Source organism: Melanostigma gelatinosum (genome assembly GCF_949748355.1).
Source record: "Melanostigma gelatinosum genome assembly, chromosome: 18".
NCBI lineage: Eukaryota > Metazoa > Chordata > Actinopteri > Perciformes > Zoarcidae > Melanostigma > Melanostigma gelatinosum.
In genome coordinates this window covers 15,040,935-15,111,204 of record NC_136651.1, presented here as the reverse complement: position 1 = coordinate 15,111,204, position 70,270 = coordinate 15,040,935, and the positions used below count along the sequence as shown (strand labels likewise).

Here is a 70,270-nt window from a genome sequence, read left to right as displayed (position 1 = left end):
ACTCTGCAGTTGCTCCAGGTCCATCTCTCACGGCGCTCAGCGCTTGTATCCGCACGACAGTAAGTGATAGCAAGTTATGGACCCACGTGTTTTGTTGTTTGTTCTCGCTGAGGAAGACAACGATTTAATACACAAGAGGAAAACAACACCGAGGGAGCAAATCATCACAGTTCCGCCGCAGCCAAGTTTTCAGTTTTGACCTCTGAGCCCCGACGACGAGGAGGAGTGAATGAACATTTTCCAAAACACTATCAATCCATCCTGAAACAAAGAAGAATTGTTCCCCGAAGAAATCTAATGTCCGGGTCTGTTAATGTCTCATTATTCTGTCAACACAATCTCTTGGCCCCTGCAATCCTTTGGAGACGTACAGCGTGATTTCATTTCATTTTCATTTTTATTGCTGTCTGTCAGGAGTCCAACGGTGGGTTTCAAGATGCCAAAAATTCCAAAGGTTTTGAAAAAGAGACGACTCTATCTGTAACAAGCAGAGGTATCAATCATCATGTTTGGCAGAAGAACTGTTTCTTCCTCCCCTCTTTTCCTGGAATCAAGACGGAGCCTGTGATTGAGATGTCTTCGTATCTCAGTGGGACCTGCAACAGGTTAAGGAAGGAAGCAAACTCGTGTTAGTGGAGCCAACCCACCTTGTCCTAGGTCAGTGAAAAGACATGTGAAAACCAATTCAACTTCAATCAACCGTTATCGGGAGAATGGGAAAATTAGTGATGTAACGAACAAATATTATCACATGACAGGTGGGAATACGGGAGGGGGGGGGAAACGAAAACCAAAAATGTTGTGGTGGCAGTTAAAACTGCCTGGACTCCTAAAGATTGCATTCTGATACAACAAAGCTGCATCTTCAATTATGTTTTGAGGGAAACATATGTTCTCCCTGATGTTCTTGCCGTATCACAAATACGTTTCTAATCCTGTTACAATTTAAGTTACACAACAAGAGTTCATATTTTAAGCCAAACCATGATCTTTTCATCAACTTTACATCGCAGTTTTGTTGCGTTTTTTGTTTTGTTTCAATTTACGTTAACCTCGTGTTTAAAACTGCGTTTGTTCCAAATTTAAGGGTATGGTAACGTAATTTCCTCGGAGACAGGGTTGACATGACCCCTTACACGAACACATTTTACTCACATGTGTCCCTTGTGTACAATTATTCACAAGCAGATCCACTCATGACATGTATTGTGTTGAAATGTTTCGGCTCCTCCAGTAAAAGTCACTTCACTAAATGTATTGCTTTTTTGTTTTTCAGAGGCTGCCATAGATCCATAAAGTATTTGTAATTCCCTTATGTTTTGGCACTGAGCCTTTACAGTCAAAACTTCTTGCCAATTGCTCTGAAAATTGGTAAAAAATAAGATTTTTCTTGCTGAGAAAAAGAGGTTAAAGTTTCATTTGAAGCATGAGTAAAAGCTTAAAAATTGTACTGATGTCTTTGCCTATGCACGATCAAATTATATCTATTTACGAGTCCAAAAGCAATGCAAGTTCCAACTGCCAATCTGTGTCGAAAAGGGAAATGACAGCAAGTAGGCCTACCAAAGAATGAGGGACTGCAACACATCTACCCTTTATACACTCACAATATAAACTAGTCTGTTCAATCACATCTGAAGGCAAAAGCCTGCCAACAGTGAGAGGGGTGGGCCGTGATAACGGTTCCTAATAAATAAGGATGACAGCACACACTTTCTGGAGACTCTCTCCTTAAAGGCAGTGACTGTGAAAAGTAACAGGAGAAGTTGAAACGAGCCAACTTTAATACCTCTGCACAACTGCTTTAGGTGTGTTTGTCAGATAATAGGTTTCAGAAAGTTACAGATGCAGCCTCCGTAGTTCTGAAGTCTTAAAGGTGGGTGTATTGGAGGTTTCAGACACTGTTTGGTAATCCAATAAGCACTTCCGTTGAAGCATACTGATCCCATGAGGGATGGTGCTCTGTGCTGCAAAGATTCAAGTATTTCAGTATCCAATGCAGCTCAGAAAGCTATTGTAAAAAAAGGAGTCAAACCTTTCATTTTGAAATTAATTTCAAGTAAATTATCCAATCAGTGAATGCCAAGAAAAAAAGTCAGTTAGTGAGTAAAACACCTTGAAAAATCCAACACACGAGGTAAAACATTGTCACAAACTTAGAGAGAGCCAAAAGCCCAACAAGGGCACAGAGCTGAACTGAAATCTGTTAAAACGACTGGGTTTCTTTCCGCACATCAGTGTGTGTGTGTGTGTGTGTGTGTGTGTGTGTGTAGCTCTGACCTCCATGGCATCTCAGCAGCGCTGGAGGACAAAAACAGCTCATCAGCAAACACATCACAGTTTATTTACTCCCGCTAACCCACTCGGCGGCGTCTTCATACGGCAGACGAAGCCTGCTCCTTTGATATTCATTACCGTATTATTCGCCGGTAATATCTCTGCCACCATTATGACCGTAATTATGACTGTCATTCAAGCCGGGCTTTTAACATAATTTAGTCATAAGAAATTAGCATAAAGGCTAATTTGTTTGATTATGCATGAATTTGGTGGATTATGGGGCCAAATGATGACGGCTGCGTGGCAGGTTAAAAATTAGCTGTGGGGAAATTGTTTAAGGAGCTCGACGGAAGTGCAGCGATGCTGCCGCTGCTCGTAATGTGTCCGTCATGCCTGCACGCCGCCACCGTCCTGCTACAACCTCAAGAACCCGGGCTTTGATTTTCATGGTTTAATATCAGCTGAAGGATCCCACGACAAATACACCCACGTAGATTACCTCGAAATGACATGAGCCTCTCAAAAACAAGATAATTAATCTCCCTAAATTAGAAATTCATCACGAATACCTCTACACTGGTTGTAGGTGAGGTTTGAAACAGACTCTAAGGCCTTTAAAGCTTTATATTATAATTCTTACCCGTAGTGCTACTGATCAACCTAGATCGCCAAGTGTTGGCGATACCGTCCGTAGAGATGTCGGCCTTCTATCCAATAGGATGGAACTAGATGCACTCAAGTTGTGGTGCTCGAAGCGGCAAAAATATACATTTGGAAAAACAGCAGCAATGTCTCCGAATGTTCAGAAAGTCTCCAACAACTTATCAAATCCATTACGTGTGGTTTATTGCTGCTTACATACATGAACTCGATCTATAAATGGAAAGAAACCATGTGGATTGGATTGTATGAGATTAAGATGGATGGATAGATGTTCACACAGAGGTTTTCTAACAAACGTGATTAACATCTGGGCTGCAGGGCAACAAAGTAATGAAACATATTACAACATCACAGCAATATGAGGAATGAGCTGCTGAGGTTTAGATATAACAGGATTTTTTACCTCAAGGGAGAATTTCTGAAAGACTGTTGTGCTCAAGTGAGTTGGTCGTTAGAGTTGTCCATGTTGTTCGGTACTTCTTACATAATTCTGATATAATTCTTTGACAGAAAAACCTTGTTCTGTTTTTTTAAATAATAAAAAATAGCCAAGACAAAAAACTGTTCTCTAATTCTTTCCCAAATATTTCACCATAAACCCCCCAAAGACCGAATGAACACTAATGAAAACACAAGTGCTAACCATTTCCTAATCTGAAAAGTTATATTTATTGATTTGTTTTTGAGAACAGCACCGGTTTCCATCACAGCACATGGTTTGCTGTTGAAATACAGATTTAACATTCAGGTTTCTTTTTCAGTTTGTCACATAGAAATGACATCAAAGAATCACTTCCATGCTCAAACTTCAATGAGGACGTGTTTCAATTAAAGTTAAAATGCAACAATATGCAATGTCAGCTCGCCAACTCTTGTTCTTTTTATTTTCATATTTTGGGCTCTTCAGCTCCAATAAAGGGAAATCGAAATGCTACAACACAACGATATTTTAGATAATAATGTCTTTCCAACAGGAAGGGTCTTTGCTGTTTCAACATGCCAAAGGCTTCCCCAGTTTGGTGTGCAAAATCTGTACGAACTAAAAGTAACACAGAAAGCTGTCCCAAAAAAAAGGCAGGCACACGCTTCCTCTTTTTTCGAGAGTTTAGCTTTGTCAAAGCACCACCGCTTCTCCCCTGAGTCTGTGCTTCTCACTTGCTGCGGGAGGCTTTGTGTCCTGCAACACACTGATACTCAGAGTCAGTGAAGCGCACAAATCCAATTTGCTGTGCGGGAGCATTAGAGTATTAGACTCCTGTGTTAATTTCTTCCTGAAATGACTTCCAGTCTGTTCTGTGTTCACCCTGGGACCGATATATAGAGAGAGAGAGAGGGAGAGAGAGAAGACAGAGATGGAGACATAAGCCGAAAAAAACAACAGAGATAAAAATAGGATGAAGTGGGAGGGATGGACAAAGAAACTCAAATGGTTTGCTTAAGAAGGAGATGTAAAGTACTAATTCAATTATCAATGCAGAGACAAGAGTGTTTGGAGAGAAGGTGGTTTAAGAAGTGTATGTGTGTGTGTGTGTGTGTGTGTGTGTGTGTGTGTGTGGGCTTCATTTATTATTATTATGAAGACATCTTTTACTGCATTTTGATAATTGTAAATGAAATCATATTTTAATAATGAGGAGGAGGCATAGGGTGTTTTCAGCCCATGACCAGCATCAGCAGATCTCTGTATGCTGTAGGCATGAAAGGTGTTTTTTTTCGCTTGGTTGAGAATGAAAAATTGCTATATAAGCAAAATGCAAGAAGGTGCAATTGAAACAGACCTAATAAATAAAGTATGTGACTTGTACATCCACTGAAGCTTCGAGTGGAGAGAGAAACAATCAGATCTCTGTGATGAGGGGACTGTAACCTTCACATTCAAACTTGAAAGACGTTTTTATCATATTTTCCACATGGATTTGCATTAGTTTGAGGTTTGATTGGCCCTATCTAATGATGATATCTAGTGCCCTTGTCTTTTATGTATGTGCTTGTTTCCTTGTGTCATGCGCCCATGAAGTGACCTGCCATGTTTTTACTTGGCATCAATCTTCCCGCGTACTGAGAATCTATTGGAAGAAAAGCTGCTGGGTGTCTGACAGAGAGGGGAAAAAGGGAAAGTCCACAGCACTTCAGTCTGAACTGTGTTTCTCAAGTCGAGCAAAACGTGGCTGTAAGTCGGCCGAGTTTCATGGTGCTTTACGCTCACTCATCCGCCTGTCCTCCATTTAATGGACTGTATGTGAACTGAAGTGCTCAAGCATGTTAAGGACTTAGTTTGTCGCCATGCTCCACTCAACAGCAGATCTATGAGGGAAACATGGATGCGTCTCAGACCACACACACATCTTCTGTTGGCTCAGTAAACACTCTCTGTGAGCTAAAGTACACGGGCAGACTGATGCTTCCTCGCCTCAGCCTCGTGTGTGTGGGTGGTCTGCATGTTGGAACACAGGAAGAGGCAGGGAGAGGCAGGGAGAGGCAGATTGTACTTCAGCTTTAGACCTAATCTGACAATAAATGAGAATACACATTAAAAAAAGCTCCAGTGAAGAGTGCCTGGATGCGATTGCATTGCATCACACAGCCGGAGCCACGCCTCGTGAGGGCCCTCTGTAGTTAATGCACAGCTGCTGTGTCCTCCTTATGTTTATTGTGCGTACAACATATTGAGACAAATTGTTTGTGAGGCATTTCTTCTGCCTCATTCTGATGAGGCGGCAGGAACAACCCGTCAAGAGAACATTTTGAGTTTGCTAAGGTGTAAATGAGAAACTCACGAAAAGGCACGTTGTATTTCCGTTGCTCAGCTGGAATGAGACATGCGTTCCTCATATCCCATCACTGCCACGAGCTCATACGTTGTTCGTGCGGCGGCTGGGCAGCCGGGTTGGACCAGAAGGGGGACCAGCCGCTGGCTCTGTCTGCGATGGCGGCGCTTGGTGAGCCACAGGATGGGAAGCCAGAAAGAAAACTCGCTGTGGAGGCAGCTGAGTCAGCAGACCCGTGCCCTTCCTAGTGGTCCTTATTCCAGGATGTCCAGGAAAGTTGCAGATGGAATAGTCCAGCGCATTCATAGCTGCCACTGCCACCCTGAAGGCCAGCTCCTCCGTAGGCCAGCAGCATGCGAGGTTAGCGCTAGCCCAACGTGGACAGCACCGCATAAGCTTTCGCAACAGGGTTGCAGGTCAGGGTTGATGTAACCGACGCTGAAGAAAAAATGGGAGCAGAACTATGGTTGCACGGCTGTGTTGCATGTGCAGACGTAAGGGGAGGCCCATGCAGGGCAGAAGGGTGCAAATCTACCCAACTGAGATAGCTCTTAAAGGGCGACGCCGACATGATATAGTTGTTAACAGCTGGGAAACATCTGGGGAGAGGTGTGGGGGCAGATAAGGTGTAAGGAAGAGGGGAATATCTAAAAGTGTCAAGACAATATTTTTGAGGAAGTAGTGTCCAAACATTGACTTTATCAACTTCAGTGGCGCTGGAGGAGCTTTGTCAAGTCTGATATAATAAACCGGATGATGCCATTGTGATTGCTATGGTTTAGTTTGGACCCAGACGCAGGACAGTGACACTGAGGTTCCGATGGGGAGAAGAGATATGCAGGAGAGCTAATGAGCAGGAAGCTGTGCTGGAAGAGCAGGGAGCGCGGGGGAGAGGTGATGAGCAGATTGGTGGCCACAGTGTCGGTTGAACAGGGACACAGGAACGGCTGTTAAATGAAGGCTGGGACATGGTGTGTGATCCCATGGGCGCTATGGGGTGTGACACGTGTGCACTAACTGGAGCTGCGATGTTGGAGGGTTACAGAAGACGGCACTGGAAATAAAGGATCCGGATTACTCGCCCTCTGCTGCATCATTTGTTTATCATTCTTTCCTAAATCTGTCTCTTATGAGTCCCCTAACTTTATGGAAGTGCAATAACGAATTAATAGCACCCCTTTAATTACCCTGCTATCCGACGTTAATGTGTGTAAATATGTTTATGTTCCCTTTTTTACTCTTTCTCTTAATTGTGCTTGGCACATGACATGTTTCCATGCCCGTCCATCCTCTCAATCAAAATCATTCCGAATGAAAAACATAGCAAGTAAAATAGATTATGTTACATTTATATCATACATTTCTTTTGGGAATCAGCAGGATGCAGGAGCAGCTTTTAACCACGAGGTGGAGCTGTTGATCAGGCTGAATTGAGCCATGCCATAAACGCATTACAGCCTCTAATACCACTGTTATCCACCGGGTGTCACAGAACCATACAAATATTCTCATTGTAAATTCAATCAGGCTTTTATTCTTGTTTAGCCTGACTGAACTAACTGTTTTGCACATCTCATGTATAATGATCTGCGGGGATATTGTGAGTATCTAAGTACAGTGGGAGTCGTATGCTGATTGTGGAGACCCTTGAGGCAACTTTCCTTTATCGGTCTACAGCTGTATCATGTGAGTTGCCTCCATGTGGATCAGTGAAGTCTGACATGCCACTAAGGGGCGCTGCAACCGTGTTGTTAGATGTGCATTGCTCTGTTTTCACTGCGAGGAGACAGAAAACTGTGAAGTTGAGTCATTTATGTGCTTCAGGTAGATCAGATAACGTGTTCATCCTCGAAATAACGCAGATGCATGATGGAAATGTCCATTAGAAAAATATCAGATTTATTTAGTGACACTGAGTGCAGAGTATTTAACAATAAGTATTTAGTCATTTGAAAATACTCTGCAGTCTCTCATTCTATTTTGAAGTGAATTCATTAGATGTTTCTTATCATCTTGGAGTTTGATAGGAATCTTAGAAGCATGTTTTGAACTGGTTTATTCCATTTCGTCCTGAATTTATTATTTTACTTGTATCTAAAGATAAATCATTGAACAAAAAGTCCTCTATTGATGGAAAACAGCATACGAAGAGTATTTATGTGAGAAGCAACCACCACCAAAAGTGGTTCATGGAAAAATTGCTTTGAAAAAAAAGTAGTGATAAAGGACATTTTGGAGAACCACGTGTAAAAGTAACCGCAGAGGAAATCTAAACACTTATCAATCAGACACACAGATCCTCCTTAAGCACTAACAACAAAGTGCCCACCCACCGATCTGGCTAATTGAGACGCTGTGTTAATAACAACACTTCTACAACCAATCAGAAACCAGAGATGTGTCGCTGGGTAGAGCAAGGTGCAGAGCTCCCACCCTTATTGGCTCTGGCTGGATTTCTTGTGAGTGATTCGTGAGCAGATGATGTGCATGTTCCATATGGCAGACCTCTGGGACTCCTTTGTGCTGTGACTGATGTGGCTCACGTCAACTTTTAAAGGTTTCCTCCTTCACTTTTTAAGACCCTCCCCCCAACCCCCGCCGCCTCTGCTGCTGATCTGCAGGATGAATGGGGGAGTCAGCCCTACGTTGATCAGGCAAAGTGTGCCTTTCGTTTTGTATACAGCCTCCCTCCTCCCCCTCGCCCCCTGCAGCCCCTGCAGCCTGCACACTCACAGCTCCAGACTTTGTTTTTTGGTGAAAAGGACCGTCTCAAATGTCCCGTGCAGCCAACAGCAGCTGCTCCTGGACCTCTCCATTCTTCAGCACAAAGGAGGAGAGAGGGCCGGGGTCTCGGTGCACCTTTGTGCAAGGCCCCTCCTGTCGTTTTTCTGCTCTTTGTGCCCATTGATCAGGGTGTAGAAGTGTTGGCTTTTGTTTGAGTTTTGTTTTGGTGAAGGGGGGGGGGGGGGGGGGGCAGTACAAGCACATTTAGCCACCTGATCTAGTTCTGCAGCACACGCATTATGTGTATGCACACATAAACATATAAGTGACTCAGTCCAGGCTGGTCTACAGTCCACATTATTGGGAATCTCATTCCCATCTTGCATGCACAGCTACAAAGCCTCCAAAGTCAAATGTGCTGTTTTTTGTTGTTGTGTGTCGTGAGGTTGAAAGCTCTGCAAAAAGCTAGTAAGTGTACCTTGAGTACCAAACTGTGCCAAACTGCTAATTCAGAGAATTAACTTGTACATGCAAGATTCCTACTCTGATCGCAAACACCACACACACACACACACACACACACACACACACACACACACACACACACACACACACACACACACACACACACACACACACACACACACACACTCACACACTAACAGCATTGCTGCTGTGTCTGAACAAGGCACTTGAGGGCCCCAGCATTTAAAGGAGAAGCGGATCAGTGTTTTGGCAACAGCTGGCAGTGTGTGTGTGTGTGCGTGTGTGTGTGTGAGCCCACTTTGTGTTTACAAGCAGCAACCGTGGCCGTAAACAGATGAAAATTGTGTGCTCATATTTATTTACACTCTGGTTACCTTTGAAGATAAAATCGAATACAAACAAATGTACTTTCACTTCCAACTAACCAGCTTAGATTGCAATAATGCAGTACTTGGTATACAAAATACACAACTTTTATTTTGAACTCTTTAGAAATGCGAGTTCTCATTTTAATACCAAACTGATAATTCGTTTGGATCATTTCTTGAATGTTTTGAATCATAAAAATGAAAAGTATTAGAATGAAGCGACACTTCCAGTCAGAGGGGAGCAGCCTGAGGGGCTGCGGGTTAAAGTAATTAGTGATTCGATTCATCATGAGCTGGCACAGGCTGATGGATATCAGAAACAGAGATTAGCATCAGCAGCTGATGACTGAGGGAATGGGCGTATATGTGAGTGTGTGTGTATTTACACAGATCTGACTGAATGCAGAGTTACGTGTGTGTGTGTGTGTGTGTGTGTTGTTTGACCCCAATCCTGCTAAAATTTGCAGCAGCAGGCTTATGGTAATGTCGGTGGGCGATATTTGCATCGTTAAAAACTCTATTAGCACAGCTGTCAGACAAAGTCAGCCGACACTGAAACTCTTCAACTGTGGATCCATCTTTTCAAACTTGCCTTGTTTTGAGAAACTTTTTTTTCCAAAAGATATAAATTACAGATAAAAAAGTTTGGAAATGGAATTTGGCGATTGATTATTTTGTATTATTTGGCCACTAAAAATAAATAGATAAATAAAAAAGAATTTGAGCTATGGAGAAGGAGATGCTGATGCCAGTATCCGAGGTAACCTGCTCAACCAAAACATCAACAAACTAAGAGCACAGAAACACACACGTGCACTCTCACACACACACACACACACACACACACACGTTTAGCCTGCAGCCCGTTAGTACCATCTGCTGCAGCTCTCCAGCAAACAGAAAAGATTTTTGGGAGGAGGAGGAGGGAGGAGGAGGCTTTTATGTTGAAAGGACACTTGAGAAGCAGCATGTGGCTGCAGCAGCAGAGCCTTTTATAAGCGGGGTTGAGACAGAGGGCAGCCCAGGTTGCTCGGGGTTAGTGAGTTCAGACATGGTTGTGCACGGTTAGTCGGTGAGCTTTAAAGGCGTTGGTAGGAGTATTCTTAAAACTTGGGAGTGTGGCAGACTAACTGTTTTCCCTTGCTTCCAGTCTTTATGCTAAGCTAAGTGAACGATGACCTGACTCCAGATCTGTACTTCACATACAAAGAGGAGATTGGTATTGATCTTCTCATCTCACTCTCAGAAGCAAAGCGACAATGCATTTTTCCCAATAAATGTTGAACAAGCAGTTTGTGTCCCCGTGGTGTTATTGTAAGTGCAGCGACTCTGTTGAGATGAGAGACAGGTTTCTGCTGACTGTTGGGGGATGTTGGTGTTGGTCAGGATTTTGTCCTGAATGGTTCAATGGCAGCCGGCTTGTGCCAGACACACTACCTCTTGCTCCTCCTCCTCCTCCTCCTCCTCCTCCTCTTCCTCTCGCTCCCCTTCTCCTCATCATTAAATTGGACAGCAGATGGAGTGAGTGCCGGGGTTGGTTGCTGTGGAGATCTAAAGGGCTGATTGCTTTTCAGCTGGTCCTGCTTGGACCTTTTTTTTCTTTTTTTTTGAACACAAAGGTTCTGTGTGTATGCACATGTGAGGGTGCAGCACAGTGAATGATGAAGGCTGCATATGTTGCAACTGTGCAGATTTAGAATCAGTCACTCTTCTTTGGTTTATTAAATTTTTTTGCTGAAACGTTGCATTATATCAAGTTCAAGGCTAATGAGCTCTTTAATACAAAGAGAGAGAAAGAGGAAGTCACACTGTGTGTGTGTGTGTGTGTGTGTGTGTGTGTGTGTGTGTGTGTGTGTGTGTGTGTGTGTGTGTGTGTGTGTGTGTGTGTGTGTGTGTGTGTGTGTGTGTGTGTGTGTGTGTGGGCATGGGGGCTGCAGCAGCTGTTGACTCCACAATAGTTTGCAGTGACAGGCAACAGAGTGACTTTGGAGTTTGGATCCAAAGTCACCTAAAAGCCTCTTATAGGTCCTGAATCACAGTTGAGAGAAAGAAAATAAAAACCAACGTGTGTCAGGAGCAAAAGATCACCTTCATTAAGCCACAGCTTGACTTTCCTTTGCGACTTCACAATGCAAGTAGCATCAGCAAATGAACACACAACTTTTGAATGATTACAGATGAAGTTAGTCTGACAGGTTGTTTTCTCTGTAAACACACTAATTCACTGAGCCGCACTGTCAGAAAACATCTCACCAGGTAGCAGTGAGTGTGATATGAAAGTTCTGAAAGAACTGTCAATCACATCTGACTTGGTATAGGCTACCTGACCACTATACCACTATATACAACTTATACCACTATAAGAAAATACAAAATGGAGAAAACAAATTTGAGAAGAAATAGGACCCAGAACAAAGTGTTATCAGTTGATCCTGCAAAAATAAGAAAGTTCTTACAGCAGTAATATTTTGCTCCTCTGTTTTCCTGACTGTGAACAGCAGAATAATCATAATGTTACAGCGAAAAGGGAATTCACCCATGTGTGCATGCATTTTATTGATCAAATCTACCTCTTTGCTTCATAAGTCCCATTGAAATGAATGAGCAGCCTGCGTTAAGCGGACGTCTGCATAAAGACAGTCTTAACACTGGTGCCACGGCTCGCTGCCTCCTGAATGCTTTTGGGAAATACGCTTATTCACGTTCTTGCCAAAAATCAGAGCTCTCTTATATTTGTGCGGTGCATGTGCAGCTAAAGCCAGCAGGTTGTAATGCTACACTGTGTTTACGGGGGGAAAAAAGCAAAAAGATGCTGTGGGGAGAGGCGAGGATGGGGTCTGAGGGCCTGCTTTCATCTCACGACGTAGACTCGTCCCAAATGGTCGACTCCATCTCAGAATTGGCAGAGCAAGATTAGAGCTGATTCAGGAAAGTAGATGGCATGTTGAGCCATTTTTAACATTGATAAATTTGTTGTCGCTAACAACACCAGCATGGATGTGTTTCATCAAAGTATGTGTGCTACTCGGGTGAGCTTCAGAAGTACTTGTATTATCCTTGGACAGTGCCAGGTTAGCTATTTCCAGACATAATTTGAACCTCAGCTAAACTACCTGAATGCGGCCTCTGTCTGCATATAAAGAGACGTGAGAGAGGACGTGATCTTGTCATCAAAACAGCAAATAATCACAATTTTCTAAAAGTCGAACTATCCTTTTAAACTTGGTGTTCTAAATATAAAAGGAAGCCTGACTTTGCAACTGCGCTGCATAAACTTAAGCCAAAATCTATTCAGACAGTGATTTTGGTGGATTCTTTATGATGAAATAGAAGTTTCCAGAATATTTTTTTCACCTAATCTAAACAGCTAAAGGTAAGGTTCGTGTTCATGACTGAGTGATCTGTCAACCATCCGCTGGTCAGCCTTTTTACACCTGCCTCAATGAAAGAGAGGGGAGCGTCACGGCCACCTTCATCAGTCACCATCCAAACACATGACTTACATTGTAATCAGCACATTTACTGATTTGCTGTATTGATGTGTGATAGTGCACGGAGGTATATAAAGACCTGATGTGCTTACAGTTGCAGGCTGATTACAGCTGTGTTGGTCAAAGCTTTGAAAGTACATGAGACATGAAACAATATCCCTGTAAAGGGCTCGGAAAGTTTAAAAGTCAACCCAGGAGCAGCTTTGCAGAAGAGAAGATGGATTTCATTTGTGCGTCAGACAACTTAAAGCTCACATGAAAGAGTCAAAAGTACAGTTAGAAGGCAATACTGAATTCAAATATTTATTTCTGTTTTCATCATACAAAAAAATAACATATGCAGTGAACATGTCATTTAATTTCAAGTGAATAAGGCTGAAGTGAAACCCTCGGTTATTACTACATTTTCAGGGGTTTTTTTCTTCATAGTTCATTCACACACTTATATTCTATTCATTTGAACACATTGTATATTTTTTATTTTGTTATTATCGAATGTAAAACTTTCTTTGATTTTTAGACTTTTTTTTGACAGAATTTGTCATTGTTACATTTCTAAAGTGAAACCTTTAGAGAATAAACTTTGTTTTCAATGTTTTTTTGTTTTTGTTTTAGAATATTATTTGTCATCGTTAAATTTCTAAAGTGAAACCTTTAGAGAATTAAGACAATTCTGGAAAGTGGGAAACATTTTCGCTGATTGCAACTGTTGTCATGTTGCTCAGCAAAGAGGACATCATTAAAAAAGTCTTTTTTTTAAGAACGCCTCTTCCTCAGCACCGCTTCTTCTCCTGCTGCGCGTGCTTCAACGTGCGACGTCCGCTCTGTGGGACCACAGGACGCAGAACTCGCATCTCCTTCCTCTCCAAACCTCATCCACACAAAGAATGAGGGTCGATGTGTCGCTCTTGCGGCATACCTGACCTCATTCACATAAAGAATGAGAGTCATCTTGGCATGGACGGGACAAGAGGCGACGGTTCACGGGGGGGCCCTCTCGGGGCCGGCGCCGTGCTGCCTGGACGGGAATCCTCCTCAGGAGTATCCAGGGATGAGCAGAAACATGGTCATCCTCTTCATCAGGATGAGTATTTCCAGATAAGAAGCTTCACAGCATCTGAGCAAGAGAGGAGCCGAGGTCCACATCAACGCTCCGGGAGGCTGATCTCAGGAACCCAGTCGCTCAGACTGCGGCTCTCCTCGCAGAACAGGTGCAGCTTCTCCAGAGCAGGGTCCTCCCAAGACCCATCAGCTGGGTTCTGTTCAAACAGGAAGAGGAAAGAGGCTTTAGTTGTGTGTTTCTTACACAAAAGCATCACGTATAGACTTGTGAAATGATTTATAATCACACAATCTGGTTCTCTGAGCTCTACATACCGTGATGAGGACGCAGTGAGTATCTTCAAGCTGCTCCACCTTGTCACCAACAATCTCAGCCAGACGCTGCATGTCGCTCACTCTGACGATGCTGATGTCGTTGTCGAAGCAGAAGGACTGGATGAGGGTGAAGTGGATCTGCAGAGCGATGTCGCACTGGAAATCCTCATCCATGGCCAGGACGCAGAAAGACACACTGTCCGGGTCACTGTGGATAAAGAAAAGTCACCTGTTAGCTGCTGCTGTTATGAGGGATCATGTCGGCTGGTCATAGAGGATGCCAAAGTCATATTCAAGTCATGTTTAGTTTACTTACTCAGTCATGATTTTAGCGCTCTCGTAGACTCCAACAGTGAGTCGATCCTCGCTCTGAGCGCAGAGCAGAGCTTCCTTCAGAGATTTCCCGGGAGACTGCATGGTGATAGTTTATCTTTAAGGTTCGGCTGGTCAGAAAGTCCAGAGAAGAGTGTTTGTGCTTCCTCTAAGGCTCTGCCAGCATTTATACTGCAGACCCGGCACACGCTCACTCTCTGATTGGCCGTTTGGGGCACAATGACTACAGCAGGCCTGCAGCCCCTGCCCCACCCTCAGGGACGCGTGCCTATAGAAAAGTCTTAGAAAGTCAGGGGAAGTTTTGGGTGAAAGGATCAGATGTAGAAACTCTGACCTTTTGAAATGTTTCTTTCAGCGTACAGGAATAATGAAACCACACAGGGAGACCACACTTTCGTCAAAGTCCTCCAAGTTCTGAAGCAACCAATACCTTCCATTCAAACAGGAACCATAGGATGTCCATGTTCACAATCTACAGCACTTTACATCCCAGCTGAACATTTTGCAAACCATGCCATTGAGTAGGATGTTTCAATGTTGTGTGTTTTGACATTCCAGGCAGCCATTGACTTCCATTCATTTCCAACATTTCTACAGATTTGATGTTTACTATATATGATGGGTTCCTTGCCTCAAGCGACTTTTACTTTTCTGCTTTTTGTATTTTGTACTGTAAAGAAAATGCATGCATGATTGGCTGCCTGGACGAGAATGGAAATAAATCTTCAAATTTGACCTTGAATCTCAAAATATGCAGAAATAGCAACAAAACAGAAAATGTAAAATATCTTGAAGGTTTCACTTCAACTCTATTATTCATGATATTTCTTTGTCACTGCATTGTGTCTTTTCCTGTAAAACCTCCACAATAATTTAACTTTGTTGTCTGACTTACCTCATCGAAGTAAAGTTTGTCAAATTAGTGAGATTTTTCCATGTTTAGGTATGTAATGGAAACCAAGGGTGCCTGGAAAAACACATTCAAAATGAAAAGCTATACTGTATGCATACACAAGTACACATGGTTGACGAGAATTTGCAGAAACGCATTGGTGCTTCAAATAACTCTCATGAAGTTATAATGTTTCCAGATCATAAAAGCATAAAAAATAACATTTTGGAACTTATTTAGCATACAAGTAACAGTTTGGTACTGTTTTAAGTGTCATAATGCAACATACCAACCATCCTAATTGAATTGGATGTCAGAGAGACCTCACGGCCAGTATCGCTGCATGCACTTTTTTTTTTTGTAGATTGCGCATGGCACGCGCCGCTGCTTTGCATGCCTAAATCCAGACCTCACTTGAGGCGCGTGGCATCTGGAGATGCCTGCATGCTTTATCTCTCTGTCTGCATCACTCTCCATAGCAACCGAGAGATACCATCTGTCCCCGGGGGGAAGGCGAAGCGTGGACAAAGGAAGTCAGACAGCACCTGCTTGGCGTGAGGGCAGTTTTTTGATCCGCTGTAAATATCATTTTAAAGTTTTGAGGTTACGCAAAACAAGTTTAGCTAGATCACTTATTGAGTTGTGCCTGTTGAATTGCTCACAAACACGTATTTGATCAATAAACAAAACGATTTTCTGATATTCCTTTTAACCATTCGCCTATATTTTCCTGAACCACATGTCGTATTTGCACACACCAAAAAGTCTAAACATCTTATCCTGCAGCTCTAGACACGTTATTTAGCATACAAGTAACAGTTTGGTACTGTTTTAAGTGTAAAATAGTTTTTTTTAAAGAGTTCAAAGCTTTAGTGAGTCGCCGCAGGTCACCAGAAAAGAGCTTTGACCACCAACACCTGTCGCGCGCTGCCGGGGAGGCCTCCGTCTGGCAGATGTGCTTGAGCAACAATAGGTCGGTATCGATTTGCACGCGCCTACCCTGTGGACATGCAAGCTGATCCTTCCTTAAATATCTCTGTTTCAGTCTCTATCAGCTAGATAGATCCAAATCCAATTTCGGCCCAAATGTAAGCATCGCCACTGATGCGCTGATGGGGCTGCTGCTGCACGCAGCAGGAGACTGAAAGCGAAATAAACAAATAATGTTGTTGCTGCAGTAATGCAGATAATAGTTTTGTTGTTTATCAAAACACGCTTTCGGCATTCTCGTACGTGTTTACAGCTCAAACTGAAAGTGATTTGTATCTGCATTTACAGGTCTGGCATCTTTTGGAGATGGCACGTATTCATTGTGAAAGTTTAGACCATAAGCTCTCCTCTTTGGCATTCAAATTTAATCAAAACTCAGACAACAGCCCGGCGAACGTGAAGACTTGTAAACAAAAGATCGGTGCGCCCTGGGGTCGGGGTTGACCTGGGTTTAGGGGAGAGGGGAGGATCCCTCATAGTGACAGTTCTCCATCTGCCGCTCTGCCTCCCGCAGAACAATAGCGCTGAATCAATCACCGCCAACCTGTGTCTCCTGCACAGCCTCTCCACTCCTGCCCCCCTCCTCTCATTTAGGCAGCAGTGGCAGCAGGCCTGACTTGATGCAAGGTTTGTTTTAAATTATTATGCAGATAAAATAGGACCAAAAAAAGCACGAGCTGTTAGAGAGCTGCATCCGTGGAGCAGAGGAATTAGAGCCGTGCGTAAAAGTTTCGTTGTGCGTAAAAATGATCGTAAATGAACAGGTTGTCAAAAACAAGTTTATTTTAAAGGCACAGATAAGGACATTAATGTACAATTACAATATATACGAATGTAACCAAATCAGTGAGTACAACTTTCGCTGTTCTTAAAAGTGATTGGAAATGAACAGAGTTGTCAGAAATAGGTTTAAATACAATCACATATTTAGACATTTGCTGGATCCAAACACCAAATAGCAAACAACATTGCCTGAAACTGAAAGTGCAATAAGTTTCTTTCTATAGAATTCAGTCCGTGTGGCCCCTGAATTCTCCAGAGTAAATTAATAAAAACCAAGCAAGGATTTTCTGGACAGCTGATGGCCACGTGGTCAGCACAGGCCAGCAGCGCAGATTGCGCAGCACGCACATGCGTTCTGGCACGCGCTGGTCATTTGCATTTGTATGGGGGACCAAGATAATAGAGGGCTTCTGTGCGCACAATGAGGCCGTTTTATGGGCAGCCTCTAGTCCACAGATGGCATCATCCACCTGCCCTTTCTCTCTGCTGTAGGGGGGAGGGGTCGCTTCACACTTTCTCCATGTTGTTGCTGCAATACTATCACCAAAAACCTAAAATGCAATGAAATGTTCTGAGAGTTTGTTGAGTTGTCTTTTTGCAAAGTTGATACTTCATGTTTTGGAGTTTGAAGGGAGGCTCGTGCGGCTTGAACTGGTCTAGAAATCGCGTGTGCGTTTCTAAAAACATGAAGCTTGAATGCACTTTATAAATGCTTGTAAAAGTCGAAATTATGTTCAGCATGCATCTCTGCAACAAGAATCACCGGCTGAGTTTTCAATTATTTGCAAAAGTAAAAGTGCTCCAGAGTGATCAAACTTTAATTTTAATGAGGCTATTTTTAGTTTCAGGCTGCTGCACTCAGGGGGGGAGCGTGCGTGACTCGATGACCCCCATCAATCTGCCACGAGCCGGAGTGCGACAAAAGCATTATCATACCAATACACCATTCAGCTTTAGCCAATCAGGGCGCAGCGCTTTCACTGCGCCGCACGAGCTGGAGAGTATAAAAGAGGAAGGCTGCAGATGTGAAAGCACTCTGCTCTCTTTCGGATTAACTCTCTGAACAAACTTTCTGAAGCTCTCCCTTTGCTTTGAATATCTTCATCATGACTTTTGAGGAAGTTCTTATCCAGAAACCCGCCGAGCGTGCTCAGTGCACCGGCAAAGCCCTGGAGGAGGTCCTGGTGACCGCTCAAGACAACTGCGCCCTCACCGTTGGTGTCTACGAGTGCGCAAAAGTTATGAATCTGTAAGTATGAAACTCCCAGCTGAAGAGTTACCGTTTAGCCTCCTGCATTTTGTATCAATCATACCAGATCGTTTGGATGAAATCTCATGATCTTTTGTCCTTTGTTTTGTCTCACAGTGACCCGGACAGTGTGTCTTTCTGCGTCCTGGCCATGGATGAGGATTTCCAGTGCGACATCGCTCTGCAGATCCACTTCACCCTCATCCAGTCCTTCTGCTTCGACAACGACATCAGCATCGTCAGAGTGAGCGACATGCAGCGTCTGGCTGAGATTGTTGGTGACAAGGCGGAGCAGCTTGAAGATACTCACTGCGTCCTCATCACGGTATGTAGAGCTCAGAGAACCAGATTGTGTGATTATAAATCATTTCACAAGTCTATACGTGATGCTTTTGTGTAAGAAACACACAACTAAAGCCTCTTTCCTCTTCCTGTTTGAACAGAACCCAGCTGATGGGTCTTGGGAGGACCCTGCTCTGGAGAAGCTGCACCTGTTCTGCGAGGAGAGCCGCAGTCTGAGCGACTGGGTTCCTGAGATCAGCCTCCCGGAGCGTTGATGTGGACCTCGGCTCCTCTCTTGCTCAGATGCTGTGAAGCTTCTTATCTGGAAATACTCATCCTGATGAAGAGGATGACCATGTTTCTGCTCATCCCTGGATACTCCTGAGGAGGATTCCCGTCCAGGCAGCACGGCGCCGGCCCCGAGAGGGCCCCCCCGTGAACCGTCGCCTCTTGTCCCGTCCATGCCAAGATGACTCTCATTCTTTATGTGAATGAGGTCAGGTATGCCGCAAGAGCGACACATCGACCCTCATTCTTTGTGTGGATGAGGTTTGGAGAGGAAGGAGATGCGAGTTCTGCGTCCTGTGGTCCCACAGAGCGGACGTCGCACGTTGAAGCACGCGCAGCAGGAGAAGAAGCGGTGCTGAGGAAGAGGCGTTCTTAAAAAAAAGACTTTTTTAATGATGTCCTCTTTGCTGAGCAACATGACAACAGTTGCAATCAGCGAAAATGTTTCCCACTTTCCAGAATTGTCTTAATTCTCTAAAGGTTTCACTTTAGAAATTTAACGATGACAAATAATATTCTAAAAAAAAGATTTAAAAAAAGGTTTTTTTCTCTAAAGGTTTCACTTTAGAAATTTAACAATAAATAATAATCTAAAAAAAATAGATTGAAAACAAAGTTTATTCTCTAAAGGTTTCACTTTAGAAAATGGAGAAATAAAGTAAATGTTAAAAATGATGAGAACTTGTAAGATTGTCTTATAAACATTCACTTATTTACTGAAGGCAACTGAAACAAAGTCATTTATATCTTTGTAACACTGTAGAAATGCTTTGAAATCGTCAGTGACAATGCTCAATAAAAAACAAAAAGTCAAAATATTTTGGTGTGATGTGTTTTCACTTTCTGTGTGCATTGTGTGCGTTTGGGTGGATGAGGTGGTGGGGGGGGGGGGGTCAGAGAGGAGGGGTGGTTATGAAACTAACAAAAGTTTCAGACTCAGCAGATTTGCATGGAAGGCGCTGGCTGTCATCTGCTGGCTGCAGTAAAAAAAAAAAAAAAAACTGGGTCCCTCCTCCAGCAGACCTCATCTGCATGTGTATAGCGCAGCGCACAATAGCGGGAGCTCCGGGGCTGTCAGCTCCAGCGGTCCGCACAGAGCGCCTATTGTTTGGCCTGCAGATGTCTCCGCAGCCACGCCGCACCATCTGCCGCTTCCTGCTGGTGGGGTCGGGCAGGGCAGGGCTGGGAGGAGTCCGGGGTTAGTGAGTTTTCCAGTGCCAGAGGGGGACAGCCGGGTTGGGTCTGTCTGGTTTGGGCCGGTTTGTGGCGATGGAGAGGGGTCCCGAGCATCATCTGGTGTCCTGCCAGCTGCTGTCGTGACTGTTATTTACTCGCAGGCACTTCAGTGAAACTTCTGTAAACACAGAGACGCGAACTCGGCTCTGTTTGGGTGCAGCAGCAGCCACCTGCTCTGCGCCTCAACAATGAAAGCTGCGTGACGCGTCAGTTTTTTCCAACACTTTATTTAGTTTTTATGAAGTATTTTCAGGGGACAGGGTTTGTTCACTTTTACAAACGTACAATGTTCATATTTAGGAACCCCCTCTCTGTGCACTCTTAAAATCAGGTGCACAAACATATATTTGCATGAAAGAGTTATTGCACAGAAAATGAATAACCGTGCCAGTATTGTAAACTTCTTCTTGGGTTGTTTGGCTCTTCAAATCTGAAGGGTCCAAAAGGAAAAAAAAGAAAGTGACATTTTTTTATTTCACTGGTTTCTTTTTCTTCTTAATAATTCTGGATATTTTAATCTCTGCAGGCCTCTAGAATCATTCAAATCAAATCATTTTAGAAGGAAAAAATCACTCTTTAAAACCTTTACTTTTGTTAAACTTCATCAGGCACTTTGACATATATCTTAGGCCATCCTAAGTTCCACTGGAGGAAATTAAACAAATTTTTAAGTAAGCATTTGTAAAAAAAAACAAGTTACTTCCCCACAAACAATATAAAATATAAAATTTAAAAAACACTATGGCTACAAATGTCATGTTTGTATAAAAAGCCTTTATAAAAACTCTGCTGCCATGTCTCGACCAGTCTTTTATGAAAGCACACAAAATTTGGAGGTGTGTCTGAGGCCCCTGTAGGCCCGGAGCCCCTCCCTCTTGGGGTCCCTCACCATCCCTCAGACCACTGGGGGGCTGTCGCAGCCCCTCCTCTTCTGGGCTCGGTGCAGCAGGATGCGATAAACCCCGGTGACGGGGCTGCGGCTGTTTTTGGGCTGATTGTTCTGCAGGTGCTCCGTGGAAAAGCCGAGCTCCTCCATGAATACAAGCCTCTGACCTCCTCCTCCACCTCCTCCGCCAGGTCCCCACGCTCCGAGTCCAGGCTCGTTGGTCCGGGAGGCCAGAGAAACTGCACGGGTAAGAGCCAATCGCAGCCCAGCATCTGGTCGACGGCGTAGGGCTGAGCGGGGGCCTTCTTCAAGATGCCATTGATGAGCCTCTGGCAGGGGCCGGGCACCCAGGGAGGGACGGTGTACGCGCATTCGATGACGCAGCGCCGCAGCTTGCCCATGGTCTCAGCGCGGAACGGCATAGAGCCGGTCACCATGAAGAAAAGGAGGACCCCCATGGCCCACACGTCCACTGAGGGTCCCAGGTATAGCACTCGTCCCTAAAGAGCTCTGGGGCGGCGTAGGGCGGCGAGCCGCAGAAGGTGTCGAGGACCACGTTGCAGTTTGAAACCTGCGTGCTGAATCCAAAGTCCGCCACCTCTACGCAGCCGCTGCTGGTGAACAGAACGTTCTCCGCCTTCAGGTCCCGGTGAATGACGTTGATGTTGTGCTGCACAGCAAAACACAAAACACACACATTTTAGTCGCTTGCTGTATTTAGAGTAGTTGAGCTCATGAAATCCCAGCAGCAATGAAGATAGCAGGTAATACGTCTGATTTGAGCGTGACTTAATAGAATAAATAAATAACAGCAACATTTTTGAGTTTCCGTGTCACTGGCCATATATGTGATGGCAGCCAGGATCTGGGCGAACGTGATCTTGCCGGCGTTGTCAGACATCGTTCCCTCGTGTAGATCCTGTTGTGGAGGTCTCCTCCGCCTGCGTACTCCAGCACCAGGTAGAGGCGACTTGGAGTCTCCACCACCTCGTACAGACCTACACAGTTAGTTAGCTAAAGTCTGACAGCATGTGCAGCTACCTTTAGTCAGAGCGTGGAAAGCCAGTTTGAAACCTGGAGAAGGTCCCACAGCCAATCTCCCCGCGGACCTTGTAGAAGCCCACCCTGCGGCCTGTGATCAGGTCCTTGATGGTCTTCTCGTCCTTGTCGGTGGTGAGCTTCTGCAGGGGGGTGAGGCGCGGCGGGCCGTCGGCCTTCTCGTCATCCGGTTCGGATTCGTCCGTCAGGCTGTAGAGGCTGTGGTGCCGCTTGGTGATTGCCACCTGGTACTGGCCTCCAGGCATTTCTGCAGCAGGTTGAAAACACGATCATTTACCAGCTCATGGTTTGGACATGTAGCAGGGAGTTCAACAATGTAGTCAACACATTCTTCTTACATCACTTTAGATTTAGACAGATTAAATACAGATTCTTGGATGGCTTAAGCACAGGAAGTATTTTAAAAATAGATCGAGAACATAGGAAGAATATAGAAAGCGATCTTCTTGTTTTCTTACCAAGTTTCCAAAGTTCTGCACTGCATCAAAACACAGCCGTAGAATCCATTGCACGCAGACATATATAAAAAGTTCTTCTTTTGGCCCCGTAGGACCCAGGCAAATACATTTGCGTCCCTTGCATGTGGATGTCTGACTTTATGTGCCAAAATCATTGCAGAAGGTCCCGGTACGCTGAGCAGAACGGTGCCGTCGCGGTCTCCTTCTCAGTCCTCAACACACTACAGTACACTGATGGCCAAAGACACAGGAGGGGAGGGGCCGCGCATGTTTGAGCCACTAGCCAAGTGGACTGACAACACAAGCTTTGCTTTGCCTATCTTCACCCACTGCTCCTCGCCCATGAAGGATTAAGGTGGTGTAATGAACTCCAAATCCTGTTTAAATTTGGTCTGTGCCAATAGATTGGCATCTCCAATCCTAATGTCATTTCAGGGCAACCATTATGCTAAAATGATCCAGCGGCCGGTAAACATGCACATTGTATTTCTATCCACGGTTTGTACACATGTGACCAGCATGCTTTGGTTTAGCAGAGAGAGGCTCTTTTTCCTGCCAAAAGGTCTAAAACAGAAAGATATTCAGCTTACTATCATATATGACAAAGAAAAGCTGCAAAGCCTCGTATTTAGGAATGTGGAACTACGGACTATTTGGCACATTTGCAAAATAAACACATTTTAAAGATGAAAAGATTCTGCCAATCAATTCCTCTCTCAATTCTTAAATTACCAAATTTAAGGGATCTTTATCAAGATAGTTGGTTTATGCTATTTGTTAAAAACATAATGATTCAAAACAAATATTCGCCAAGCTGTCGCTCAGATCATTTATTTTTTTTTTACTCTCAAATTTGAATCCAAACCTCTAATATCCAACGTACCTTAAATTATGCACAATCAACTGCAGCAATGGATCTTGGTATTAAGCTTAAATTAGTTAAGCAGGAGTGCTGCTCAGGACGACTGCATTGCTACGATCTCTGCACTTTTACTTTCAACGAAAAGTGAATTAATAAAGTTATTAATAAATGCCAAGGATAGTGGAACACAAGTTTGACTCCAAGGAATCTGAAATAAATGGAAGAAACTATTTAAATGATTTATTTTTCTTTTGAGTGAAAGGAAATGAACTGATCTAATTCCCTGAATGGGATTAACCTTCCAGCTGACTGATTCATCGTGCACTTCTCCTGCTTCAGCGCCTCCCACCCATGCAGGCGTCTGATTGGATTAAAGCCTGAAACAGGAATATGGCCTGCGTTTACATGAAACTCTCTGCACACTGGTCCCCTCCCCTGCAAACACGGCGGTGCACAAGAAGCGGTAGAGTTAAATAAGTGATCTGTAAAATAAGCAACTTTGAACTTTGCTTTGATACTAAAATACTAATCTGGAAATTTCAAAAAACAAACTGTCGTCACTTCTGGTCCCTGGAACGTCGGGAGAGTCATGCACCTTGCAGAGCTGACAGGTCAGCAGCTTTGCCAGCCTTTTAATCAAACTAGATCTTTCTCTTCTTCAGACGGCCGTCATTAAAGCCGCCGGCACGCTGGTTGTCTTCCAACTCTTTGATCCTCTGACGCAGAGCCACAATCTCCTTGTTCTTCTCCTCCTGGAAGAACTGCAGCTTCTGAGGACACGACCACAAACACTGCACTAGAACAAGGCAATGCAAACAACAAGATGTAATAAAGCTACCCGCTAATTCTAAATCTTTTATCCAGGGGTTATTGAGGATGGCTGCAACCAGGCAAATGATCGTCTGTGTGCTCAGAGCGCGGTGTCCTTTCTGTTGAGTGATAGCTAATCAAAGGCCCTTTTTAGGGCTGTATTGATTGTTTTCGTCATCATTTATGATTTCTGAAATGAGTATTTCCTTGATCATCAGTGACATCACTTACACACTGATTCTGTCCAAGCACCGGCGCAAACGTGTTTACAGTTTGTAAACATGTTCCTGTTATGTGCCTTGTTAGTTTGCCTCTGTGATGTATAACCAGAGATGTAAAAGGCACTGTGTGGGACGCTCACCCTCTTGAAGACGCTCTGTGGAAGAAGGTTGGAGCCGTGTTGCTGCTGCTGCTGCTGGCTCCACTGAGCTGTGCTCTGAACTCTGGCTAACTTCGCACCAAACTGCCAAAAAACATACACAGCAAAACACCAATGAGCTTAAAAGGGGGAAGCTGGAACTGGTTCCTCAAGACAAAAGCAGAGACGAAGCTCAAACTTGAAATCATTTCTGGGGTTTCTGCTCATTACACAGAGCTTACGCAGAGATTCTTGTGACTTTTTCATTGTACGTGAATCAGAGAAAAATTCCCTCCGGTAACACTGTTGGAAGTAGCGTTTAATTTACCTCCATCTGTAACTTCAGGAGCTCGCTCTGCCTCTCCCTCTCCTGGTCCTTCAGCCTCTTCTTTAACTCCTCCAGATCCAGATCCTTTCTCTCCAGCAGATTCTTTCCTTCAGCATCTTTGGCTTGCACTGTCAACAGCAGGCCCCAGATGAATATACTGTTACGAAGCTTTATTTCATTTCTAGATATAACTGATCCAATGTCTATGTCTTACATTACGACTGTGGGGCTGCAGCGAGGTTATTTTGTACATATATGATCGAAGTATTCCCTGAAACATCTCACAACATCAGCAGCTGTTTTGTGTGTTCTTACGCTGATGGAAGCCCTCCCTGCAGGCGTCCTCCACCTCTCTTCTGCACTGCTGCCGTACAGCCTCTAGCTCCCTCTTGTGTCTCTCTCCCTCTGCCCTCGTGTCACTGACGAGGCTCTGAAGCTCAGCCTCTCCATCCTGATGGCCACACATCTCGAGTTGAAATTTGACTTCTAAGCAAACATTTAGAAATCGCTACCTAGTTTTAAGGTTTTGAAACCAACAACAACACAACTTGTAAATCACAACTTTCATTCGATATAGAATATTTGTCCAAAAGTGGAGCGGAGGGTGAGTAATCATGTCGTTAGTACTGAGCTCACAAAGCTAAACATTGCTATGTGACCACAGTAGTAATTGAACCCAATTCAATGTGTTTTTATCAACTCAGAGCTTCTTTTGTCTGGATGTTGGCAGCTAAACAGTATGAGGGCGATGTCTACAGAAATAATCAACGGAAATTGTAACTGTCCCCCGTGGAAGTTCAGATATTGTGAACAGCATGAATAGATTAATAAATGTCTCTGGACATTCCTAATATTCATCTCACAACATACAGAGAACATGAACTTATCCACACGTCTCTGCTGTTTTTAATTGACCTGTTGATAAGTTCTGCCAGTGTTCACTCCTGCTTCAGTTCTTACCTTTGCTCTTCTCTCACTCTGCTGTTTCATTTCCCCCATGTCGTTCTTCAGTCTCTCGTTCTCTACTACAACATGAACAGTTTCAAAACATACGATGAAAATCTTTACAAAGAATTTCATCTGTAATTTCACTTTGTGTAAATTGATATAGTGCGTTATTGACGATTATAGATCCCAATTATAACTACACCACAACATGGATATCACGCAGCAGCACTATTACATCTAGAACCAGTCAGTATATCTGTTGTAGACTCCATCTTCGTCTTTAACTTGTGTGGAACCTGTGCTACATGAGTGCTTAGGATTGGCTTAGGATTGGCTCTATGCAGTATGGATATTTATTCCTAAAAAAGACTGATTTGAGTATTTGAAGTATCCAGTGGTATTATATATACATATATATTAGGGGTGTATTAGGGGTGTAACGGTTCACAAAATTCACGGTTGGGTTCGGTACGATACAGTGGAGCCACGGTTCGGTACGTTTCGGTTCAGTAGAAAACTATAAATGCCAGAGAAATGTACTTGATTTTAAAATATATTGATTCATTAAAACTGTGCTACACTGTAGCGTGTCTCACAGCGCAAAAGTGCCCGAATGGAGTAGAACGTTATTCTTTGGTGGTGGGCGTGTCAGAGAGCACGCTGTCTGTTACGTCATGTGGGTTGCCAGTTTGAGAACAGCGGCTCCACCGAAAACATAATATTTCCCACAATTTAAGCTTCTGCATTTTCCAAATGCACGAGTATTATTATACGATTACTATTATTATATTATACGGGTATTATAACTTTTAATTTCTTTTAACTTGTCTTGTTCTGTGTTTTTCTGTCTAACTGTGTTTCTTGTGTTGCTGCCTGTCGTGGCCAGGTCTCCCTTGCAAAAGAGATTTTTAATCTCAATGGGACTACCTGGTTAAATGAAGGTTAAAAAAAAACGTATTGTTCGGTTCGTCATGCGTACCGAACCGTGAGCCTCGTACCGAACGGTTCAATACGAATATGCGTATTGTTACACCCCTAATATATATATATATATATATATATAAATATGTACTGTGTGTGTGCCTAGTGTGTTATTGCATTTACCTCTGAGGTTGCACTGCTCCTGCAGAGTCTGCTGCAGTCTGTTCACTGTGACGAGGAGACTGTCTCTCTCTGCAACAGGTGGATCAATAGAATCAGCAACGTGTCATGTATTTTTAAAGGTGCCATGTATATGTACAGATTCCAGTGGAAAACATCTCAATGAGGCACATAGAGTTCACACAACCAACTTCCTGAACTGGAAAAGCCAGATCAGGAGGCCTGTCGATGGGCAAAATCACCAGCAGAGGGAGACATACACCAAATCAAGCCCACCAAGGACCTTGAATAAATAAAAATAAATGTTGTAGTAAAAAGGTTCAATACAACTCCAGGTTCAAAATGAAGATACTCACCCTCAATCAGACTATTCTCCTTGGTCTGATAGAATTTCAAGAGTCTGTTGGCATCCTCCAGCATCATCTCCAACACGTTGACTCTGCCACTGACCTCTGTCATTTTCTGTTTCATAACAGTAAAGGCAAGTGGTAACACTCAACACTCCAGACTTGTCTTTATGGCCCCTCAAAGAGGTACGTGGGTCAGGTTATAGTCACTAGTTACTTCAATACATCCCAGAGAATATGGTTTAGCATTGACTCTTTAGTTCAGTGTTATCTATCTATCTACCTTAACACAATAGCACACAGTAATTGAAATCAAACACTAAAGAAATGCTCTACAATACAATGTGGACACAGTTAGGAAACAGCAAACAAGTAACTGCTGTTACAGTAATTAATTACTGTGGTTGGTCATTTACGAGGCTAACAGTTTAGCTAGTTACTCCTGAAGCCGGCCTATGGCTACCTATCTGTATTTAAGTGACTATGTTTCTACAACTCATTCTCAAACCAAATATTACGTCTTATAAAGTAGGAAAAAAAATGGGAAAAGCAGACAAGTAAATGAAATGGCAGATACATCCTTAGTTAGCTACCAGTGCGTTAGCATAGCTAACGTTAGCATAAGCTACCTTACCCGTTCCAGGTGAGTAAACTCCTCCATACACCTGTCGAGGTTAACACCGTTTAATTCCATCATTTCAGTCCAAGAAACAGCAAACGACTGGAAGAAGTACAAGTATCGTATTACTGCTTCATTTTCATTAAAGCTACACTGATATTAAGCCAGCTAAAAGTCTTCTTTAGCTGCTGGCTACTGAAGTATGTGGTTGCCTGTTAAAGTTAAAGGTATGCTCCCCCTGCACGTGCTGGTACACTGCTATGCTAATGAGCTCCTGCAAAAATAAATTATTCATATAAAGGTCCGAAGTATCTCAATACAGTTACCTGAAAGTACGAACCAAGTTTCATGTTTGTGTTAAACTGTATGCATTTGATCTGGATAGTTTTGATGTCAGATTGCAATGATGCCAACATAGCTACTATAAACTATACATAAAATATCTATGTCCTGTCTTCATCAACCACGTGAGCTGCGTCTCCCTGCTGCAATTGATTGGACTTACTTGGATTTACTTGCAATACTATACTATGACATTTTTCGAAACATACTATATTATGACTTTTTTATTTTTACGACATGCTATATTATGATAATTGTTGGGGTCCTTTTCGACATACTATACTACCTCTTTTTCAACTTTCTCCATGACATTTCTTCGCTTTTTTCAACATACGATATAAACTGACTTTTTGGGCTTTTCAACGTACTACAATGTTACATTTTTTGACAAACTCAACTGTGTCCTTTATATTAAACTATGACTTTGCTTGCATGTTTAGACATACCATACAATTCGTTTTAGGGATCTTTTAAAACAAACTATTCTGTGACTTTTGTCAACATAATATGACTTTTTTCAAAAATTTCAAAAATGACCGAAAAATATTCGATCATTTCTTTGAAAAACGTAATAATTGTAATTATATTACAGCTTTTTCGACATACTAAACTTTTTTCTGAATTACTGTTATTATTTATGCTTTTCTATAAAATATTTTTTTATGACTAACTTTACTAGGACTATTAAAGACTTAATATACTATGACCTTTTATGACTTACTATGACTTACATTTGTGACTTTTTTAAGACATACCAGTATTCCTTTAGAACACTCAAAACTGAAAAAAGCAGTAATCTGTGCGGTCTAAAACCAGCTGATATTAATAAGACAAACGGCAAAAGTATGAACGTTTATTTGTAATACTTGAACGGTTAAAATGCAACAACTGTACAAATTCAACACTGATGACCATGTATCCCCAACTTTTCATTTGTAATAAATGCGCTGTCAACCAGAAATTAGCAATCAAAAAATATTTTGGTTGTCAGCCCTGAACACATTTCACAGTTTATAAAATAAATAAAAATCATGGTTTGTAATTGTAATTGTAAAAGTATTATGCATCTCATTGTTTTTACTTTTTTTATGTTTATCCTTTTAAACAAGTACAGGTCAGGCTATTTTACTTCTTCAGGTTGGCAACAACATAATATATGAACCCCAATAAGTGGTATTTAAAAAAAGCTGGGTTTCTAATCGATGAAAGAACACTTTAATTTTAACAATATTGGTCAAAAAGAAATGAAAACATTATGAAAACCATAAAAAAACATTGGATTCCCAGAGTATATCAATTAGTCATGACCTGATGTTATTAAAAAGATATGTTTAAAATGATAGGAATTAACCATGTCACTATAAATATATACAGTATGAATGAAATGACTCGTAACAAAACCACAGCAGCTCTGCAAGTCTATGAAGCTGTTTAGTCTCTTTGGGCTCATATAGCACCAAAATGCAGAAATACAAAATTAGCAAGTAGCAGGTAAAACCAGTGGAGCATTTAGCTGCCAGAGCCAGTTACTTTTCTACGGGCTTGATTAAATGAAACCAGAAGAGTTAAAGGAGACTGAATATTGAACTTGCATTCATCAACTGGACAAAAACATGAATCCAAATTTCTCTTTGCCCTTTCCATAAGTGCAGTAAAACACATGTGCTCTTCCTCCCTCATACCAAACATCTAACTAACCCTTTCGAGAGCCCTGTCAGTGGGAGCAGCGGCAGGTCAGAGGTGGTGGCAGGACAGGCAGAGGCCTCCCACCTATTTTAGGAAAACTGACATTCAACACTCAACCGTGGGACCCTCAATAAGCAATCTCAAAGGCTGTTCCCAAGCACAGTTCACCGCTGCTCTATGGTGTGACGCTTCCCAAAAGTTCAGGGGTCAGGTAGCCGTCCGGTGTTGGCATGATTTTTGGGATGATCAGTTGGGGGGCAGGTATGGAGTTTGGTGTCAGTAAGAGGCTGTTCTGCCGGCCAACACCCTCTACAATGGTGTAGACAGGAGCAGGGGAAAGAGCAGACGTGGGGGTGGTATCTGATTTCTGGTAGGTTTCGCTCATATCTCCTGAGGACAACATGGGGCTCATTTTACCTGCGTTGAGCTCTGAGGTGTAACCTCCGTGATCTGGATTCACCACCATGAGCTGAAACTCTTTCTTCTCTTTCCCCACCATGATGTCTTTGCCAGTGCTTTTTACCGTCTGTTCCTCGGGTGACAGCAACACCTTGCCAGATGACCTCACCTCACTCACCTGGGTGTACAGGGCCTCTCTGCCCGGTGCTACAAAACGAGGCTCCCCAGTGGCGGGGCTCTGGGCCTCGGAGCTTGGCTCACAGGTGGTTGGGCCCAACGGTTCCTCACTGTGGGTTTGATTTGGGATGAGACGAATGAAAGGTGACGGTTCCGGGTCACTGGGTAGATCTGGGTCGCAGCAGCTGGCCCGGCCCGAGTCGTCGTCTCTGAAGCCGATGGAGAAAGGAGAGCAGTTGGAGTACAGGGAGCGCTCCATGAGACAGTCCGTGTCCAGGTCTGTCAGTCTGTCGTTATGCTCTTCAATGTCGATATCGATGAACTCCACCCAGGGGTCGTTGTTGTACAGCTCCGGCCTCAGATCAGGGGGGCCACTCAGGATGGACGTCAACTCCTTCAGCTTCCCTTTCTGTGAGATTAACAAAATAGGCATAATTACAGTTCAATATGCGTTCGGTCTTATTTTTGTAGGTTTTCTGTCAGTCATGTAACATTATTCTCAACAATGTAATTGCTCAGGTCAAGAAACACAAGCAGTCTGAAGGTTTTAAACATGCCCAAAGGTTGGCCAAACATCTGGAAACAAAAAGCTTCTTCATGGTTCAACTTTGATCTACCAAACTAACCATGCGCACACAGCTTGGATCAACTCACTTTACAAATAAAACGGTTTGGATAGTCTGAATAAACTGTTACTGTGTAAAACCTGACTGATCATCTAACTGCTCAAGTTTCTTGCCTTTTCAGATGTCATTGTAGTGATGCAGCATGTACCCAGACACTACTTTGTACAGTATAGTTCTAACTAGTTTTCCTTAAAGGGTAAACCCAAAAAACAGAAAATATTTTCTCACTCTGTGGTACAACATTGTGATACAACATTGTGAACAACAGAACACACATGAGTATCCACAGAAACACCTCTATGCCTGACCAACCCTTACAAAGCTCAAAGCAAAACAAAAAGGAGAGAAACAAACAACGTAACAGACGAGCAAGGACATAAATATCCCAAAAGCTTTTTGAGTTTCTAAAACTTCCGCCTCTACCCCACCACAATGGACTCAAACTGAATTTAGTTAATGGTGCTCAAATCAACACGAAATGACCTGAACATTTGGGACTTATCTCAACATAGTACACGGACCTCACTATTGAGTATGGATGGGTACAAGCACCAGATTAACAGATATACATATACAGCTAGACATGGCAAGTTCTCGTCAACTTTTACAGTCGAACAATAGAAACAACTTGGCTTGGGACGTGCACGGCCCAGGACAGGAGGGCTCTCCAACGGGTGATTGGGAATTGGTGATATTGGTGAAGTGAGGTGCCTGCGAAGAGCCCAAGGAATACTTGAAGACAATAGCCAGACAAAACCTGTTCGCCCTGCTGCCGCCTGGCAAGCAACACAGACATATTCGCTGTCTTATCACCAGACTACAGAGCAGCATCTTTTCTGAGGCTGACATTTCTCAACTCATCCTCTGTCTGTTTTTATTTAGCTTTTTAGCTCTTCTAGCATGCCAGGACTACAACTTACATTGTATTGCGCAACCCTGTGTTTGAACATGTACCTTATATCTATGCATTGAAAAAAATATGGTGTCCCACGATCAAGACGGTTTTATTTCGTACTGGCCTGAAAATGAGACATTATTCTCATTCTCAAAATTAAAATATCTGCAGGAAAGTATTCTGTGAGCCTGAAAATGGTTTCCCTTTTACATTTTGAATACAGAGTGCGCTAGTAAGTTATGGCAAGTCATGGTCGAGCACAATAACATCTAGATGAATACCTTGAGTAGTTCAGGGTCAATTCCTCTTATTTTAGGTCCAGGAACAGGAGGCAAAAGAATAACCATAAACCTTACAAACAGGAAACAAAACACACTTGACTTAAGATCTCAGTATAAACATTGCAGAGCTGATATGCAGAATGTCTCACTTGTCCACACATTGAAAGATAACACAGACACTGAGGCAGTTTATCAAGGTCTAGCAGCCCACACAGTGTGCTGGTCACCAAGCAGCATACTGCATTCTCATTTATCCAAGCTTTTATACACCTCCCAGTCCTACACAGGAATACGAATGGTTGTAAAATACTTACTTTTCCTGCTGCGATATGATAACTAACATCAGGATGGTCACTAAACACAAGCCACCAAAGACGAGCAAGGCCACCACTGGGAATCCCGACACTGGGAAAAGAAATGCAAACAAATTCACACATACTTTAAGGGTAACTATTTTTCAACCTGGAGCCTATTGTTCCATGTTTTTGTGTCTAAGTGACGAATGGGGACAATCAGAGTTTGAAATTGGTCCGGTAGTGAGGGATAACATAACCAGCAGAAACAAAACGAGCTGCGAGGGCAAAGTTCTGCTCAAGGAAAAGTCTCGCTGTGATATCTGAACCGGGCAGCAACAGGTCCCACTCTTTCCAGCCTTCTTCCTCTGTGGGCAGAGGGTGACAGCACCAACAGGAACACCACCCGTCCGCCTAAGCTCTGTGGCCTTGCAGCAGCTGGTTCACCTTAATCTGCTTGTTGTTGTAGGAGCGCTTCATCCGAATTCTCTGGCTTGAATAAATAGGGGCAGCCATGGAATTCAATGACCTCATCCACGTTGTCGAAATCATCTAAGTGTTGAGCTATGAAATTGATAACACTAAGCTATGCTTTATGTACTCCGAAACAAAACTTGTCGCCCCGCTGCACTCGTAGTGACTCAGCCGTTGTCTTCCGGCAACATGTCACCGTGTGAGATTTCAGAACGAGACTTCTCCTTGAGCGAGACACTTTCCATCAAGTTGTTAGTCACTTCAAATAACAATCAGAGCCTGTCAGTGGCAAAAACAAGCCCTTTTAGTGGCCGTAAAGGAGGGTTTGTTCGAAAATGTTGGATGTGCACGGAGGGATCACTTTGGTCGTGCGGACCTTCGCAACCCTCGCAGACGTGGCAAGCTGCAGTCAGTTAGACACAGAAACATGGGGAAATAGAGCCCAGGTTTAAAACGTAACACAAGTTACCCTTTAATATATCATATCATCAAAAATAGATAAACAGACAAATGAAAAACTGGCCGTGAAAGGCTGTGTTTAGGTTTTATGCCGACAAATGTATAAAGCGCAGAAGCCATTTTCAGAAATACATAACATTGCTGGTTTTATCTGTTAACGTAATGGCTCTGTCCTTCATACACAAAATGTTTGCACGTCTGAAAGGGGATTTAGAATAACCTGGCTTACACCTGGATCCCTCTGATAAATGCTTTAATTATTGTTGTATTAATATCCTTAAATGTTTAATATTGTGTGTTTGTGTGTTTCATAACTAATATCTATCGTGCACTGCCCGTCTTAATGGCGTGCACTGGGGCCCGTTGTAACTATTTGATGGCTCGCCATGGAATTCAATAAACACTACACACATGTATGTTCCCCACAGAATGAATTGTAAACATATTGGTGGTGGCCATACTTTGATTTATGACCAAACACCTGCAATACTAATGTTAGAGTCAACTTCTACTTTACTGTTTGAGCGGGAACAGAAGAGCAGGGCAGAAGAGTCTTTAAGAAATATGAGACATGTCTTCAAAAAGAAAGTAAATGATAAGAAATGTGTTCTTCTGCTTGTAAGTGCAATAGCTTACTGTGTCTCATCAATGCAAAATTCACAAATATTTCGGCATTATTTAGGCATAGAATGGGGCTGGATTCACTCATGGCTACTGGTACATTCTGATCACAGCATTAAGAGTGGGGGAGCTGTTAGGTGAAAGCAGAGAGGTCTTTTAATGGTGACAAGGACATTTAGCTGAAGCTTCTGCAGGAATAATTCAAAAGCCTTTTTTGATCGCGTTTGTAAGAGCTTTTGTCATCCAAGCCTGTCAACATTTGCGGTGCGTGTTTACCTTTAAATGGAACGTGCACAATTACAGAGTCGCTGAACGCTCCAAACTCTTTTCCACCCAACATTTTGCACCGGACGTGAACCTCGTGATTGACGTCAGTCTGAAGCCCATAAATAGACCGATGTGTGCTTTTCACAAGGTCGACCTGTGGCGATAAAAATCAGGTTTAAATATGAAAAGCAGTGCTTGCAGCATCGCAATTGTCTCGTCTCAGAAACATTCATGTTTCATTTGACAATAATAAAAAGTTGACTATAATAATCAATCAATATATATTGAAAATAAACTGTGCTGAAGTTAACTGATGCACATGCCTGTATGATTTAATATGACACTAAAATGCCACTGAGGTTGTATTTAATGAAGCACACTGAAATGAAACACCCACCTGTTCCCACAGGTCAGAGTTGACGTCGCGGTACTGGACCTCGTAATGCAGCGTCATCCATCCCATCGCCACGTCTGCAGACTGGGGCGGTTTCCAGCTCAGCATGATATCATAGTAACTGCCGGTGAAGCTCACATTCAGCAGGGTCCAGTTCAAGCCGACTGGAGGGTCCGGTTGCACTGCAGGCCAGAATGTAATTTTATCATATATTATATATTTAGTTGGAGTCTGAGAGTCTCTTCTGGTTTCAGGCTTTCCAACAGATTTTGGAACCTGGCTGCAAGGATTTGTTCCTTTTCAGACACAATAGTCTGTTCGAGGTCAAACACTCATGTTTGGGAAGAAGACCTGGCTCACAGTTTCAGTTCATTCACTGTCCTGTTGAAACAGGTCTTTCCCAAACTGCTGCCACAAACTAGGAAGCACACTCCCGTCTAATATGTCATTGTAGCATTGAGTATTTATAACAGCCAACAGCAACTGCTGCCCCTAATACTCTGACAGTTTGCAAATATTTAAGACTCGTGGGATACAAGAGTAGATCCATTTATCGTGAGGATATAGAGAAAAGTTTAGACTCTTCCGAGAGACTGATGCTTGTGAAACAGTATCTGGAAGTTGGGGAAGAGCATTGCAACTTTACCAGGGTGCCAACAAATCCTATCTTCAAACTTCTGAGCGGAAAGTAGCGGAGGAATATGGGAAAACCTTACATGGGCTTTTAATCCATTTTTTAAATAAACTTTCTTTCGATCTGGATCATGACAGGTGCAGAGTGAGGCAAGCAAACTCACCGATCTCATATACGTCGAAAAGGTTCTCATCATAGAGGATGGCTTGATCCCTCGAGCGGAGCTGGACACTGTAATATGTCCAGATGGTTGTGTGGTTCTCATCGAAAAAGCACTCGTTTGGCCTGTCGGTGCTGTAGTAAGGACACTCACTCCACTCTTTGGAGGAATTACGGGGGGGTCTGCAAGGGGGTGAGACCAGGTACGTTTAAGAAAACAGCAGGAACAAGTAAGAAAATCCACTCAAAGCAATTACTAAATAGTTTTTGGGCACTTTCATGAGCATGCATAAACATTTAGTCGGTTATAATCAGCTGTGGTGCGGTTGAACCTCTGGAGAGGTTTGTTTGGGCAGTTGTGAACAGACCAAAACTACAATGTAAGACTCCTTCGTACACGCACTTCAGCATATCTGCTTTTTAATTCCATCCGCTTAAATTTGGGCAAACCGGTCCAAGCTGAATAGAATACAAACCAAAAGTATATGGCTTGTGACAGCGCGCTTATAAATGAGTTTATGATGACAGCTGATCCCTCTACTCCTGATTAAAAACAGATTCAGAAAGTCCTGATTCAAATGTATCAATTCAATTTATGAAGATCAAACACATATCAGACCTTATTTTTCCAATATTGCCTAAACGTGAATATTGCATAAACGTGAAAGTGTCTCTTAGAATTGATCCGGGGAACTTAAAACAACTACAAATAAGCAACGTTGTTGTTTTCTTTTGCATCAAAAAATGTATTCTATTACTATTGTGAGCATTTGTTTTTACTCCAATTTATGTCTTCATTGAAAGCAGTGGACTTGAGGCTGAATACCAGACAGGGTGGGGAAGTAAGGAAGACCAACACATTATCGGGTTTGAGTTTTTTTTGTGGGAAGTCGGTTAATGGTATCTATTCAATCATAGAGAATCCCAACTATGCCCTTAGATATAACATACCCCACAAAGTGTAAGCCTGAACTGGACTTTTGCCTTGTCAACACAGAGTGAGCAGGTGCGCCACATGCCAGATAAGGCTTGCATGCCAGTTGTAAAAGCAGTGATCCTGCTGGACCTTGAAAATGTGGGTGAAGAGGGGATTTGTGAAGTGGTTTACGAGTCAACTGTATCTTACATTTACTTACATCGACATGTATTTTCTAACAACTGACACTTATTTCCTTGCTTGAATTATTCTACTTTTTCTTTAATTGTAATTATTACCTATCTTTCACTCTGATGCACATCATTCAAAAGGCCTGTAAAGTCATGACTTATGTTTTAATGACTCTGCCAAGTTGTATCCTTCTCCTCTCTTTCTTCTTTTGTATCCGTTACCTTGATGTGCTTGAACAGCACAGAAAAGGCACATCTTTTTGCTCGTAAAGTTTTCTCCCCTACTTTTTGTGCATGTAGAATAAGCGGAGATCTCCCGGCTCGGAGAGGTTCCGGGAAGTGCCGACATTCCATCTGCAGCGGAACGTCTCCATGTTGGTGGAGACGCAACCGGTGATGTGTGGGTGTTTCTGGGGGAGGACTGTCAGGAACAGAGAGAGAGAGAGAGAGAGAGGAAGTGAGAGGGACAGAGAAACATCATCTTATCGTCATCACATCGAATTCTTTTTGATGCTGCATGAATCTGTTTCGCTTTCTTTTTGGTGTTGCAACTGATTGTTATGATGGTGATGTGACGATGCATCGCTTCAGTGGCGGGATAATAACTGTAACCTAAATCCAGTGGGCCCCCCCCAGCCCACAGGGCAAATGTCAACATTTTCCTGGAAGTCATTTTACGGCTCTTCTTGCGAAAGCAGCAGCCGGAGAGTTCACTGCCACGACTCTCGTGGAATGAGCCGTTTGATCTCTCTGTACTCAGAAACCCGCTTGCACATGAAGTACTGTGGGATCCTGTTTTACAGGCTGAACGACACTCTTGCAGCAGACTATTTGTCTGTCGTGGATTCACACTGGCAAAGTGACAATATTAAGTGTAGTGTAGGGGAATAGAACACGACTGTCCCACGGAGAGATTGAGGGACAAAATTATGTATGAAGTAGTTGCATCGTAGTCACCATAAAACTGTTTCTGCAGAATCGATGATTTTGTTATTTTGACTGACGACTGTGAGTCTGACAGTGTTTTTTTTTGGTGGGAAGAAAGTAATCCTCGTATTTCGCTCGTGGTATCGAGCAATGCAGATAGGTTTCATTTATGTGCCCAGGTTTAAGGATGACCTTTCTGATACAGCAGAGGTATGTGCATTTATTTTGTGCTGGTCACAACATTTAAAAAAAAGACTTTTAAAAACAGCAACACAACACTATTCTGGTTACGCTATAGAACGGCAGTTTCCATGAGCGCTATTTCTTTGGGCAGAAAGTAGTTGCTGTCTGCGAGGTCTGGATTAACCAGAGTAACCGGGACAAATATCTTAAAACTAGTGGCCAACCAAAAACATCAGCTGGGCTGATATTATCAGCAGGTATTAGTTCATCGCAGATCTTTGCGTGTCGCTGTGTCAGTAACATGAAATTGCAGTAAAGAAATTACTTTAAATTACATAAATATTGTTGCCATTCCATAGTTTATCCACTAGAAAGCACTGACAAGTTGATTTTTTTAACTATAAATGTGCCGCTCAGAGGTTGTTCCCAAATATGTAACATTTACATTTTTTTTAAATTTTAATTACATTACATAACACACACAAAATATTGGCCAATAGGTTTTTTTTTAAGCCTCAAGTATGACTTTCTATAAGACAACATTTTTACAAAATAATCACCACGTAAGGTTCACTGAAGTGCATCTCACATAAGTGGACAGAGTTGCTTAGAAAACTGTTTGTCCGACGAACTGGCCCTTTGAACAAAGAGGAGAGCTTTTTGACGCTGCATTAAGTAAACACTGCTGATTGTATTACCGGGAGGCTTTGAGATCAATAACTCCTGGGATAGCAGCAGACGCAGTCAGCTGACCGCATCGACATGTCAAGAGAGGAACAACACCAACAGGCCCCTGCTGGCTGAGCACCAAGGCGTGTAAAGAACAAGATGGCGCCTTCGCAGCCGAGAGGCAGCACTGGGAGCAGATGATGAATACCTCTGGCCCGATTAGGTTGCTTCAGGGAAAGGGAGTCACGGGTTAAAAATAACCTGTTTACCAGATATCCCCGACTCCTCCTCGGAACTCTGCTTAGCTCAGGATTAAGAGAAAAGACAATTTGACACTCAGCCATGCGGAGCATTGATGCGGCTCATTACATCAAGATACATGTGGATGGTTTCTGAGTTGTGTGCGATGGAGAAATGTGTCGCATTCATTTATTTAAATTTTGTTGGGGGCGTTTGAGAGTACTTGGGTATATTCCTGTTTTTGTATGATTATTATAAGAAGTACATGAATTATTATTACTTAACATTGCTGAACATGAAGATTGAAATAAATAAAACCTCAAAGGCTGAGAGCAGCTGATTTGTTCAAGTACTGTTACTACCGAGCTAAAAGGAATTGTGAGATGATCTCAATGATCTCACGATTTCCTTTTGCCAAATTGTACAACGGTAGCCGTTATTGTACAACACATGGTTGCTCAACACAATGCAATGTGTTATGCTACACATGAACAACAAAACAAAAGGGCTGGTCGGAAGACGCTGTGGGCAGTTTACCGCATGGGCATACTGTGGTTGTGGTGGATGGTGGGCATACCGAGCGCAGGGGTTCTCATCCTTGGTCCTATTTGAGGATGGTGTTAGGCAACAGAAGCACTTGGATGAAGAGAAATGTTGTGGTTTTTAGTGGAATGAACACGCTATGTTCAAGTCAGTGCTGACATTTTCTGTCCAAGACCTCGCACTTTCCCTGACCTTAAAGTCTGGGTCAAACCAAAAACGTTTTGTCACACCACAGAAGAATGTGTTGATAAAACAATGGAAAGTATGTTAGATTAGGTTTCAGACTCTTGAAACAATAAGCAGTAATCCCTGCTCTGAAGCGCTTGGAGCATGTCTGATGTTCTGAAACCACGCCCAACCACGTGGCTGAGGTTTGATTACATATGTACAGTACAGTAACTATATAGTTTACAGTCTTCATATGGTTTCAGCTGTTCACTTCTAACATGTATAATGTGTTTGAAGTGCTGTGACAAACAAATCAAACATGTTTAATCATGCTTTAGTTTAGACCAGCACATCATTTAGAGCAGATATTGTAACAAAACAAATGTCGGTGAACATTTCGTACGTTTTCCATCAACATTTTGCAAATTGCCACATAAATAACGTTGAATATATTGTGTTTATAAAGAGTGGAATCCAAGTGTATCACATTCAGATACAAACATCATTTCAAGGAGACAGGGTTGCTTGTTTGATGACTGTAGTGCTTTGCAGATATTACATTACATATAAACCAATTATTTAACTTGTGGAATATGCACATCTATAGATCTGAAGACCATGACGTAGACCATGACCAGCTACAATATTAAAATGGTATATGTTGTATGATATATACAGAGATGAAATGATTAGTCCGTCATCAGCAACAATTTTGATACTAGATTTATTTTGTTGGTGCTTTAACTTGTCACATATGACAGTACATCTAATATATTTGGGCTTTGAACTGCTGTTTGGACACAACATACACGTTGAAGATGGTATATTGGGCAGTGGAAAATTGTGATGGATGTTTTTCACTACTTTTTTTTACATTTTTTACCTTACACGTGTTCAAATTGTAGTTTTGCTACTTTGAATTCACTATTGGATCGAAATACTTCTTCCACCACTGAGTAAGAGTGGCGGAAGTATCTCAAGAGAGCGAAAAAGGGAAAAATATTATTGCCCCATGATGCCTGATTCTGACCCAGTACAGCTGATCATAAGCTACTTGATCAACTTGCAAACCTTCATTGTTGTGCTTGTCAAAGAAAGTGCTGCTGTGTTTGCTCAACAGCTGCCAAACAGATTTCACTCCTAGTAAGTAAACATGTGTGCAGTGGAAGCCCAGCACTTTCAGGTCACAGCCATAAAAGCCACAAAACACACGCACACACACACACACACACACACACACACACACACACACACACACACACACACACACACACACACACACACACACACAGCGTGACTTCTCTCTAAGTGCTGCAGAGTGCCCACAGTCTATTTCAGGGTGAAAGAAAACATCCTCGCTTAATCTGTTTTTATAAACCCAGATGTGTTTCCTCTTAGCTGTAATCTCCAAGGTAACAGTAGTGTTAATGTCCTTTGAAAGGACTCACTCATACCTCTGATCCCACATAGTATCAGGTAGAACACAACAGGTTGCCTTTTGTGTTTTTATGATTATAGCATCTAACAACATCTGGACAGCGTGCTGGTGGGAAGCCTTCATTAATGCCTTTACTGGGAGCACACAAGGCAAAGGGATATTCGGAGAGTCACATGTTCAAACATCAATCAGTGCACTCTCTGGAGGAAATACCTCTTCCTCTGCATTTAGAAAAAGCCATTTCCTTCCTTGGCTAAGAGCCACTGTGCTCTCAACAGTGATTACTGAACAATTTCCTAACTCAACAAGCCTTCTGGGCAAAACATAAACATATTAGACAGAGAGGAAGCTTGTGTACGCCCGACAGTGAATGCAAATACACAGCCCTTCCACTGCCACTGAGGGGATGTTTTGTACAAAAACAAACACACTGAACAGCTTCCCATAGTTCTGCAGTAGAGTACTCTCTGCTCTCTGGAGTTCCTGGAAAGCCACTTCACTAGAAATCTGTTGGCAGCTCTCTGTGGCTCTGTGCGGAGGGCTTCGCTGTTGTGCAACACAGTTCACATTCATTTGAATGTTAAAGCGGCACAGAGCACACAGCAGCAATGCAGCAATACGTGTTTTATATGGCTCGTATTGTCCTGTGGCCCATTTAAAACAGATGTGTCTGAGAGATTAGTTCCATCTGCTGTTGTGCAATTTCTGATTCCAAAACCAAGATGAACAAGAAAGCAAAATCAAGTCTACACACACAGAAGTTGCACACATTACACAAGATGCTATAATACATCATTTCAAATCAGTCTGAAACATTCAAATGGCAAAAAATCTTCTTTTTTTAAATTCTAATCTGTAGATATTCATAAGCATACCTTGCTCAGAGGCTGATTCCATTGCTGAGAAAGTGAAGATGTGAAGGAAGAAGAAGAGCACGGTGAGAGCGGCCGCCATGGTGTTGAGCTGTGGAGGGAACGTGGCGAATGTTAGTTGTTCAGTGCATTCCACCCGGCTGCACCGCAGAGCCCATGAAGGCCCAGCCCACTAACACCATTAAACACTCCTTAACTTTTGTTTTCAGAGGCTGAGTACACCCGCGATACAACTATACATCTGTACAACTGTATAGAGTCACAGAACTGGAAAGTGCTTCAGACATCAAGTGGCATTCAGTTTGCAAAAGCCCGCTCTTGTGCATACACGGCAGCTTCTTTGTCAGGTTATTCTGTGTCATGACATTCAGCTGGAGGAGGGCTGTTCCCACGTTGCACTTATTTTGCGAAATACCTGGAACGCTTTAGGACAGACGACTGAGAGACCGAGTGCCTCGTGAACATGTTAAACCTGTTACACTGAATACTATTTACTGCTCTACAGTACGTCAAAGTCCTTCAGCTTTGGGATTTATTTGACTACTTGTGAAGTTACCACTTTAGTTGCTTTAAAATGATCTTATTTCAGATTATAATCAGAGTAATTGTACTTAATGACACTTTATCTGCTCTGTTTCTACACTTCTACTGATTTCTACTTTTCAACTGCATTCACTGCTTTCACGTTATGTTTGTACTTCAACGACTACTTTCAATTCCTTTCAGCAGCTTCACTTCGAGTACTTTCATTTCAGTCAGTGCCACTGACTCTTTTCAGCGCTTCAATTTTAATTACCACTTCCACTACTTTCAGAAACCCTTTTTCAGTGTTTACACTTCAACCGACATTCGTGCTTTGTTTGTGCTTACTATTCACTTCTTTCAGCACAATCACTTCAACCTTGTTTACTTGCTACTGAAACAACTGCTGGCACGTCCTAAATACTTCACTAATTCTTTTCAAACGCTCACTTCAAATATATAGTAGGACCAGCATGTCTAAATCGGAATCTGAGGATGTTTTATTCATATTATCTTTGTGGTATTCACACTGTTTATGCTTCCTGGGAAAAAAAACAATTTTGTTCTAGACGTGACATCCATTTCCAGCCAACACTTCTGGGTTCCCACCGGTAAATGTGCAATCCACCCCCACTACATCCTGGGCCTTGTTTAGATCTGGTTCACCCAACCTTGCATTCACATCATTTTCATCTTGTAAAGCAGAGTTGGGCTCTTTGTGAGCTTGTTATTAGGATACCCAAGGCCTTTCTCCGCCTGATTTATCGTTTAAAATATCTAGGGGTGTCCCTGACTAAGAATTTAGAGAGTTGAATCTGATTGGTCAAGTCTTGCCTATTGTCAAATTGTCTTGTTTTTTTTGAAAATACATTTATCATGCAAACTTCCAAACATTGGCTGGTTTCAATTTCTCAAATGTGTGGATTACTGTGCTGTTGATGTCATTACACTGAGCGGATGCCTCTTGAATTTAACATTTGTCTGTTTGAAGGAGACTGTTCACAAGCACACGTGCTGTGTTTGATTGTGATGTGTCACCTGAGGTGCACTTGACTTTACATACATAAAATCATACAACCCATTAATGATTCACTGACGTTTTCCCTGTCATGCTCTAATCTCCTCACTTACTGACGCTGACTTGTGTAAGCTTTGGCGGAGTCGACTGTGTTAGTTCAGTGTGCTTGCTCTTACTTTCACAGCTCTACGTTGAAGTGCAGATGGAGGACGTGCAGTGTCTTCATAGTTTATTATATCATACTTTATAATGCAGTCATTTTGTCATTTTTAGGGTTGTAACGGTTTGAGATTTTCACGGTACGATAAACATTAAAGTTGAATGGTACACAGTACTATATTGTTGTTATCATCATCATTTATATTATTATTAATTATTTATTAAATTATTATTAATGTCCCTTAGCAGCACTATAGCATGTTAAGTTAACTAGATGAATAATAACAGCTGTGAGCTTTTTAACTAATATCCTTTGATTATTATAATTAAGATACACTGGTGGTGCGTGACAGTGCGAACTTTAACTCACTTACTGTGAGTTTCTTGATTTACAGTAATTCTTTTTTGAAAACTTGATTCATAGTGAAACTATCATGTTTTTCAAAACACCGAAAAAGAAGGGTTTATACGGATTTAAGGGTTAATACGGATTTATGAACAAACTAGGGTTTTTTTCAATTGCTAACTCACTAAAATGAGATAAAGTACATCTCGTGAACCTGACATGAGGAGACAAAACCCTCTGCTCAAGTGTCCAAAACTCTAACCACATTTAGTCACAGCATTATTACCTTGTAATCTTTGCTCACCAGTGTTGAGAACAGACATCTGGGATTCCTCATGCTGATTAGACACACCAACAGACTCAACTGCCCTCAAAGCGCCAGACACACTCTGTTCAGATGAACAGGTGTGGACTTTACAAACAGGCTCAAGGGCCATGACATCAAGTTTGGGGAAACTTGGAGTAAAATGTGCAAATGTACTTTAGTGACATTTAGACTCATTTTCATACACAGCCTTTAAAAAAGACAACGAATCCCATACAACCCATCTTGAGCTTGTTCTGTGCTCAAGCAGTTGGCCACACAAAGGTCATGACGATTGTCTGTGTTCACTGTTACATTGACTGATGATGTTTTGGAGAAGAAACACGTGGAAGAAATAAACCCAAAAGACTTCTATGCTAAATGTTGTTGTAACTTTTTCAGTTCCCATGTCATTTGTTGCCGAATTCTATGCATGAATCTCTGGCAGTATGAGTGAGTATGCACACTCCAAAAACATTGTTGCAGATCTGTGCATGTTCGTCAGGGGTTTAGATCGACTTATTCATAACAATGTCCTTTAAATGACACACTTCTCAGCAGTTAAGATCAATTAAAGCCACAGTGCACATTTTAAGTATTGTGTTACACCCAAATGGCATTGTTTTTTTTGGCAGCAGAACCAGCTGTAAACACGGCCCTGACATATTATCACCTTGTAAAGTTGTTATGCAAATGAGTTAGCAATGCATCGTCATTTATGAGTCAAAATGTTTGGGTGTTAAAGTTAAAGTTATGTATTTTGTCTGAGCAACACGAGACAAAGAAAAAGAGGAAATCCTCAACAGTTGCAGAGTCAGACATCGTAAACATTCAGGGCTCAGCCCAAACCGAGGGGGGGGGGGGGGGGGGGGCCCTGCGCGTGGTGACATTTCCCATCAATGGCAGCTATATCCACTATTTTTCAATATTATATATATATATTTTTCAACCTAGATAATAGAATGCCTAAAAATCTGCACATCAATTGGGAAAACCATGAGAGTGACCATGAGACCATGAGAGATCAGAGTCCACATCCTGTTTTGCATCTATTTGTTCTCAAACTGTCTCCATTATTCTGATGCCAGACTGACCCTCACATTTGAGACGTTGGTACGAGGGAAACTTTGGCATTTTGATTGGACGATTACACAAACAAATATCAAAATAGTTGCGATTTAATGTTGGGACGATGAAACAATTGATTAATCAACTAATTGTCTCAGTCCGAAGTCTTTTTCTTTTGAATAAATGAACAACAAACAGTGTTCCCTTTAATTGCACCACAATAAAGTAACTTAACTCTCTTGAGTCTTGACTTAAATACAAGTCGCTCTCTCTCTCCACCCTTTACCGACTTGACTTGTCACATTTAAACATCGATAAGCTGCTTTAACTTGTTACTACTTTCACTGTTTCTTCACTGCAGTTTCGGTTGAATGAGTTTAATGAGCTTCACGGTGGACGGGTTTCCCCCCAGTGCGCTCCCTGCGATTGCGCAAGATTCGTGACACGAGAACATGCATCAAGAAGTAAAAGCCGACAGTATACGGCTGTCCCCATGTTAATGTATAATTACATGTCCCACACTATCAGAAGCAGTCTGTTCACGTTACCCCACAGACAAACATGCTGCACCGACACGAGAACTAACTCACCGCGGTGGGCAGCAGTCTGCACCCTGTCCTCACAGGTTTCCTTTATGAAACAGCACCATCGAGCTCCAACAAGCCTTGCAAACAGACCGCAGACACCCCGTAACATCAACCGAGAGTATGTTTAACTGAGATCTATGCGGTGTGGCGACTCAGTCGTGGAAAACCCTGCCCCTCTGTCGGTGCTGCAGCGCGCACAGCTGTAACGTCCACCCTGTGGTTCCGGCGGCAGAGAGAAGGGCGCCATCTGCCGGTGGAGACGGGGTGCGGCAGGGAAACCCACCAGCAGCAGATCTCCAGGAAAACCGATTGAAAGATGGGCCCAATCCCCCCTAAACCCTCAAACCCGGAACCCTCAAGGATTCACTGACGTCACCTGGTATGTGGTTGAGTGTGAGAGACTGTGAGGGCTTGGAATGGTGTAAATAGGAATGGGACAGCACTTTGCTGCAACATATCACGTTACCATGAAAACAACAAAAATAAGGTGTATAATTGTGTGTATTTATTTTATATTTTGTACTCCCTGATTTGAACGTCTCCAGGCTCTTTCCTCACAAGATGTAACTTCATATTACATTCAATTACGAGTAATTCATTTACTCGTTTTGTCAAAACAGCTTCAATGACAAAATCAAACATTTGATGAATAAATAAATAAATATCCTCTGATTTCATGTTTATTTTTTGTTCCATCTTTAGCCCTTAATGTTTCTGAGTGAATTGAACATGAGAGCACACGTGAACACACGTGAGCCGTCCTCTTTGTTTACCTTTTTTTACGTCTCCATGTCCACTGGTTACCCCCTGTTTGACGTCACATTGCAATGATTTGTGGGTAATTCCCATAGGCAATTCAATGTTGCAGCTGGTAAAAGTGCAGCTCATTTCAATTATTTGACATACTACTGCATATCCTAATCCATAATCATACATCATCAATTAGTAGTGGATTGATATGTTGTGTTAATAATTGGAATCTGCAACTAATCGTATCAAATAAATAAAGTTAAGGAAAAATTGAAATATTGGCTTCCAAAATGGAAAGGAGTAGAAATATACAGTAAATGGAAATACTCAAGTAGAGTACAAATACCTCAAATAAACACTATACTTAAGTACAGTAGGGTGAACAGTTACATTCCTCCACTGCATATCAATCTGGAAGTGAGATCCACAAATGGAAATGCTCAAGTAAAGTAGCACCTCCTCTACTGTAACTTGAATAAGGATGTTAGGTGCACTTATAGTATTAAGTGAAGGTTCTTCGTGTGCCAAAATAAAACTTGAGCTATTCGTTTTCCTACCGGTAAAGGAACCTACTCCACAACAGTTTTAGAGCGGTATTTCTCAGCCTGTGGAGTCACATTTCAAGTTAAGTTTAGTCCGTGTTATGAATGAAGATCGAGTGAACAGACTGAGATCGAGGCGTTTAGCTCAATTCAAGCAATAACATTTATTTGTGACAGAAGTATTATGTCCAGCAGTTAAACGTGCACGGACCCTAACCAAAGGTAAAAGGTGCAAAAGTGAAACCTAAGGGCGCTTATACAGAGTGAGCAGGCGTGTCATCTGGTTCTCCTTGTGGAGCCATTGGTCAAAATCAAAGCAGAGGCGGATTTGTTTCTAGCATTCAAATGGCCTGATGGAGCACTGGGCAACGTCACCCACAATGGCTCACGTCCGGAACCTGCCTTCTCTGGAACGTCAGTGTGTGTGAAATGTTGATGTACAGCATATTGTTAACACTTAAGGTGCTGAAAAAGGGTGCAGTTCTAAACTATTTCGAAGTCTCTGTGTGAATAGATAAAAAGAGCTCTTCTCCTACTCTAAGATGGCAGTTTCCGCCCTAATCTGGTGGTTTAAGCAAGCGTTACTTTCAGGGCCACTGTATCTGTTTCTATCGTACGAACGGGTGACGGAATGCCCCATTCGGCATTTTTGACCTACTTACAGTGACCTCACAACTCCGCAATATAAGCTTTACAAGTATAGCGCATATTATTTAACAGTGAATGAATATATTTTATTTACATCCGCACACGTGAGTCTCACTTCTGGCATGTCAGCACCTTGTTTTTGACAGACTGTGGACCACCCACACCCTCTCCACATGTTTAGCATAGCACACACACACACTAACATGTTAGCAAGCAAATGCCACATCCAGCAGACATGGTGCAACATTTTCATTCCATCTGAGTCATGTTCACTGTGCTGATTAGAGCAGTGAACGTGAACCAAAACACTAAAGTTGCTGGCCAGAAAACCAAAACAATAAGCTTGGAGTCGCTGCAGCTCAGAATACTTTGTGTGGGAGCTGCTGCAGATGGAGTTACAGCCGGGATTGTAGAAATACTGGGGTCAGAAGTCCAAACTCTCCCTTGGGAACCTCACATATATTTGACTAGCCAGCAATAAAACCCTATTTAAAAGAACATAACATTTCACATTTTATTTACTTAACTGTTGTATTATATTTGATGTTTTATTTTACATCCCTACAATATGGCCCGATGTAAGGTATGTTCATGGATTATTTATGGACTGAAAGAGTCAATAGTATTTCCATCCATTGTTGTGTTTCCCATCCATCCAAAGATGCCCTTTATGGTTCCCTCTATAGATCCGCCTTAAATATCTTGTGAACAAGCTTAGTAATAGTGTTTGACGTTAATTCAAACCAGATTTCTTTTTAGTTTAAGGTATGATTGAAATGTTGTTTCATATTTACTCTCATTATTATCTACCCTCGTTGCCAGTGTTTTGGTACAATTTAAATTAATTACTAATCAAAGGAATGGAATTAATGAGTTATGGCCAAACACAAGTTCTAAGATAATAAACCGGAGCAGGAATGGAGAAAAAAGAAAAAATATTGTCACAATCATAATCATGGGAGGTGGAGGCATGCTGTGTCTTGTGGGATTGGAATTTGGAAAACAAGCCTCTTGCCAATATTCCCAACCACAGCCTCCACCGGAGGGGAAGATTTAGGTTCATGAATTCTTCAAGACCAGAAAGAAGACAAACTGTCTTCTTCACCTGTAATGTAAACAGATAAATATTGTGGGTCATATGTGTCTTGGTGCTAAACGCTAAAGAAGAAAAAGAGACACCATGGCAACCTGAACTTATTATACAGGGAGGCCTGCGGCGACTCACTGCTCACTGACTTTAACCTAATCTGACCTGGAAGGCAGGTGGTGGTTGTCTAATTGGATAAGATCCAGATGTGAAGGTTCTTTTTGTGACGTTGGTCCTGCTCTCTGGAACAAACTGCATGATTTCTCACTGCGTCCTCTTCGTGGGGTTAATCACCGTCTTATTATTGTCTTTCTCTTACTTTCTTTTGTCGCTGTCGTTTTTTTTTTTTTTACTTTATTCCTCTGGGCATGTCACTTGTTGCTGTATGTGTTTGAATGTAAAGCACATTGAGTTTACTTGTGATAAAAAAAGGTGAAGTGACACACAATAAATAACGACTCATCTTGTTTTTAATTGTTCCCCAGCTGAAAACAAAAGATTTGAGAAGACTTAAATACATTAAAGGAAACATGTTTGCTTTATCTATAGAATTTAGTTATATTAACAAAAATAAAACAATAAAAAAAAGACATGTAAAAATATATAACTGTTGTGTAAAATGTGGATTGAAGGTGCTAAATCCAGAGCATTTATTTTGCCTTTTAACGGCTCTCAACATGGGGATGGCTGAGCCGGTTGCTTGCAGTTAACGGTGCCAACATCGCTAACAGTGCAAACAACGGCAACAGTGCTGACAGAGCAAACAGGTGGGTCACGCTCACATGCACTAACATGCACTAAAAGGCACTCACGGCTGGCCGGCTGTGTTAACAAAGCACGGAGATGCTGGGATTACAACACACACACACACACACACACACACACACACACACACACACACACACACACACACACACACACACACACACACACACACACACACAGAGGGAGAGTGACTTCATTCTCTACTCAGGAAGATATTCCTCCACTACTGTATATCTTTACATAGCAAATAGTTTTTTGCTGCTATTTCAATGCGCTGAATAGAGAACATTTAGATTAATAGTCACATGAAGTAATAAGTAGGAAGTTGTAATTACAAATGAAGATGTGGATATTATTGCCACATGCATTTTGTGTTTACAGAGCGACAGAGTCAAATGCATTCTAATATGGCCGAATGGGGATTTTTATTTTGACCTTTGCCCAAATCATGGAGACTTAGCGTCTGACGTTCTTATCCAGGATAAACAATTGTGATGCAACTAGTCCTGTCACACTCCGATGAGGCAATTTTGACAAAAAAAAGCAGATTTCATCAAGCTTGTACCGTTCAGCTCTCAGAGCAGACAACCTTATAAAAACTGTTACTGGAAATGAACTCAGAGTGTTGTAGGAGAACACGACATCTTGTACTGACGCTGTGGAAAGGAACACTGGGTCTCTGTCCATGACTCATTGAGTCAACAGAGGCAGTAAAAACCTGGTTGTTCAGATTCGGTGGATGAGAATTTCTTTACAAAGGGAATTCCTGAACTGTGGGATCTGTAGTCTCCTCCCCCTGCTGATTATATCACCCGTAGTGTTCCAGTGCTGGACCAGACGAGAGGGCCGGACTCTGAGGAGCACATCATGAAGGTACTGTAAACTCCACCCTACATATCTACCGTTCAGATTTCAACAAAGCATTATATGAACATTTGCATAGTATTATTTAGATGCTGTAAAAGAAAAGAAAAAAACTCAACATTTGCAGGCAACAAAGTATTTTGACAGGTGATTTCGCTAAATATCTTAAATTGAGGCAAATAATTAATCTAAAGTATAGAATTTGACTTACTACAGTTGAGTCGCAGGCGGTAGAGGGCTGTTTCACTGAGACAAGAGGAAAGAGCATTGCAATAGTCTAGGCCAGGGGTGCCCAATACGTCGATCGCGATCGACCGGTCGATCGCGGAGGTAGTGCGAGTAGATCGCATGCCATTCAAAAAAAGTTAGACGTCCTCATGGCATTTGCCACTTGATTTTCGAACACACGGGTCACCACGTATGCGCGGTCAACCGCGCGAGCTACTGCAAAACTCCGGCGAGCTAATTAGTCAGCCTTCCAATTTATTTCCACTAAAGAAGCTACATCTGCAGCGCCATGATTTGGGAAACGTCCAAAACCTTGCGTCAGAACTGGAGACGCAACGGAAGGCGTGTGCGTAACTTGACAGTGCGCGCTACACAGAGCAGATTGACAAGTGTCTGTCAGGGTTTGACAAACGCTTTCCAGACTTTGCTTTACTCGAGCCAGTTGCTACACTTATGTGCTGCACATTTCGGGAAGATATTGAGGTTGATTCACTCGCATCAAAAATTGCAACATTGTTTCACCTGAACTCGTCTGGAGTGGAGGATGAGATTCTGACACTGCAGCTGAAGTCCAGGGCTCATGGACAGTTTTCTCACAGAGGAAAAGTACCCAAACATGAGGAAATGTGATCCCTTTTTGACTGCATTATTCGGCTCTACTCATTTATGTGAGTCAGCCTTTTCATACATGAAGAACATTAAGTCCAAACACCGTTCCACCATGACTGATGATCATTTGAAGTCTGCTTGAGGCGGATACCAGCAGCTACTGTCCGGACTATGCAACTCTGGCCAATCCCATTCAGTGCAAGTCATCAGGGACCGACCAAAAATATACAGAATATATGTATATGTATATATATAAATAGATATTCAGCATTTTTAATGTAGGTAGATCATTTTGACTTGGTCATTTTAAAAGTAGCTCGCAAGCCGAAAAAGTGTGGGCACCCCTGGTCTAGGCATACAAATATGAGGGTATGGACGAGTTCTTCTATATATCTGGTTAACAGCATGGATTTAAATGATTGGGATGTTGGGGAAGTGGTCAAAGCAGGTTTGAAGAAGCCTGTTTATGGTCAAAGTTCAAAGATTGTCTGGATGTTCAGTCAACCTAAGTTCTGAAAGTGATCATTAAAAAATGTAAGCAGGAAACTGACACACTTTGGTAATAATAAAAGGAACTGTTGTTAATGACTTCTTTAAACTCATGAGGTTACAGTGCAATGGTTAATAAAGTACACACAGAGTGAAAATGGGTTTTCCTGCATTCCGCAACTGAAGAGTTTACAGAACGTTCTTGTTTTGTAATGAATCACAGATAACGGTTCAAAGTTATCAGGACTCATCAGGACTAACTGTAACTCATTCCCATCTTCATGAATGAACTACGACCTCTATTCATGGGGAATAATGCCAAAATGGAGAGTTTAATAGAAATGTCTTCCGTGTCATGATGATAGCTGCTGCCGATAACTTTTGTCAAGAATATTTTTAAAAGTATGATTTAGATTGAACAATTTTCTGGCTTTTGTGTACAGTTGGATTTGTCTGCAGCTTTGTCTTCTTTGGCGTTGTTGGTCATCTCTCTATCTCCAGCATGGTAGGTGCACACACATGAACCACACAAGCTGTCTTTACATCTTCATCACTTGGATAATCATGTACATGTGTCTCCAAATAACATATCATCCTGGGAGCTAATAATTCATCTTTTAAAAAAAAAATATTGATACGTTTCAGTTCATTCTCAACAGGAAAAATATCATCTTATAACATCAATGTCTATTCCTCTCAGCTGTCAGCAGGCTGTGAATTGCAGATGGGGCCCTTATGGAGAATGGTCTGAGTGTGATGGCTGCTCCAGTACAAAGGTACTTCAGATCGCACACATACTCTTACTGTAAATGTGAGGATATCGTATAAACTTCAATTCATTACCTGAAAGTGTAATCATTAAGGTAACCCTTAATAACAACAGAAAATGAATTCTGACTACGCTAATCCTTTCATTTGTTTCCGTCTTTTATTCATTTCCTTTTTATGGTCGCTTTCTTTTTTCAGGTGCAGACTCGCCACTTTGGGGTGTACGCCCAGTTTGGGGGTGTGCCATGTTCAGGGGAAGCCACACAAACACAAGCATGTGTCCCACAAAAAGGATGTCCCCTGGCAACAAGCTGTGGAGACAGATTCCGCTGTACCTCAGGTATGTTGCAACGTATATTATTGTATTTAATAAAATGTGCCTAAGCTATTTTTTTCACAACATTGCTATGAATACAGATGTTTAACGAACTAACAACATACCAAGTGCCGTGATACCAATTTTTTTATTTATCTATATTTAGGTCAGTGTATCAGCCAGTCTCTGGTGTGTAACGGAGACCAGGACTGTGAGGACGGCCTGGATGAGAGAAGCTGTGCTCAAGATAGCAGCCAGTACTCATGTGACCTCGACAAAACACCTCCCAGCTCTGACTTCACAGGCAAAGGGTGAGTGGCTACTCCAACTCAGTTTCTACTGTAAATAACAGCTTGACATGTCATGTTGGGGCTGAAAAATATATAACCTATAGATACCAGTCCATCAAATGGATTTGTCGTGTGTTGCTTTACAGGTACAACGTGTTGACAGGCAAACTGAGGGCAGGTGTGATCAACACTCTCAGCTTTGGAGGGCAGTGCAGGAAGGTGTTCAGTGGTAACCATAAAGTCTACTACAGACTGCCACAGAACATCATCAGGTACAGCTTTGAGGTGAGTCGAACAAGAAATGAATGTTTGGTGTTCATGTTCACAGATGACGGGCCAAGGCCTGACTCCTCGGCTGCAAATGTGATATTTTTTAGATCAACACTTTTATTACTGAGATAAACACTTCTCACTTTACAGATTATATTTGTACTTTGTTGCGTTGCAGGTGAAAGTAGAAAATGAGGAGAGCGATGAGTCCTACGAGAGCTCCTGGTCCTACATGCAGCACATCCAGTCCAACGCCTTGTGGGGACACGACCGCCGCACATTCCACAAAGAGCTCACTGACAATAAGGTGATGATATGACCTGATGTGCTTCACAAATCACTTATCTCAGATGTTGTAGTGCAAGGGTTGGGCAAAGTGACTAATATTGATGTTGTTGTCTTTGGGCTCTGTCACTAGTTGGGTTAAAGGTTTCTAACCACCATATTTCATAGAATGACATCACAGTCTTTTTACATATGTCGTCCAGGCTTACAGACTTATTATCATGAAGAATAAGGTGGAGCTGGCCCAGTTCCAAAACTCTGCCCCTCAGTATTTGACTCTGGCTGAAGGCTTTTGGAAGGCCTTGTCCTCTCTGCCGTACACGTACGACTACTCTGCCTACCGCCGGCTGTTTGAGACATACGGCACACACTACCTCTCCGAGGGCTCACTCGGAGGCGAATACCAAGCCTTGTTGGAGTTGGACCGCCAGGCTCTCGAGTCGAGCGGTAAGAACTTTGCTAATGATAATAATAATGATGTTGCTGTTTAGTTTTAGTTCCTTTACATACCCTGAAGCAAATAAAATCGTCAGCTGATGGAATGTGATGTGTTTTAATTTTAGGGAATGTTGTGAATGTGTTCCTTGCTTTGGCTATATAGAGGGAAAGTCCCGCCCCTTCCAGCTGACCACCATGGGAACTTATTTCTGTAAAAATGTGTACGATGGTCAAAGACGAAAGACAATCGTCTCTTTACCCTCTTTGAATTGTGCCATGAATTACACATATGATGTTTGTCCATTTAAAAGATATTTTTGCAAGTCAACTAAGTCACATTTTGTCGTAAAACTGTTAAAGCACAAGACTGAAGACACGTGAATAGAAAGTCTATACACTCAAAAGTCTTGTAAATGGCATCTCTCGCTGAAGCTACGATGCCTGTGCGTTTCGTCATGTTGGACACCGGAAGGGGAGGGACTTTGCCTTGCTATATTGATCAGTAACACATATGAACCTTTCAATTTAGTTGAGTTTAACATCTTTAAAATATCTCCTAAAATATCACGTTTATATTCTCAATGAACTGAAATGTGGTGCCTGTCGTCTGATCGTTTTACATCTCTTGCTCCTGCCTTATTTGTGTAAAGAAACAACAAATATAGATTACCAGAGGTGTTGGAGGAAGGTGAAACGCCGTCTCTTCAGGAAGAAAGTCAAGATCGTCTGTGAAAAACTGACAAAAGCTTTATCATCCAGCTCCGGTGAGTGAAAGCGTTCTGATTTAGAGCATTGAACCACACAGTGGAAGGTTGGATTCCAATAAATCCTATTCATTTGAAGTTGACAATCACATAGACTAGCCTGAGCTCTGCTGTCATTTGCCTGCAGGACACAACGTAAACAGGATGCCCATCAAGGTCAACGTGTTTGGAGGAAATCCGGCCTTTACAGGCGCTCTGAGTCTTCTGGATCTGGAAAATCCAGAAGCTAACGGAGAGATCTACAACAACTGGGCCTCCTCTGTCCAAGACTTCCCTGAAGTCACAGACCAGAAGGTATGACAGTCAGCTGGATGCAGCTGGTTGTATCTTAGTGTCTGGTTAGTTGATGTAAAAGCTTTGTTTTGATTTGTTGTATCCCTGATTATGTTTGATTTCTATACACATTGAGTTTTCAAATCTGTTGTTGTTATTACCTCCATTGTCATTGCTATGCCCCGCCCCCTTTAGTTACTGTTGCTGGCACATTCTACTTGATGTAGCTTGCTCCCTAATTAATATGAGGACATAAGTATATTAATTAACATTTTATTTGATCATCATAAATGTCGTAATAATTAATAAAGAACAGGAACAAAATAGAAAAAAAAGAATCATGTATCTTTTAACAGTCACAGGACATGCAAACATACTTGGCTAACGTATACCGACAGCCTTAAATCAAAGGCTAGCATATCTAAATGAGCTAACGTCATTATTTTAGTGTCAGTCTTCATATTAAAATATGTAATAAAACAAAAACACAAACAATAAAACACAAATCTAACCTTATTTTTCCAGTTATGCTTTCCTATAGTAATCAAACCATCTAGTAGCCTTTTGCAGGGTCGTGATTTTTAAACACAGTTGGAGTTAACTCACTCATGTTAATTATCATCCCCGAATGATTTTTTTCAGATATTTTAAGGGAAGAATGTTGTGTATTTCTCCTTTTTCTATACATTCACATAAACAAAGTGTACACTTGCTTTCCAGCCGCGTCCTCTGTATGAGCTGGTGAAGGAGGTGCAGTGTGCAGGTTTGAAGAAGCTCCACCTGAAAAGAGCCACAGAGGAGTACCTGACGGAGGAGCATCCCTGTCACTGCCGGCCCTGCCAGAACAACGGCCAGCCTCTTCTGACGGGCTCAGAGTGTCGCTGCATCTGCCGTCCGGGAACCTCAGGACCCGCCTGCGAGGGGGGAGCCGTGATCGGAGAGCAACCGGGTAAACGGACACCAGACTCTGAGAGGATAATGGATTCGTTCAAAGGATTGCTCTGTTATTAAACAATTAAATGTCAAAGATGTCCAACTAAATTGATATTTAACCATTCCGTCCAGTCAGTCACAGAAGAACAAAGTGAATCTCTCTCTGTCTCTCAGGTGTGATCCATGGCAGCTGGAGCTGCTGGTCCTCCTGGGGATCCTGCTCTGGGGGTCAAAGGTCAAGGACCAGAAGCTGCAACAACCCCGCCCCCAGGAGAGGTGGCCAACACTGCTCCGGACTGCAGCTGGAGCAGAAGCCTTGTGAGGATGCAGAGATCCAGTTCTTACAGTAAGGACATGCACACACAAACATGTCATGTAGTATTAGGACAGAAATCTAAACCAAATCTCAAACAAAACAAGTCTTTATTTTGTGGGAACCAAAACATGATTAAAACCAGGAAATAAGACTTTTATTCTGATATCCTTGATTTGATCCTCAATATAGATTTGACAGTGATCAATTGATGACCATTTCCTCATTATACAGTTAAACTTATTAAGCAGTGGCTTCCAGCAGTATTTTAGTTTTCTCACTGTAAACTGTTTGTGTGCAGGATGATGGAGCCTCAGTGCTTCAATCTCTCCGTAACTCCACCGAAGACATGTGGAGCGCCTCCAAACCTCAGGAATGGATATATTCAGGTGAGTGTGCTTGATTGATGCTCTGTTTCCATTTATGTAAACCTCTGAGACCTCCGGACACTTTGGGTTCTAAAAAATGTTGCAGAACTGTAGTAAACTTGTGGCTCTCTTCTTGCAAATCTTCAAGGAGGGGATTAGTTGCATGTATTTGAGCTACTGTTGTTTTATTCATTTCTCAGAATCCCAGAGACTTTTACCTGGTTGGAAACACAGTGGAGTACTCCTGCATACAAGACCATTACCTCAGTGGAGACGCTGTGGCTCAATGCACTGAAAACCAGAAGTGGAAGACAGGAGAGATGGTTTGTAAAAGTACGTTTTCACTCCATCAACTCTGCCAGGGGTGTCATGCACTTGGTTCTATTGTTTGTTCATTAGCAGGACATCTCAGGAGTGATTTACAGCAACACCTTGAATAGAGTTCACTGCCATGCCAGTCATGGCCTAAATCCAGATGTGGATGCAGAATGCAGATTCAACATTCGCTCTCAGGAACCCTCAAGTTATCGTTGTCAAGGAATCACATTGTCGTGTTTCCCTCACTTCCTCTTGCTCAAAAATCCCCCTCATCCCGTCACAGGTTCCACGTGTGGGATTCCTCCACTCAACAGCCAAGTTATAGCCATGCCCCTGCAAGAAGCCTATCAGATTGGAGACAGAGTGTCCCTCTCCTGCCCTGTGGGGTCAGTGCTGGATGCTGAGGTGTCAGACATCATGTGCAGTCCCAGTCTGCAGTGGTCTCCTTCACCGGCCAGCGCTCATTGTAAAGCCGGTACAATACACACATTTATTCCCAGTTCAAATGTTGTTGTTGTCAGGCTTCGTATGTTCAATAGGTTCACTTTTCAGTCATATCGTTATGCTGTGAAATATTTAACCAGAGAATTCTGACTAACTCTGCAGCTCTATGGCTGTTTTAGCCTCTTTCAGCTCAGTGTTTTGGCGTTGAGGAACATTTACAGTAATGTTCAGTCTCAGTGCTCTCATCAGCTTTGATCAAAATAATTCACGCTTATACCAAAAGCAATGAGCTGAAAGTGGCGATTATGCTCTGTAACGCTGAGGCAAGCTGCAGAGTCGGGTTATCATTTTTTTGTGGGTTGATCGCTGTGAGGGACACCTTTCACATACAATACTGTAGTGTAGATCATGTGATCTATTGTTGTCGATTGTAACGTTTTGGCTATAGTGGCTTTAAGCTTGTGTTTCTGTGGAGTATATAATATCATGTTATATGATACAACATATATATTTTCTTCTCAGCTCCCTCAGCTCCCTCTCCATCTGGCCTGAAGTGTAAGCCGTGGGAGAACGCAGGACAAACTGAGTGTGTGTGTAAAATGCCATCTCAGTGCCCGTGAGTATGATTTTTGATAAATCATCTGCATCACACACACACACACACACACAGCGAAATGCCTTGTGAAAATACGAAACATTAACACTGCATTTTTCCATATATTGTCTTCATTTAGGACTTCTCTGCAGTTGTGTGCCAGACTCGGCTCAAGCCGAGCGCGTTTGCTTAGCGTTTGTCAGCTCGGAGCTCTGCAGTGTATTGGACGGCGCTTCGAGTTGGCCAATGACAGCGACTGTGACTGGCCAGAGGAGACGTCCACGTCCTGCGCGGAGTGCAAACCGGGGACGATCTGTCAGGGTGAGTCTCCTGGACCTTCTTTTAAGGATCTTTCTATATGTTACAATAGAGGTTTTTATTCTTGTTTTGACCATTATTGTAAAATGTTGCCAGATTATTGTGGACCTAGACCAGTGACTTTAGATTGTGGCATCACAAATTCAATTTGGCATTCAAAATAAAAACTGAACTCAAAATGAACAAATTAGCATTGAAGAAAGTTCCACTGAAAAAATAAAGTTGGAGAACAAATCTAAACTAAAAAAAAGATTATAAAAAACAATGGATTCATTTGTAATGCCGGTGTTTTTTTTTCAATGAAACTTTTTTCTGTTGCAACTCTTTAGAATTAAATTGTTCCAATACCAATGTTTCCTCAGTCCAGGTTTTGTTTTCAATGCAAAATTGTATTTTCAAAGCAAATTTTCAGTTTCTGCATGTTTGCATGCGTTCATCTAAAAAAACCCCATTTTTTCTCAGTACATACAATAAATATTTTTCAATTCTAGAATCGAAGTGTGTTTGTCAGAACGCCTCAGAGTGCCCTACAGACTCCGCCCCCCTGTGTGTGAGATCTGGTGTTGGCAGCGTTGCCCTGGTGATGACCGAATGTGAGGTGGGGGCCAGGCGGTGTGCTGGGGAGACGGTCAATGTTTTCAGTATTGAGGCTTGTCCCGAATAAAGATGGCTGTTCTTTGATTTTACTGAGCGGCCTATTTTTTTCTCTTTCTTGTGAATAAAACCAAATGTCTTGTTCTCACACTTGAATGGTGTAAATATGTTCCTCTGCCATCTTGTGGTGTCTTTATATATTTGTCGTGGAGGACTGATGATAGACGAGCAATGCATAAGGGTCGCACATAGCCAAATACCACTGTAGGTCGCTGCCGGACCATCAGAAGACAGTTTTGAGTTCACGTCACTTGTGTACATGTCAATGAATGGCACTTCAGGGACCTACAGTGTCCTAATGATGCAGTAAACAAACAAATCAATGTCTTGATATCGATTGCTTTTGTTATAGAAAGTTAATAAAACCCCTTTTTGAATACTTTTTTGTTCTCTTAGTTTTGTTTTGGGCATAAGCACCACTCCTACTATTTTGACATTTGGTTTTCTTTTTTGAGGTAGTTTTCTAAGCATGAAGAATAAGCATAAAAAACATGCATTTGAAACAGCTTTATTTTCCTAAAACAAAAGAAATCTGAGAATATTCCGACAAAGGCGGCAAACAAAGTGGATGCAGCCCTTAAAAGTACCATCATTGGGCTTCCTTTCCACAGTATCCACAAGATTAAAGACTTCTGTACTTTCATCACTTTGTCTATGACATGTTTATGTATGTCATGTTCATTGCATCAATGGAATCTTGTGGGTCTATATTATGCACTGTAGGGGGAACCCCCTGATTACCAACAGGTATTTCACACACTGTTCAAATGTCACCAAAGTTGACATACCTATCCTGTTTGTCTACCAGTATAGTCACACCAACTTGGTGGAAAACCAACAAAAGGGGTTGCTTTCACACATGTTTGAATATTTAATGAGATTCTTGCTATAGGTCACCAATACATAATCCAAATGACACACATTTGGTATGCTCATTCCACATGTACCCCACATTTTCCGTACTAAATCTGACATTAGGTGGCGGTATGACACGTTACGGAATCACATCCAGTAATCCTCCAGTATTTTCATGCTAAATTTGGTGAAAATCTGATGATACATTGTTGTCCACGGTTTCCTGTGAAAGCGTACTACATGAACTGCATCAAAACCAATCGAACAAGAGCATCCTAAACCTCCTGTTCAAGCACAAATTTGAGTTGCTCTTGGTTTTCCCATCTTCTCAGTTATGTGCACTTAAGTTCTGAGTTGCTTCGGGTGCTTGGACCCCATTATACCTGCCTGCCAGTCTAGTTTTACTTGATAAATGTACATTTATTAAAGAGTAACAAAGTTAGATGAATTCCGAGATAGGGCGCAACGGCACAGAAAAGCTTTTTTTCAAGGATCATCTGGACTCACAGACGCCTTCATTGAGAATCTCAAAGTTATAGCTGGCACATTTGAGGGCTGCCATAGAACAAAGGTCCATGCTGCGAGTCCTCTGGGTCGTGGTCATCTTCACACAGAACATGTGCTCTTGATTTCTGGGGCAATCCCGAGCAACTTTGCACTCGCACTTCTTGAATGCTGCGGACAGACATGAGTTAACGTTAGGAAAATAATTTGACGTAATATACGCGATGTCTTTAAATAGTCAAACCTCATTTGTGTTCATTAAGTTGGCTATTGAAGTTTTAATACTTCGATTTGATTGATGAAGAATTCATGCTGACTCGATTGCAAGTTGAAGATATAACCAACACGCGATGTAGACATGAAGGGGTCATTCTAAGCTAATGAACACAACGATTCTTGGTTTCTGGTGATTATACACTAATAAAAACATAGTTATGGCTATTATATTTAATTTCTTCCAATAAATCCCCCTAAATCCTACACAATGGACCGTTAATACATTCATAGGATGGGGTCAGTGACTTTCTAGAGTCTCATCTGGTTGCCTCACACTTGCACCGTAAATTGTTATCATAACCCATCAGTGTGACGGCACAAGCTGTAAAAGAAAGAGAATGTTATACTCTGCACTAAATCGTTTAAGTGTATCTGCTAAAAAAAAAAAGCGAATCCACATCAAACAGCAAAGTGTTCGTAAAAATGTTTTCGTATCAGACAAACTCACCGGAGCAGGTTTCCCATTCATAACACGTGTCAAGATCACAGGGCACCCGAACAGAGCTCTCAGAGGACATGTTGGCTCGGAACTTTGCCCACTCCAGTTTGGCCAAATCGGTCGCGTCACATGCGCCCTCATTGACAAAGAAGAGCGGATCGCCGTGGCAAAGACCAGCGCCGAAGGAGCAGAGGGACATTGGCACGGTGACACCGACGTCAAGGTTCAGGATGCAGAGAGTCTCCGGTTGTGAGCTGCACACAAACACTCACGTGTCAGTCAGATGCTGATAAAAAAAGAATAATGTATAACACTTGGCTTTTACATGTTAAAGTGCACATATTGAATATATGTTTTACAATAAACACTCACAACAGTTGATTTAGTCTCCAAAGAATATAGATTAACACAATACAATAATTCATAAAAGCTTACAGGCAGCTCTCCCGTTGAATGCAGACACATTTAGAGTCCATCAGTTTCTCTCCTGGACCACACTGAGCCTCCGGAACAAATGGTTCCTCTGCATACAGGAAGTACACAAGAGACAACTTTGTCATATCCTCCATACAGAGTATTTTTCATACAAAACAGACCCATTTGTCTCATCCAGTGTATGGGAGAAAGTTTTGAAGTATTAGCATCCTAATTTCTCAGGACTGTGAGAGCTCAAACGGAGTATTCTAGTGTACCGTCAGTGCAGCGTAGGTCAGCAGGTAATGGAGGCTCCCAGGTGAGACTTTCGCTGCATTTGTGGAAGCCTCGTGGCAGCGGCACCAGGTTTATCTCGTCACAGTTAAAACCCACTGATTCCCCCACTTTGTACTCGTCTTTGTTGGGGAACAGCTTCATGCCATCAGGGATCTCAGGGGGAAGGCACAGTTTCCCTAACGGTACAGAAGGACAGACTTTAAGGCAACGTAGAGATCAGGTGCTGACATATTCCAGTAACTGCATGTTACAGAGATATGTTTACCAAATCAACAGTTATTAGATCACCGGTCACTTGTCTGGTGAGAAGCAAACTTACTGATGCATTTTCCACTTGATTGACTCCACGTCCCGTCAGGAAGACAGTTGATGAACTGGAAACCCTCCAGGTCAAATCCAGTGTAGCACTGGAACTCTTCGTCCTCACCAAAGTTATAATACTGCTTCGCTTTCTGTCAGAGAACGAAGTTACTAAATACCAGTAAAACTAAGAAGGATACAAATATAAACCCCCTGGGTATCTTTCATTTAGTTTTTATCGTAGTTTTTATCCTCCTTCCTATCTTCTGCAACTCATACTACAACTCATACTCCTTTTTCCATTTGTTGCTTCCTTGTTCTCTCCATTCATTCCACATTTCTTCTTCACGTTATGTGCTTTTCTATGAGATAGTATTACATAATAATGCGGTAGAACAATAGAACCATTGTTCTCACTATAACATACTGAGTCCTAATTCTGGTAACATACGGGATCATTTATATTTAAGAGATTCAAAGTGATACTTTATCATTTTGAGATTCGTATTGTTAATTTTGTCTACTGTAGTATGGTATAATAAAGTGATATTTATTCATAATTGTTTTTGGTTTGCTTTGATATATGGAGTCTGGAGCGTGTCACCCAAATAGGAACTCTTATCAGAGCTGCTTGTGTTGCTTTGTATGTTGGAATTTTAAACTTGGAATTTAATATTGCGGTGTCAAATTACTAACGCTCTTATAAAGCGAGCTGTCTTTAAAAACACAACTCATTTAAGATTGCCCTTCCATTAAGTTGGAGAACTAACAAAAGACAGAATATGCTCCACAAACAAATAACAAACATCACTCGATTCTTTCATCAGACGGGAGGGTCTGGTAAATGTCCACATATTACAATCTCTGTGCCACATTTTCGTCACGCAAGCTTCCATGTAAAGATTTGAAGTCTCAAACACCAATCCGAGACAACCATAACACCTTCAAATAAATTAATTGTCAGACAAATTACATTCACATTGTGATTTAATATTAACATGTATTTGTATTAAATTGTTATTTAAAGACAGAAAAGGGAACTTTAATCATCATTTGGAAAATGTGTAATCTCTTATTTATTTATGTCTTGCTCTGAGTTTTTATTGCATATTTTAAATGCAAATCTAATCTAGCATTTGGAATATTTTGTTTTCAATAATTGATGAATTTAAATTATTTAATGACTGACATTTTTTTTATAAAGTGGCACACTTCAGACTCCATACAGAGGCAACACTTTAACTTTCCAGATTATACATTTATTTCTTTGCTGTAATTAACTTCCATATGAGAACAAGGCAAGACTGCAGAAGTGAGTATCTGTCAATATTTTGTCAGTTATCTGATAACGAATGAACTACAGCATCTATATTTCTCTTATACTGTACATTTCAATCACTAACTGCAGGCTGGAGGATTCGTGTTTACCCTGAGGAAGCTGTTGGCGGGCCGCTGTGGCCTCAGACAACCCTGCACACCGGGTGGCAGCTCGTCCCTCCAGCCTACAGTGAAGTCGTCATCATTGTCACAGGTCTCCTGTCTAGACACAAAACATGAACACGGAACCAACAATGAATCCAAAGTCATACGTATGAAGACAAAATACAAACTACATATTTGACAAATGTGAGTTTACTTGTCTAAAGCAGCAGCAGTGCATCTGTAGCTGCATATATAAGCATACAAATATTGGTAATGTTAAAAAACTGGCGCATTTCAGTGAAGATAAATGTTTCGATTTGATCATTCTCCAGCGTTGAGTTAAAGTTCTGTCTTCCACGAGATGTGTGGTATGAAAACGTCTAAAATAACTTTTCATAACTGTATCAACACATACCGTAAGCAAACAGTTCGTCCTACCTTTCAAAGAAGGAGATGTGACATGTATCCTCATCGCTGCCAGGACCCTTGCAGGGTTGGCCTCCTCTGAGGGGGGCGGGCTTATCACACCGCCTCCTCCGATGCCTCTTCATTGAGGCTCCACAGCTACTCCACGGCCCCCAGCAGCTCCAGTAACCATCCACCGCCTCTGTGGAAAATACACACCAAACTGAATTTCCAATGTGAACACAACCAATCCTGCTTAGACATCAACATACACTGTAATGAGGAATTACGGTTCAGCTTCCAATATGAAAGTGTTGGACAGAAACAAGATCGTAGCATTTTGAATGTCTGCCTCTGACTAGCTTGTTCTCCATAACGGTTGCTGAGGCTCATCTTACGGTACAAAACGTTGAACACACAGACTTTTGTTGTCAACCACTTCCTCGTTTATCAGCATGTTATGTTGTGCAGATGTCCTGCTGTACCTGAAGTGTAGTCAGGAGCCCGTGTCTCACAGTTAGAGCCAAATGTGCCAGTTTGGCAAACACACTGGCACTCTGTGCCGGAGAGAACTGGCCTGGCGTTGTTGGGGCAGGGAGAGCACTTGCAGGTATCAAACTCGTCCAGGTATTGAAGCAGGGCCTTCCTCAGGTGTCTCCTCTTTGTGGCAGCACATGGGATCCCTCGAACCAGATCTATAATGGGAAGTGCCTGGACAAAAACACGCATACATGAACGCAACATCCCCTCTTTGTTGATTTTTTTAGAAGACATATCAGTAGTGTTTGATTCATACCTTGGACTCGACCACAACAGGGTTGTCGAGAACAGACTTGGCCCAGTTCTTGTACGATGTTTTGTCCGGAGCGGGGCCTTGCCTCTCCCAGGCCAGAGCTGCTGCCTCTCTGGGTCGACCTCCTCTCGTCATAGAGAAAGACTTCTCTGCTGTCTGAACGTACGAGCCTGGACCAAAGAACAATGTTTAAGGAACGACTAAAGGAAAGAACAGAATAGGATCAACGTCAGTAAGCCATGCACAGTAGAGTTGAGGATAAAGAATGAGTAAGTCATATAAAACCTTGATATTTCTCAGTCATTCTGTTGTCGGAGCATCGGGTTACACTGCTGTATTGTGTGTAGAGGATGACGGTCCAGGCGATCTCTCGGCCCAGGCAGTCTAAGACGTGCTCCTCCGTTTCTCCTGTTGGAGAGAAAGAGTGCAGAGCAACGTGAGACAAAGGAACTGACAACACAACATGACATAGCACGATATGGTCTTTTACATTTTCATATTACAGGTACACTACATTTTCCTCTAGTTCTGTTTATTCAACAACAGTCCACTCATTTGGAGTTTCTTGTGTGCGGACAATTTGTAATCCAAGGACCAGAACCACATGAAAGATCACACACACAATGTGACCTCAATGCTTGTGATGTTAATATTATTAGCGTTATGTTTGTTTTTCCATTGTTATAAGTGACTAACATAACATGTCATTCTGAATTTTGACCACCCAGCTGTGCTGTTGTACCTGAACTGGAGAGCTCCTCTCGGCTGTACTGGTACAACAGGTCATAGATGCCTCCCAGTTTGCCTGAGCTGTAGTAGTGTGTCCCGAAGCGCTGGAAGATGTCCCTGTAGAGGGCGTAGTTGTACTCGAGAGGAAGAGCGTGAAGGAACTTGAGGAAGTCCTGTGACAAGACGAGGTCCTCCGGGTCTCTCACCTTGAACGTGGATACGGTCAGAACCTGGTGCACCCGGAAAAACTTAGAGTCCTACGGAAGGAAAGATGGAAAAAAGAAGAAAGGAAAGATGATACAAGCACATATGTGTGTTTGTAGTTGTGTGGGTGTGTGTGGGGATGTTTTACCCATCTTGTGGGGACATAAATCTGACTACTCGCCTTTGTTTTTGGGACAAAATGGGGACAATTCCATGTCCCTAATATTTAAATGATTACACTTGTGTACGTGAGGACCACGTTTCAACCTTTAGAGTGAGGTCATTGTGTCTCAGCCCCATGTTAAGGCTATGGTCAGGAGATTAGGGAATGCATTAAGTGAATAAAGGTCCTCACAAGTGTATCACAGCAAATGTGAGCGTCGCTGTTCGAGTCACTCACCGTTTTCTTTGAAGCTTCAAAAGCTTCCTTGTTAGAGCTGGTATGCGACATAGATCTCCCACTGAAGAAAAAGATGGGGAAGAAAAGAAGGTTCTGATGTTGTTGGCTGTTTCCAGACGAACTGGACGTCTTCATATTGATGGGCTCGCTGTGCAGCGTCTCGGGCTCGGTGCTGAAGTCTTCCAGCTCTCCCACCTTTCCAACCACAACCACATTCGTTCATCAAGGTCAGATTTTTGTACAAACACAAAGGTAACCGTTTCCTTTCACTTCATCCGTTGAGTCTGACATTGTGCTCATGTGAGGCGAGTTCTGGGAGTTGGTGTTGTCCCGATGATGGAAGAAGTATGCCAATTTAAAAGTATTTCCAGTGTTTGGATTGAAAAAAAAGGAGCTTTTAGTCCTTTTTTTATATAATCGAAGTAACTTACTACCTTTAGAATTGCTACAGTGAATAAAAGTGAATTTTGCTTATGTTCCCATCATTAATTCATTTAAGAGAAAATATCATGAATATTATTCCGACCATTTTTCTGTCACTATTTTTATGGCTCTTACCCAGGAAGGGTAACAAAGCTCTGATTGGCTGGTTGCTTCTCCAACCATAACGACAGCCATCAGTGATTTTGAATCGCTGAACACATCTGAGGAGATGTGATTCAGAGGTCTGGAATCAGGCTAGCTTTACTGACTTACAATTAAATATTACAAATAATAATACTACCTTAATGTCAAAGCTCTCAAAGTTGTGAGGGACGCGATGGTAGAGCAGCGTGGTCCGAGGCCTCCTGATGATGCAACGTCCTCCCATAAACATATTGTCCAGGACTGCTCCCCTCTGCCTCTCTGCCAGAGCATCAAATCTACAAACACAAATCGTTGAAAAGTGAAATCTCATTGACTGTTTCTGTACAAGAGGCTCGAAAGCCCAACGCCACAGTGGCAGACCAATATTGTTGGCCGATATGGGATTATTACTGGTGTGTGAAAAGAAATTGCTGAGCAGTACATTTGAGAATTAGCTGTTTTCTTGGCAACATTGAATAGATACTTCTGTTTTCAGATTAATGTTGTTTGTTTTCAATGTTTGCATTTATAACTGTCTAAAATCATTTAAATTCAGTGATGTTTACTGTTCAGAATGTAATTTTATAATTTCTGTCATTTAAAAAAAAATATATAATAATATATATATATATATATATATGTTGTTCAGCTGTAATATCTTAACATATAGATCTTAATCACAAAATACATATTTCGTATGTTTATGTAAACAAAATGTGGGCTCTAATTAGTAGACTTGTGTTTTTCTTTTTATCTTTGCAGCAGTTGTACGACAATTTTCCTAAAAGAAGATCAAATTGAATGCAACAGTGCAAGACGTACTAATACAAATGTTTTTGAGAGGAGAAACACGAGGAGCACTTGACAGAAAGGACGGCGGGCTAATGTATGGTCACAGCAGGAAAGAACGTTGTAAACAGTGACCTTTTGGCCTTTAGCTTACCCATTTCCAATCAGGTCAGCCCCGGGGGCCACTCTCTTCTCCGCTGGACACACTATCTTGAAGTCGCCACAGTCCCTCTCATCAGAGTTATCTCCGCAGTCGTTCTGCCTGTTGCATAGCAGCGTCGAGTTGATGCAGCGTCCTGCAGCAGAAAGGATGTTTAGCAGAAGATACACTCTTTGTTTTGTGTCTTTCTGTGTGTGTTCCCTGTGACAACAGATCAGAGAAGTAGGCTGAAAAAAAAAGTGAATTGAATACCCTCAATCAGCTGACCAAAAATTAGGATTCTAACAATTTTGAAATGAAAACATCAAGGATTGCACATGTGACGCTTTTTTTTCCCTTTATTCTAAAACACAACGCTCATGTTCAAACAGCGTTTACCATTATCACACTTAAAGTCGCCTCTGCAGTCGATGGGTGCTAACATGCACTCTGTGGGGGGGTGACAGGGCCGATCGTCTTTCAGCACCACGCTGCAGGCCGATCCACCGAACTGGGACGGCCTCTGGACAAACCGCGTCCGATACTGTAGCCACAGTGAAAGAGACCGACTGAGATTTTGTTTCATTTCATTAAAAACTCTGTACACTTTCAGATGTTCAATTTTCATTCTTTGTTTCTGGTCGCTAAGAAGCAATAATGGTTAGAAAAGACAGAATAGACAGAACTGACAAATACAGTACATAAACATTATACATAATGGATTAAAAAGTAATAATACGCAGGCATAACAAGCTTAATTGAACACAATATTAAATACTTCACCTAGATTGGTTTGTTTTCTAGGAACTTCCTGGAGTTTTCTCACCACTGCCTGCAAATTATTTGAATGTGTTCTAGCGGTGACTAGCTGCCTCCACTTGTGCATTGGAGAGTACGGTGAGTACACTTCATGTTTCAGTCTGAATACCACTCTAAACCTGCTGAGAATTAGTCTGTAGCATAGAATGAAGAGACAGCTATGAGAGGGAACATGGCAGGGTTCTTTTTGCAGTGTGATCGGTGTGTTTCTTGCCTGTTGCTTGGCGCACGGCGAGCAGTCGGACCAAGCCCCGAAGTCTGTCAGCAGGCAGTCGATTGGACAGTTCTGCGCATTACAAGCTGTCCTGTCATGTTTCTGACACAGCTGATGGCAGCTGTTCTTCCAGTAATAATCATCATAAGTAAATCTCCTGTCAACAAAGTGTGAAAATGCCTTTTACAGACACAAGCTGTTGGCATCAATCTGCATTAGGTATTTGTATTTCACAACAACAACTATAAAAGGGCAGAGCAAAGACTGATAATAGTTCTTGATTACGTCATTTCACAATTGCTTTGGCTCAGTTTCAATTTGCTGTGTCTCCGGTGTCTGTTCGGTGTATCACCTGGATCTGTGCTGTGTACCGTAGTTGCAGGTCTTGGAGCAGGCGGACCAGGATCCCCAGGGGTATCGGTCACAGAAACAGGCCAGGCCGACTGATATCCAGCTGAGGAGCTGCAGCATCACGAGCAAGCGGCCGGACGGAGCCATCGGGGAAAGTTCAAACTGCTTTCACCTCCTCTGAAAATAACCTCATGAGCAGAATCAACCTTTATTTTGGTTTGGATTTTTACTACACTGATGAGTGGCACTTTCAACTTGCACTTTCACTAAAACACCATAAAACATCAACATTTATTCTTAACAACACCAAAAATGTACTCAAAATGAAAGGACGACTTGATGCTCCCACACATCCTCCACAGAGGAACATCCTAACAAATCGTTCTCAACATGTGAACATCGTGACTGGACTGTGAGGACATCCATTCACCCAAACCCTAAACTTAAATCCGCTGTTCTCTACTCAGCAACAATATAAATGCAGTTTAAGCAAGGCAAGGTTCTAGTCTGAGCACATTCAGTTATAGAGTTCATTCAGTGTTTTGCACAATGCATAATAATAAGACAAAAAAAGAATAAAGAAATAAAATAGTACAAAGCAAAGGGTCAGGTTTGTGCATAAAAAAAAGTACATCTGACTTACCACATATACTGATGTTCTCTTCAGAAGATATTAGGGCAGAGTCCTCTCACTAAGTCTCCTCTCACTGCAGGCAGAGCTGATTGTGACTTGAGGTTTGTAGCAGCAATATGAAACCTCCCCCTGTGATTTGTCATGGGAATCCAGTTGCTATTTGACTCACATTGGCCAATCAGTGTCGATAAACTACTCATAAATTACTTTTTTTGTTATCAACAATAATCAGAGCACACAAAGTTCTTACATAACCCTCTTGTCCCTCATTGTTACGGGAAGTTAGGAGCTCTGGAGTTTCCCGGCTGCAGAGACGTAAACCAGATGTTCTGTGTTTGAGACTTGACAGTTCAAAGATACTGAGGGGGAGAACTTGTATTTCGTTTCCAAGCGATCCAAGTGTTTGCACAATCTGGCACTTCACACAATCACAACTGGTCCATGTTGCAAGAGTCTCAGTGAATTCAGCCAAATTTGTAAAACTGCAACAACGATGTGTTTATAAAGGTATAGGTTGCTGCTCAGTTTATGACTGGAACATTTTGA

At 42.2% G+C, this 70,270-nt stretch overlaps 6 protein-coding genes and 1 pseudogene across 9 annotated transcripts; 2 read left to right on the top strand and 5 right to left on the bottom strand.

Annotated features, from left to right (window-relative positions):
- Positions 1-13,780: 13,780 nt before the first annotated feature.
- Positions 13,781-14,574, bottom strand: LOC306792047 (growth arrest and DNA damage-inducible protein GADD45 gamma-like; the record flags this gene model as incomplete). The annotated part of the gene is made up of 3 exons (XM_079289036.1): positions 13,781-14,039; positions 14,158-14,365; positions 14,474-14,574. 3 exons carry the CDS (start codon positions 14,572-14,574, stop codon positions 13,926-13,928), a joined length of 423 nt encoding a protein of 140 aa, XP_079145162.1. The 3' UTR covers positions 13,781-13,925.
- A 3,687-nt stretch (positions 14,575-18,261) lies between these two features.
- On the top strand, positions 18,262-19,310 carry LOC306792550 (growth arrest and DNA damage-inducible protein GADD45 gamma-like; the record flags this gene model as incomplete). The annotated part of the gene is made up of 3 exons (XM_079289762.1): positions 18,262-18,404; positions 18,522-18,729; positions 18,848-19,310. The coding sequence occupies 3 exons, from the start codon at positions 18,262-18,264 to the stop codon at positions 18,959-18,961; spliced, it is 465 nt and encodes a 154-aa protein (XP_079145888.1). The 3' UTR covers positions 18,962-19,310.
- Positions 19,311-20,476: 1,166 nt separating this feature from the next.
- LOC306791953 (serine/threonine-protein kinase NIM1-like) lies at positions 20,477-22,902 on the bottom strand (annotated as a pseudogene). The gene is made up of 3 exons (XR_013773198.1): positions 22,614-22,902; positions 21,938-22,402; positions 20,477-21,766 (listed from the first exon to the last, which is right to left on the bottom strand). The product of XR_013773198.1 is annotated as a serine/threonine-protein kinase NIM1-like (transcript).
- An 860-nt stretch (positions 22,903-23,762) lies between these two features.
- ccdc152 (coiled-coil domain containing 152) lies at positions 23,763-28,083 on the bottom strand. The gene is made up of 8 exons (XM_079288830.1): positions 28,002-28,083; positions 27,377-27,482; positions 27,024-27,092; positions 25,932-25,996; positions 25,287-25,422; positions 24,972-25,099; positions 24,647-24,748; positions 23,763-24,245 (listed from the first exon to the last, which is right to left on the bottom strand). The coding sequence occupies exons 1-8, from the start codon at positions 28,062-28,064 to the stop codon at positions 24,117-24,119; spliced, it is 798 nt and encodes a 265-aa protein (XP_079144956.1). The 5' UTR covers positions 28,065-28,083; the 3' UTR covers positions 23,763-24,116.
- A 1,084-nt stretch (positions 28,084-29,167) lies between these two features.
- ghrb (growth hormone receptor b) lies at positions 29,168-45,985 on the bottom strand. Its single transcript, XM_079289965.1, has 9 exons — positions 45,848-45,985; positions 41,844-41,931; positions 37,086-37,221; positions 35,698-35,876; positions 34,904-35,082; positions 34,516-34,660; positions 32,707-32,797; positions 32,393-32,462; positions 29,168-30,999 (listed from the first exon to the last, which is right to left on the bottom strand). The coding sequence occupies exons 2-9, from the start codon at positions 41,920-41,922 to the stop codon at positions 30,190-30,192; spliced, it is 1,689 nt and encodes a 562-aa protein (XP_079146091.1). The 5' UTR covers positions 41,923-41,931; positions 45,848-45,985; the 3' UTR covers positions 29,168-30,189.
- A 4,394-nt stretch (positions 45,986-50,379) lies between these two features.
- LOC306792421 (complement component C7-like) lies at positions 50,380-59,402 on the top strand. 2 transcript variants are annotated; one of them, XM_079289531.1, is made up of 18 exons: positions 50,380-50,509; positions 52,270-52,331; positions 52,527-52,602; positions 52,793-52,934; positions 53,077-53,221; positions 53,347-53,485; positions 53,649-53,777; positions 53,959-54,202; positions 54,844-54,957; positions 55,085-55,251; positions 55,951-56,179; positions 56,338-56,509; positions 56,778-56,865; positions 57,045-57,177; positions 57,446-57,628; positions 58,129-58,222; positions 58,341-58,522; positions 59,011-59,402. In XM_079289531.1, the coding sequence occupies exons 1-18, from the start codon at positions 50,504-50,506 to the stop codon at positions 59,181-59,183; spliced, it is 2,478 nt and encodes an 825-aa protein (XP_079145657.1). In that variant the 5' UTR covers positions 50,380-50,503; the 3' UTR covers positions 59,184-59,402. The 2 variants fall into 2 exon arrangements, with proteins under 2 accessions (XP_079145657.1, XP_079145656.1); XM_079289530.1 differs by having other exon boundaries at positions 57,446-57,637.
- A 263-nt stretch (positions 59,403-59,665) lies between these two features.
- On the bottom strand, positions 59,666-69,798 carry c6.2 (complement component 6, duplicate 2). 2 transcript variants are annotated; one of them, XM_079289517.1, is made up of 18 exons: positions 69,734-69,798; positions 69,092-69,278; positions 68,740-68,896; positions 68,106-68,250; positions 67,722-67,863; positions 66,936-67,074; positions 66,212-66,406; positions 65,621-65,864; positions 65,164-65,286; positions 64,882-65,048; positions 64,571-64,796; positions 64,119-64,287; positions 63,687-63,798; positions 62,278-62,410; positions 61,940-62,134; positions 61,683-61,770; positions 61,257-61,501; positions 59,666-60,703 (listed from the first exon to the last, which is right to left on the bottom strand). In XM_079289517.1, the coding sequence occupies exons 2-18, from the start codon at positions 69,235-69,237 to the stop codon at positions 60,522-60,524; spliced, it is 2,808 nt and encodes a 935-aa protein (XP_079145643.1). In that variant the 5' UTR covers positions 69,238-69,278; positions 69,734-69,798; the 3' UTR covers positions 59,666-60,521. The 2 variants fall into 2 exon arrangements, with proteins under 2 accessions (XP_079145643.1, XP_079145644.1); XM_079289518.1 differs by having other exon boundaries at positions 69,092-69,267; positions 69,734-69,789.
- Between the last annotated feature and the right edge of the window lie 472 nt (positions 69,799-70,270).

Excerpts from the sequence above, each read along its gene's own strand:
- ccdc152 (XM_079288830.1), bottom strand. The coding sequence starts at position 28,064 with ATGATGGAATTAAACGGTGTTAACCTCGACAGGTGTATGGAGGAGTTT. Across the intron at positions 25,423-25,931 it reads AGAGTGAGAGAAGAGCAAAG|GATGGAGAGGCTGAGCTTCA; the intron begins GTAAGAACTGAA and ends TGTGGCCATCAG. Across the intron at positions 24,246-24,646 it reads CACAGAGCGTCTTCAAGAGG|AAGCTGCAGTTCTTCCAGGA; the intron begins GTGAGCGTCCCA and ends TCGTGTCCTCAG.
- ghrb (XM_079289965.1), bottom strand. The coding sequence starts at position 41,922 with ATGGCGGCCGCTCTCACCGTGCTCTTCTTCTTCCTTCACATCTTCACT. Across the intron at positions 32,463-32,706 it reads ATCATATCGCAGCAGGAAAA|GTTTATGGTTATTCTTTTGC; the intron begins GTAAGTATTTTA and ends CCTGTTTGTAAG. Across the intron at positions 31,000-32,392 it reads TTGACCCTGAACTACTCAAG|AAAGGGAAGCTGAAGGAGTT; the intron begins GTATTCATCTAG and ends TTAATCTCACAG.
- LOC306792421 (XM_079289530.1), top strand. Across the intron at positions 54,203-54,843 it reads CCAGGCTCTCGAGTCGAGCG|AAACAACAAATATAGATTAC; the intron begins GTAAGAACTTTG and ends ATTTGTGTAAAG. Across the intron at positions 58,223-58,340 it reads AAAATGCCATCTCAGTGCCC|GACTTCTCTGCAGTTGTGTG; the intron begins GTGAGTATGATT and ends GTCTTCATTTAG.
- c6.2 (XM_079289517.1), bottom strand. The coding sequence starts at position 69,237 with ATGGCTCCGTCCGGCCGCTTGCTCGTGATGCTGCAGCTCCTCAGCTGG. Across the intron at positions 68,251-68,739 it reads CGCCGTGCGCCAAGCAACAG|TATCGGACGCGGTTTGTCCA; the intron begins GCAAGAAACACA and ends CTGTGGCTACAG. Across the intron at positions 63,799-64,118 it reads CACATCTCCTTCTTTGAAAG|ACAGGAGACCTGTGACAATG; the intron begins GTAGGACGAACT and ends TTTTGTGTCTAG.